Source organism: Lytechinus pictus, chromosome 17, assembly GCF_037042905.1.
Source record: "Lytechinus pictus isolate F3 Inbred chromosome 17, Lp3.0, whole genome shotgun sequence".
NCBI lineage: Eukaryota > Metazoa > Echinodermata > Echinoidea > Temnopleuroida > Toxopneustidae > Lytechinus > Lytechinus pictus.
Genome location: NC_087261.1, coordinates 20,404,896 through 20,463,010, shown reverse-complemented (window position 1 = coordinate 20,463,010; position 58,115 = coordinate 20,404,896). Strand labels below are relative to the sequence as shown.

The 58,115-nt window shown below is 35.5% G+C and overlaps 2 protein-coding genes across 8 annotated transcripts; one reads left to right on the top strand and one right to left on the bottom strand.

The window, feature by feature from the left end:
* Positions 1–4,133: 4,133 nt before the first annotated feature.
* LOC129279998 (coiled-coil domain-containing protein 25-like) lies at positions 4,134–27,706 on the bottom strand. 6 transcript variants are annotated; one of them, XR_010296201.1, is made up of 11 exons: positions 27,666–27,704; positions 27,027–27,084; positions 23,964–24,011; positions 22,616–22,655; positions 21,806–21,933; positions 21,002–21,105; positions 19,610–19,812; positions 17,565–17,595; positions 11,279–11,968; positions 5,140–6,618; positions 4,134–4,989 (listed from the first exon to the last, which is right to left on the bottom strand). XR_010296201.1 is itself a non-coding variant. In XM_064111857.1 (8 exons), the coding sequence occupies exons 2-8, from the start codon at positions 27,049–27,051 to the stop codon at positions 11,884–11,886; spliced, it is 633 nt and encodes a 210-aa protein (XP_063967927.1). In that variant the 5' UTR covers positions 27,052–27,084; positions 27,666–27,704; the 3' UTR covers positions 10,378–11,883. The 6 variants fall into 6 exon arrangements, 3 of the variants coding, with proteins under 3 accessions (XP_063967927.1, XP_063967926.1, XP_054772033.2); XR_010296199.1 differs by lacking the exon at positions 27,666–27,704 and having other exon boundaries at positions 27,027–27,189; XR_010296200.1 differs by lacking the exons at positions 4,134–4,989; positions 17,565–17,595 and having other exon boundaries at positions 5,738–6,618; positions 27,666–27,706.
* A 5,323-nt stretch (positions 27,707–33,029) lies between these two features.
* On the top strand, positions 33,030–57,845 carry LOC129279965 (sister chromatid cohesion protein DCC1-like). 2 transcript variants are annotated; one of them, XR_010296231.1, is made up of 12 exons: positions 33,030–33,204; positions 36,489–36,653; positions 37,617–37,779; positions 43,359–43,584; positions 43,952–44,090; positions 44,639–44,700; positions 48,886–48,968; positions 49,812–49,889; positions 51,943–52,028; positions 52,687–52,749; positions 55,085–57,481; positions 57,606–57,845. XR_010296231.1 is itself a non-coding variant. In XM_064112024.1 (11 exons), the coding sequence occupies exons 1-11, from the start codon at positions 33,185–33,187 to the stop codon at positions 55,194–55,196; spliced, it is 1,197 nt and encodes a 398-aa protein (XP_063968094.1). In that variant the 5' UTR covers positions 33,030–33,184; the 3' UTR covers positions 55,197–57,845. The 2 variants fall into 2 exon arrangements, 1 of the variants encoding a protein (XP_063968094.1); XM_064112024.1 differs by having other exon boundaries at positions 55,085–57,845.
* The last annotated feature ends 270 nt before the right edge of the window (positions 57,846–58,115 follow it).

The window sequence follows — 58,115 nt, the reverse complement described above, 5'->3', positions numbered from 1 at the left end:
AACAGCTGGTAATAGCTAATAAACAAAGGGTTTTACAGCTTTTGTGATGCATGAATCATGTCTGGAAGAAAATCAGACCCCATTTGGTACTTTTTTGAGAAACTGCCATCAAAATCTGCAACTGGATGCAGAGCAAAGTGCAAACTATGTGGTTTTGAGTTGATGGGGATTGTGAAGCGGATGAAAACACACATACAGAGAGTTATTTATCATACTTCGTTAGAAACTTGTTGTTTTCATCAGTTTTGCTTGTTTTACAATTTGAAAATAAAACAGTGGTGTTAAATCAGACTCCATGAGGGTGTATCATTCTTTAAAAGTATCTCTAAAGCATGTGGAACAGAAATGAAAATGATTACATTGAAAGTATCTGTTAAGAAGAAGAGAAAATAGAGAAAACTAATTTTTTTCATAAAAGTTGATTTAAATCAGTGATTTTTTTGAAAAAAATCAAGTGATTTAAATCGCGATTTAAATCATGATTTAAATCGACATGATTTAAATCAAACAACCCTGTCTGATGGTGTTTTGTAAAGCTGTTGTGCATTACTTGACAAAAATATGTTATATAGTGTGCCAAAGTTGGAGCATTTTTCTGACATTCAAGCAAAATAATTTATAATTAAATGGTCGTATCTCATTTTAATGGAGGCAAATTAGCTGTAACTTCTAGCATTAGATGTAAAATAACATCAGTATAATTATGTATATTTATCTTTAATAATTTCTAATTCAGATTTTGAAAGAAGGTTGAAAATGACAGACCCACTTTGATTGTTATACACATATACCAGTTGTCAAGAACTTGATAACGGCTGTATGATTTGCCCCCAGAAAGATTTTTTTAAAGTAAGAGAGATAGAGAGACAAGTGAAAAATTCGTATAATTTGTGGGTGTAACAGTTGTGATACAAATGAGGAATGATAATTATGCTTTTCACTGCAGTCTTTGCACCTGTCTCCCAGACCTTCATATCTTCTATACATGTATGTATACATTTCATTCTTCCTCTCATTTTTCTTCTCTTCCTCTAATTACTTTGTCTTCATGTCTATCCCACAATTCCTTTCACCTCTAGATGAGTCTGTCTTCCTTTCTTTCTTCAGTCCTTTCTTCAGTCTCGCCTGTCTATGCCTTTTCTTCATCTTCCACTTGCTCCATAATCTAATCCTTTCCCTGTCCATTGCCACCTCTTCCTAGCTACCTTTCTACCCCCCACCCCACTCTTCATGTTTATCCAAATTATCCATGCCTTCCTCTTTCCCTCCCATTTTCCACTCTATTTTCTTTTCCATCTATAGGGCTCCCCTCTTGCTACTTATCCTCATCTTCCCTTCATTCATCAGTCTCCCTCTTTGTGCCCCCCCGGCTTCATCTTGTTTCTCAATATCCCTCTTCCCTGTCCACCACCCACCATTCCTATTTCTACCCTTTCCTATAAATCCTTAGCCTCCCTCTGTCTTGTCCAACTTTATTTTTCCATCCGATACACCACTATCCACTATTTTTTTTTCCTCCATCAATGGGGCTCTTTCTTTCTTGCTACCTATCCTCATCTTCCCTTCATTCATCAGTCTCCCTCTTTGCGCCCCACCCCCCGCTTCATCTTGTTTCTCAATATCCCTCTTCCCTGTCCACCACCCACCATTCCTATTTCTACCCTTTCCTATAAATCCTTAGCCTCCCTCTGTCTTGTCCAACTTTATTTTTCCATCCGATACACCACTATCCACTATTTTTTTTTCCTCCATCAATGGGGCTCTTTCTTTCTTGCTACCTATCCTCATCTTCCCTTCATTCATCAGTCTCCCTCTTTGCGCCCCACCCCCCGCTTCATCTTGTTTCTCAATATCCCTCTTCCGTCCTTCCTTTCTTTCTTGCTACCTTCCTACCCCATCCTTCTTTCCCCCTATCTTCCTATTGCTCCCTAGCCTCAATCTCTTCTCTTCACCTTCCTCTTCATTTTCTATACATCACATCCATTCCTATTTTCTATTCTAACTTTCACTGTAGGGCTCTCTCTCTTTAATTTCTTTCTACCCCTCCATCTCCTCGGTAAATTTCCAATTCATCTATTGCCAACTTGTCCACTCATCACATGGTCTACCTTCATTTAGTCTAATGCCATTCCGTCCATTTTCAATCCAACAATTTGATCCAATCCCCGGGGGGGGGGGGGGGGCACTCAGTATATAATGCATAGTGGGTATGTGCCGCGGAGGGGACCCCCATTTTTACACTCAATTTTCCGTTCCAAGGCATAGCATTTTTGTCTTATTGAGAAAAAGAACAAAGAAAGCCGCTCCAAAGCATAGCATTTTCTTCTTAGCGAGAAAAAAGAAGAAAAAAAAATCCGCTCCGAAGCTTCGCATATTTTCCGTTACGCCGTTCCGGCCGTATTGATCTGCTACAATGAGCCGCAATTTTGGTGAAAAGCGGCCGCAGACCGCTGTCCGACCATCGCCTCTGCGCTAGCGCACCCGGCGCCCGTACCGCCGGGCTAGCTGCATGCATGTTCCATAGGGATGCATACGAACTCACACGCAGGCGACCCGTTCCAAGGACCCCCGTTTTCACAAACATTTGTAGTTCCGAAGCCCGTTCCGAGGGCCCTCCTTTTTGCAATAAGCCCGCTCCAAGGCCCCCGTTTTTTTGTCTCGCCCGCGGCACACACCTACTACTTTTTTGGTCGAGTACCCCCCCCACCCCCCCCCCCCCCCCCCCGGGATCCAATCATCACTTCGTCTATACAACATTTCGTCTATGACCATTTTGTCTCATAACCAGTTGGTCTGATGTCCATTTCATTTCCACTCATTTCACCCAATTACCACTTAATTCAGTCCAATTAGACCAAATAGAATATGTTGATATTTGACTTTATTTGACATATTTCCCATAATTATGAACACAATACAAAAACAATATAAAATCCAAAGAAATAACATCATTTGAAAAATAAGACATGGCAGCGTTCATCTAAATAAATAATACAGCAATTTGTAATCAAATATGGACTAAATGGCTATTGGAACAACTGGTTATTAGACAAAATGGTGAATGGACAAATTTGCAATTAGACCATGTGGACGAACTGATGCTGGTAGACCAAATGATAGGAGACAAGTTGGTAATTGGACGAATAGGCATTAGACCAATAAAAAAGAAACCATTTCCCCTCCCTTCCAACTTCGTATTGCCTCCCGGCCTCCTTCCTTTCCCTCGTCCTGGTATTGGTCCCGACTCCCCTTCCATTAAATACAGATTGCTCCCACCCCTTTCATATTTAAATCCATCTTTCCTCTATCATTCTCCCCTTCTCTTCAACATTTTCCTCTATTCTTATGTTTCTATTGGTCCTCCGCCTCCTTCCCTTTCCCATCCATCACTCCCTCATCTTTGATATTAAACTCCTCTTTCTCTCCCCCTTTCCCTACCCTTTTCACATCATTTGTCAACTTGCTTTGATTGCTCTGGCCTGAAAATGATACAATTTCCATAAAAAGCGTGTACCATTAAATCACATGAACTAATAAAAATATCAAAGTTGGATGAAAATAAGTTCACATTTGAAACTTTCCCACCCATCACTCCCTCACCTTTGATATTAAACTCCTCTCTTCTCCCCCTTTCCCTACCCTTTTCACATCATTTGACAACTTGTTTTGATTGCTCTGGCCTGAAAATGATACAATTTCCATAAAAAGCACCTACCATTAATCACATGAACTAATAAAATACCATCAAAGTTTGGATAAAAATAATTGATTTTATAATAAGTGTGTAGAATACATGTATATCAGCAATATGATCATCTTCTATGCAGCCGCGCATCTCGCCTGATTGGACACAATAGTTTTGAGGGGCCGGCCATTGTGCAAAAATAATATTGCCTCTGAAATGGTAGTGTTCAAACTGGGTAGATCCGCCACTGCTTATGTATACAGTACTCTACACATGACTTTAGGAAGTCAATCATGTTTTTATATTTGATGAAATATTTCAATAATTTTTACAAGATTCCAAAGAAAAATGGGACAGGAGCATAGTCAGTTCAGACATTGCCTATTCATGATGACATTGTAAACAACTGCTTCACAGAAATGATGTAGACCTACAAAGTGCTAAAATTTAATTACTTTTCACCCAACTTTGATGACACTTTTTATTATTTTGCCTAAATTTGATCAGTTTCAGACAAGAGTACCAATTTAATGGGGTAGTCCAGCCTATACCAACTTGGTTCTATTTAAAACACTTGACATAAGAAAAAAATATGATAAATGAAAACAATCAAAGATTACAGATGTTTGAATTTTTAATTTTGGAATGACACATACAGTGTACATGTACTGAAAGTTGCTCTTTTGAATGGTGTGTATACCATGAATGTGCATAAATTTGCCAAGCTCCAATTTGTTCAGAAATGCTGAAAAATACATTTTACCAGTGACTTGAAATATTGTCAGAAGCATTTCATACACACAGGCACCAGGGCCCCGTCTTACAAAGAATTGCGATTGATCAATCACAACTATGGACGGCCAGCAATGTCAACATCTATTATGTATGTTTGTTCAATATATTTTTTAACTATGATGTATATTCAAGCATTCATTATTTCCTTGAAAATTCACTGTGCTTCTCTTTGTTTACGACGGACATTGTGCGAATTTCCTGTAGAAAAAAATGACACTGATGGATTTCCATAGAATTACGACTGATTGGATCAATCGTAACTCTTTATAAGATGGGGCCAAGGTGTAATTTTCATTTCTGTAACCCCCCCCCCCCATCCTCGAAAAAAGGGGCACAATATAATTATTTGTTTAATCACAAATTTGGGTTCAAACATGAATTTCATTCACACAATGAAAAACAAGAGTTGGGTGAATCAAACAGAAGTCCCGAATAGATATTATTGATTGGTTATAAATCATCATGTGCATGTTTTCTTTTTAAGTTCTGAGCCCCCATTGACCTGGGGCCTGTTGCAGAAAGAGTTGCAATCAAACGCAACTCTAAAAATCATGCGTAACTTGATTTTCAACCAATCAACAGCGCGCATTTTGGACTTGCGATTGATTTTTTGACTTGCGTTTAAACGCAACTCTTTCTGCAACGGACCCCTGATCAACAACTATGGAAAGCCAGACGCATCAACATCTAAAATACATGTTTGTTCAAAATATTTTCTAGATATGATGTGCATACATTCATCATTCTCTTGAAAATTCAGTGTGGTCTCCTTTGCTTACAAAGGAGATTACAAGTGCAAATTTCCTTTAGAAAAAATAATGGTATTGATGGATTTCCATAGTTAAGATTGATTAGATCGTAACTCTTTGTAAGACGGGGCCCCGGTTTATTGTAACTTTTCTGCAACAGGCTCCAGAATTGGTAATGGAGGTATACAATTCATCACAAAACCAGGTGACAGGCCCAGTCTTACCAAAGAGTTACGATTGATCCAATCAATAGCAACTATGGAAAGCCAGCAAAGTCAACACCTAAAACGCATGTTTGTTTTGAAAATTTTTAGATATGAATTTATATTTATGCATTCATTGTTTTCTTGAAAATTCACTGTGCTTCTCTTTGTTTACCAAGGACATGGTGCAAATTTCCTGTAGAAAAAATGATGACACTGATGGATTTCCATAGTTACGATTGATTGGATCGATCGTAACTCTTTGTGAGACGGGATCCAGATAGAAGTAAAATATATATAATAGCTTTAATAGATAGTGTACACTGATTGCATACTAGTATTGAATGAAAATTCATACTGGTAAGCTTTGTCAAATTATATGCTGTAACCTGGGGACTGTTTCATAAGGTTGTAATCACTGACAGGTCGACTTTCTCTGATAGTTACCATAGTAACAGTCAGAGGCCAGTGCCTCTCAGCCAATCAAAACCAAGGATTTCATTGAAACTGTCAGCTCCGACAACCTTCATGAAACCCTCCCCTTAGTCTCTGATTCATTCCTCAAATTCATCATAATTTTAAGATAAAATCTATTTCATTGTAAAATAGAAGATAATGCTCACTTACTATAAAGCATGATGCATCACGGGTGCGAGAGCCATCACGAATAAAAAGAGCTATAAAACAAGCTGAAGAGTGTTGAAAACAGATGAAATTGAAAGAGCTCTAATACTTTTGTAAAAAGGACAGCTTAAATAAGCTGATATCAAGCTGCAAATCAAAACAAAAGTGAAATCAGCTACAAGCTGACCTCTCACACCCCTGAGTGATGAATGTAGTTTCACGAAGAAATCCAGGCAGCATTTATGCAGCTGTGATTCAGATGACACACATCTTGACTCCTGGAAATAGGGAGGGGGGGTCATTGTCCGTGTTGCCTTTTTGTCTTCCATGGTGCACTCGCAGTACCTAAAAATTACTGACCAACAATGACAAACAAAGTGTCACACATCTTCGCAATAAATGAAAGACTCACACCTAGCTCTCCACCTGTGCATGTAGTTTACCGACTGACCACTACGCGCATGCACATATGAGTCAATAATATAGCACACTTTTTGTTTTCGTTGAGAATACTATGAATCATCATTGAGTGGGAGACTTGCCCATGAACCACCCTTCTCTTCTCGGGGTTTAACCCTAATTCTCCCAGGGGGGGGGGGGGGGGACCAAATTTGTGACGCCCGGTTACGACATTACGCAACATTATGCAAGTGCATATCAGACCCAAAATTGCTCATAAACGTGATTTCATGTACAAATCCAATGCAAATTGTGTATTTGGCCAAAATTCATAAATGTATCATTATTTCTACTTTTAATGATTAAACTTAATTAATTTTGCCTTGTTTATGATCAGAATTAATAGACAAGACCAATATGGGGAGAATTTGAATTCAAGGAGCATTTTGGGGTAAAAGTTGGGAACCGGTCTATTTCACCTAATTTGAATGTGCTGAATCTGATAAGACCGGTTCCCAAGCCAATTTTTCATGTTTTGACCACCTAATTTGCATAAACAAAATGGCTGCCAAATTGACAATTTATAATCTTATTTCTACAATATTCGCTTTCACCGATATGGATACTGCAAAATCCTGCATACTTAACATGTACCATTTGGGAAAATTTGTTATTTCTGTTTGCGGCTAATTAATTATGCAAATTTATGCATATTTTGCAATATTATGCTATAATTTGAAAATTTACACCTAAATGTTTATCATTTTGAGTACAAATAGCATTTGTATCATTATAATAATTGTTTAGCCCTTAAATATAATATTCAAGTCAATTTTTATATGTATTTTATTGTTCTTTGATATTTCTTTTGTGCTCTTGTATTTTCTGCCATTTGCTTTGTATATGTTTGATATGAGATCTTTAAAAAAATAATATCAATGGCAGACAAATATTGAGCTTCAATGATTGAATCATTTGATAAACTTCTTTTGCCACAACTGTTAATTGTACTCAGGAACAAATACACACACATGCTCCCACACCCACACCTGTATATAGAAAGTAATATACTTGCAAGGTATAGTAGACATGCCCAATATAAAAACATTGATGCTGATCCTATAATCATGACACTTACCAAATTCAATGAACGCGTAAGAAAAGAAGAGTTTAGAAGTTGGAAAACCTGTAATCATGCTGAACTTAAATTTCTTGAAATAGATATATTAAAATGTTTCATAACAGATCAAATAATCAATTAAACGTATGATTTACGCAGTGTAGTTTATCAATCGGATATAAGTATCAGTACATTGTTATTATCCTTGCAGCAAAATTATATCTTTGTTTCAGCTCCATCAGAACTGCAATCATGGCAGTTAACCAAAAAACAATTTGTAATAAATGCAAAGGGTCTGTATTACTGGATCACTTACTAGTTTTTTTGGTCATTACCGATTTATTTATTTATGTGGCAACGATACATTTTCCCCAAGTCAACCATCAAAGTGAAAACTGAAAACCACAGCTTTTATTCAATCCTTACCTTGGAAGATTCTTTGACGAACGATACTGAATACAGAAGAGGAAATGATAAAAACATGGGGCTAAACACAGATTAGCTCCATGGTTAAAACATGGGCAAAACAAGGTTTCCAGCCCAGTTTCGCCCAATGCAGAACAAATTTTCACATTGTGACCTATGGTTAAAAAGTGCTAGAGATGCCTGTTGAAGGTAAACCAGCATGGAGACAGTTGCAGAAGTCCAGTCTAGAGGTTATCCGGTCATGGATGGTATTTTCTGCACCACCTCATGTAAGACAATGTCTGATCTCAGCAATTCTGTGGAGCAGGTAATATGCAGATTGGCAGACATGTGATGTGTGTTTCCTCATGCTCATTGTTCTATCAAAGACTACGCCAAGAGATCTAGCCTTGCATACTGCAGATATATAGCTTCCTCACCTATTAAGACTGGAGTTGTAGTCATAATAATTACGCATATATGGAGATGACAGAACAAGATACCGGTACTTCGCTTTTTATTGTTAAGCTCCAGGAAGTTGACCTTCATCCAACATCGAATCCTCAATGGCAGCACCAACAACAGCAGCTGCACGAACCTCTGTATATTTACCTTTTGGATCAAAAGTGAGGTATAGAAGTGTATACCAACACCATGTTGCCACATTACAGAGCCAAGAGGAGTGATGTACAGTTTGAAGAACAAGGGACAAGGACAGACTCCCAAGGAACTCCATATCAAAGGGTAGTCACAGGAGACTGCATGCCAGTGATGAATACAGCTTCATACAGCTCTGTTGGCAAGGTAAGAGAAACCTGCCATTGGAGTGCAGAATCATCAATTCCAAAACAGACTGTCAGTCTCCCAAGAAGAATGACATGTTCACTGGTATCAAAACCGGTTGACAAGTCAAACATAACTTAGGCAACTGCTTTCCTCATAGAAAGAGAAATCCTGGCTCTACAATTGAAGAAATTCTCGACCTAGACTTTGATGGTGATATCTCAGACTCGCATGCAGCCTATCAGAGCTGGGTAAGCTATCGGATGCTGTTGGGTTTAATACCGATCAAAATAAGTGGATTAATAATCACCCACAGGAACGCCAAACATTCCAGGAACCCACCATCCTCTGAAAGATATCTTCGTTATCAATTTGAAATAGTCTATCTTATGAAGATATGAAGATGTGTGAATATTAGAAGTTCGATAAATGGCCTAGAAGACATTACACAATTCACTGCGGTATTGAAAAGGTGCACTCCGAGCATTTTAACACCTGAAACAAGATCTGGTTAGACAGCAGATTCTCTCTCAAGACAAAAGTTTAGGTTTTCTCTATGGATCTGTGACATGAGAATCGGACATATCTCAAGAACACAAACACGATGACTTCGATACGAACTGCCTCCGCAGAATACTTGTACTAAATTGGTTTGATTTCAACAATTAGAGATGACTTTTATAATATGAGGCTGCCCTATCAATCAAGCCATCCAATGGAACACCAAATCGATGATAACTGACATTGATCATTCAACACCCCGAAGGTAAAGGTGTATATCAAGCTGGGGGAAGCTGGATGCCTCTAAGTTGGATGAAGCGGCAATCCTTCATAGAACAGGTGCAATACTGCATTGGAAAAGATATATTATGGAGATGCACATGTAATCCGTTCATGAAGTCCAATGATAAAAAATTGGCTTTTAAAACACGGAAAACGGTCTAATTGATAGGCAAAATGAGAAATTAGATGGATTATATGTGGGTTCAGTTCTGATAATTTTTTTTTCAATATTGGGACAATTTGACGAGCGTAATGGAGAAAAACACAGGACATCTCATTTTCAGCAGACGGTTTTCACTTCATTTTGCTGAAGAAAAACACACTAAATATATATACATGTATGTGTGATCAGATTCTGTTGGTCGGGAACATAACTACTCCAAAGGATATTAGATGCAACTGATTGACTATTAAGGAGTTGAGAATTACAGTACTGTTATGATTCAAATTTAATAATTCATAATCTAAAATTGTAAATATGAATGAATTGATTGATATCATAATTCAAGATACCATTTTATAATAAAAATATAAGCAATTAATAGTGACATTCGCTTGAATACAGATAGGTTCATGAAATTCGTTGGATCTCCATGCACCAGTGTGCTTTTAAATGGGAAGGCCCTCCGTGCAGGAGTTTACCTTTGTATGCAGATGTGGGTGTGGGTGAATCTGTTTATGACCATGGATATATGCGAATAAAAAAGTGATTACATAATTAAATAATTGAAGCTCATTATTTTCTGCCACTGATAATCAATAATTTGACAGATCCCATAACAAAACATGTACAAAACAAAAGGTACAAAATACAAAGAAATACATAAGAAATTCAAATACAATAAAATACATTATTATTCACTGTGATATTATATTCTAAGGGCCGTACAATTATTTATAATGATGTAAATGCTATTTGTACCAAAAATATTAACAATTGAGCTGAAATTATCAAATTATAGCATAATGATCCAAAATATGCATAAATTTGCATAATTAATTAGCCGCAAACAAAAATAACAAGTTTTCCCGAAAGGTACACGTATGTATGCAGGATTTTGCAGTATTCATATCTGTGAAAGCGAATATAATTAAAGAACATTGTCGAAATAATATTCTGAATTGTCAATTTGGCAGCCATTTTGTTTATGCAAATTAGGTGGTCAAAACATGAGAAATTAGCTTGGGAACCGATCTTATCAGATTCAACATATTTGAATTGAGTGAAACAGTCCGATTTCCAACTTTTACCCCAAAATGCTTCTTAAAGTTTATATAGGCCTGTTTTTCCAGAATGTGTCTAGTCTATAAGTCTGGAACGATTTCCATCGAAAAAACAATAAAAAACAAAAAGTAAAAAAACAAGGAAATACAAAAGAAATTAAAAAAACAATAAAATACATAAGAAATCGGTCTTGGTACCAGAATTCTTTTCATTCACAATTGTTAGGAATGCTATAAAAAATATTTTCACCAAAATATAGCATTCTAGGAGCTTTATTTAGTGAATCAGAGCAAAAAGTATAATTTCATGAATAAATTAGCATAATTAATTCATATAAAATAAAAATATATGAATTAAGTGAAATTTACCAATGCAACTGCGTAGATTACGTCATTCTCTACCATCATGCAAATTTTCGTTGTGATCGCGCAATCCATGGCTGAGATCTTAAGGGGGGCCATAATGCCCCCCCCCCCCCCCCCCCCGGAATGACAAGAATCAAAATACCCCGGGAGATTGAGGGTTAAGTGGTGCCTCATAAAACTGACAGCTGCATACTGAAGCCATTTCACCTTGGACATTGAAATTAAAATCCCTCATTTTCCACAGACCAAATGGCATAGAAAAAATAACACTACATAATAGAATTCACTTTCTATTAAATCTTGGCAGAAATTTTACATGATTTTTAAAGGAGAGCTTTGAGTCTTGACGCAGACAAAGACACGTTTCCAATGAATTGCAAGTCCATGTATTTTCTGTCTGAATTCTGGTCTTCCTTGGTAATACTGGATCCTTCCTGTTTTGTTGCTTTGAACACACCATAGAATCAATATTACAGATTGATGGTGGCTTTGAGGACACAAACATCTGCTAGACGGGTATAAATCTGGGAACATATTGTTGCATCACCAGTGGCTCACACTAAGACGGGCAGGCGTACTTCAGAGATCATCACTGTTCTCATTACCAAAATAACTTGGAATAAAACGTGCATTCTCTTGATTTTCAGGCAATCGGTATATGCGTGCGTCACAGTTGAATGTCATTTGTCACATTAATCCATTTCCCCCAAATTGGGTGTCTAGTATCTTCAAAAAGATTGCTAAATATCACATGAAATCATCCTCCAGATCCTCAAACGTGTTTCCAGCATTCGAGGTCATATTCTCTTCTTTCATGAGCGACGTATAATTCCTTTAGGGAAAATAAGAAAGAAACAATCAAATTGCATTGACTGTTAGATAGGGTGTATCACAAAGTGTTGCTTTGATAATGAATACAATGTTCAAATCATCAGAGGAAACTTGATTGAAGAAAAATACTGGTCTTTAGTGTGAGATTTCAAGACTATAATATTGAATTGAAAATAAAATCATTTGACACCTCCCCCACCCACCCTCTTTCCACTTGCTTGCAGACAGAAACAAAGGTAGGACAAAGCAAACAATTTTGGCCTGATTATTTTCAAAAATATTTCCAATATCAAGGATTAGGGCATAAGCAGAGAGCCCAGTCCAGTCAAGCTCCTTCTTTTATTGAATTCATTCTATGAAATAACATTAAAAAATGAGGGTTGAGATAGAAAGCTCAAATAGATCAAAGGCTAAATTTTCTGTTTAAACAAACAGTCGAATTTAGATATTTTAGCTACACATCACAATTTTTAATTTGCATGATTCTCCAATGGAGTCGTTTTGAAGAAAGACTAAAATAAATCAGACAAGTATCAAATTGCCACCTCATTTGAAACCCGGGGAGCTTTTCATGAATATTCTTGTCAGTGATTTTTCACTGGCAGATGTTTTGATCTATTGGCAATCATTGCATCTGATTGGCAGAGAGGAAATTAGTGAGTGAAAATCATAGACAAATTTCTTCATGAAAACCTCCCCTGAACTAGATAAAGGTCAAGTCCACCTCAGAAAAATGGTGATTTGAATCAATAGAGAAAAATCAGACAAGCACAATGCTGAAAATTTCATCAAAATCGGGTGTAAAATAAGAAAGTTATGACATTTCAAAGTTTCGCTTATTTTTACCAAAATAGTTATATGAACGAGCCAGTTACATCCAAATGAGAGAGTCGATGATGTCACTCACTCACTATTTCTTTTGTTTTTTATTGTTTGAATTTTACAATATTTCAATTTTTACGAATTTGATGATTAGGACCTCCTTGCCTGAAGCACAAAATGTTAAAATAATGGAATTCCACGTGTTCAGGGAGGAATGAAACTTCTTTTCACATGACAATGACGAGAAAATCAAAATATTTCATATTTCATATAATAAAATACAAAATAGTGAGTGAGTGATGTCACTAGTTCCCTCATTTGCATACCGACCGAGATGTGCATATAACTGTTTTGTGAAATGAAGCGAAACTTTAAAATGTCATAACTTTCTTATTTTACATCCGATTTTGATGAAATTTTCAGTGTTATGCTTGTTGAAATTTTCTCTTTTTATTCAAATCGAGTTTTTGTTGGGGTGGACTTGTCCTTTAACTCTTACTATGCCATGCCCAATACCCCTCTAGTGCCAGGGATATTCGAGGGAATCCTAAATTGACCGAAACGTAAGCAGAGACCGATTTTAAAACGGTCATATCTCTTTACCCGTACGTTGTATAATGAAACCTTCTACATATGAAATGATGCATGGTTCATGAACTTTATGATCATGTTATGACCTTTCATATTTGCAATCGGAAAAAATGAGAAAAGATGAAATATTTTACATCGTTTTTTTTCAATAAGTAAAACATAGAAAATTATGATTTCATGAACATTTCAAAGAGTAAATAACCTCAGTAATTATAGAGATACCAACAAATTAAGAGGATAAAATGAAAGTTCAATGTTTACCCTTTCAAATGACGTATCTATTGATGAAATTGAACAAACAGAAATATGAAAAATAATGCTCTTTTTAATGAAATACTATTTTGCTATTCAAGTTATTTCCTCTGAAATGTGAGAGGGTTTATACACACGAAATTGAAACCGACCTTTCCAAAAAAGGGCATTGTCGTCGATCAAGTGACCAATCACAGCACAGCTGCGATCCCCACGCAAACACACACAATAATATATTGGAGCCATGTATCTTCACAGTGCAGCCAACCGTACCCTTACATTCGTGTAGTCTTCAAAACAAGACCCTGTAATTTTTCAGAATGCGCGGTATTCCGAAACTACCGCTATTGGGGAAACAAAATTATTAGCGCAGTGTAAATTTCATGTCATTTCAATTCTTGTCAATATTGTCGTAATGCAAAACATGTTTTAGAAAAATCGTAACCTGGATACGAGTTGTGGTGTGCGATGCACTCAACTATATACTGTTTTGGATAATGTAGGCGATTTCTATCCAGTGTCGGCAACAAACATTTGCGACCCACTCAACTATCGTTCTAAAGCATGAATCAGTGAAAAGTTTGGCCATATTTTGTCAGGGTCGATTCGTCGTACATACTATACGGGCTTTCGACTGTAACAAAGTTATTGCCAGTCAGAAGGAGACAAAATATAGAAAACTAAAGATGATATATTGAAATATAGATAAAGAGGGATCGGACAGATTCAATACTAACAGGTTTGGGGTGTAAAATCCCACAAAATAATATGGGCGTTTTTGGCAAAGTATTAAAATATTATGAACGTTGATATTTGTGAACACTCATTTTTAAACTGTCAAAAAATGTTAATGTTGAGCCGTTTTGAAGTAAGAGACCCCCCCCCCCCCCCCGCGGCTTCCAGGGTAACCAAAATTAAGATAAACATAATGAATAATTACGCAATTAGAATTTTGTGATTACAGTCATTATAATACTGGTATTCTGACAATTTACAGACTGTAATCTGGGCCAACTATGCATCTCGTACATGCCAAGGAATTGACAATACATGCCGGATATTCTTTTTCGTGTGGATAATATAATGCAATATGAATATGAAAATATAATGGAAATTTTAGACAAAAAAAGGGCCCCATTGCATATTATGTCTTTGAATAATTGATTATTTTCAAACTTTAGGCTTCATTCATTCCGCAAGCGAGCAAAGTAGCCACCTGTCTGATAGCGACTGCATTTTTATTGTTTATTCCACCAAGTCATGAACAATAGATCCCCAGACTCTCTTTCATGAGGAATGTCTAATCCGCACTCCCTCCTGACCTATTATCGAGGAGAGCAATTTAGCACAGGATGTTCATAGAAATCGTGCCACGCGCGCGTCTTTTGATTTGACAATTGAATACTTTCAAAGGTTCCGATACGCACAATAGCTTTTCTCTCCGTTGAGATCAAGATTAAGATTCCTCTGTCTCTTTCCCCAACACTGTTTCGACTTTAAGACATTTAGCATCGACAATATGCGTCAAATTTCCTGTAATCTAAATGATGATGATGATGATGATAGTGATGATGGTAAAGATGGCATGGATAATGTCGAGAATAAAATCACGGGGAAACAGCACACCTCCACCACCACGACCACCAGCACAAACACTGGCATTGTTACTTCCACTTATCAAAAGCATAAAGAAAAACAAATAGTTTAAAATAATTTAATTAACTTGTAGCTGAAGCCTATTTTGCAAATTTAGAAATAAAGGATAAAGATAAGATTTAAGATTGAAGAAATGTATAGGCTATATAATCCTTGACAAATCAAAAATACAGGAAATTGAAAGATAAAAGAGGGAACATAAATAACAAAGCAATGGGGTGTGAAGGTAGAAATTACTAACAATTTGTAGAAATTTAGATCTTTATAAATTGTTGAACCTTACGATTGTTTATTCAAATAATATGTTTGTAATTGATCATCTATCAGAAAAGTAAGATATTGCTTTCGACAATATCAGAAATTATATTTTCTACACCTCTTTATTTGTGATATTTATAATTACCCCGTCATTAAAATATCAATCTAGTAAGGATTATTTTTACTTCCCCTTCCCTGAAATAATAAATTAAATGGACATTATTTGCTGTTCAAATGATATATAAGTGACACCACTAAATTTCTTTATACCGTGCATTGTCAATATTCATGCAGTAGGACTTATGCACAATCAACATACTCGATATGTTAGTACAATTTACATTTCCAATTATTAAATTTGCTTGATATATATTTTTTTTTTCCATTTAGTAGTAATCCAGTTTATGCTTCCAGATTTGCCATATGAGCTCAGCGTGTAGGGGAATATACCCATTATCTTTTTGCTGGCAAAAAGGGAGAAACAAAAGAAAGCGGAACATCGGAAGAAATTATGCATTGATTGATATAAATTATTTCTCGCTAATAAAACAAATGAGGAAGAATAAAAAAAGCATTACGGAAAATGCATGACATTCACAGAATTCACAGAATTGACATTCACAGAATTATGAAAAGTGAAAAGATCATGAAAAGTGCGTTTACTCGCTTGATTCGCTCACTCCCATTTTCTCTTGTTTTTCTTCCTTACACACATCATACTTTTTATTTCGCCCTTGCCACATTGACATCATATATTTTGTTGAATATCAAAATAATATTTAGGTTTCTTTCCGTAACTGATGCAAATTTGATGCTTATTTTTTCCACCAAAATTGGTACGTAATTTGGTGTTGTTATCAAATTTTCTTGATCCATTTTTTTTTTCATTTAGTAGTATATGATATCAGATTTGACATATGAGCTGAGCGTGTAGGGGAATTTACCCATCATCGTTTTGCTGGCAAAAAGGGAGAAACAAAAGAAAGCGGAACATCGGAAGAAATTATGCATTGATTGATATAAATTATTTCTCGCTAATAAAACAAATGAGGAAGAATAAAAAAAGCATTACGGAAAATGCATGACATTCACAGAATTATGTAAATAAAAGATCATGAAAATGCGTTTACTCGCTTGATTCGCTCACTCCCATTTTCTCTTTTTTTCTTCGTTACACACATCATACTTTTTATTTCGCCCTTGCCACATTGACATCATATATTTTGTTGATGATCAAAATAATATTTAGGTTTCTTCCGTAACCGATGCAAATTTGATGCTTATTTTTTCCACCAAACTTGGTACATTATTTGGTGTTGTTATCAAATTTGCTTGATTCATTTTTTTCATTTAGTAGTATAATGATATCACATTTGACATAAGAGCTCAGCGTGTAGGGGAATTTACCCATCATCTTTTTGCTGGCATAAAGGGAGTATAAAGTGAATATGGTTATAATGAGCCATTTATGAATTCCATAATTCCAACGTATATGTGCCGAAGGCGGGAGGTCCTATTCTCAAAAATTAAGTATGTCACAATTAAATCTATCAAAACGGTCATCATGACTTGGGGAAAAGCGAAGATTTTACAAAATAACACGACTTTTTCCTCGTAAATTTCTTAACTATTCTGTTGATTTGAGAAGCAATACCTTTGTTTCTAGAAAGAAAAAAATGTCTGCTCTTTCATATTTACATTTACTAAAAATCCTGAAAATACTTTAGTTTGGCGCAATTAGCAATTGATTCGGAAAACACCGCCACAGATCCAAATACCAGCAATGTACCAAAACGGCTCCGCCGCAGGGAGAGGTATCGGGATTCGCGGGCCCGCACGCAAAGGGTTAATTATCACTCTCTTTTTTCTTCGTCCTATTTTATTCGAGGAGAAAATTGAACAATTAATATTTTTGTGAGAAGTTTGAATATGATATTAATAAGCGTAACAATATCAATAATTCTTTTTTATAATGGTATGGGCTATAAAAACACAAACGAATATGAACCATTATTTACCTGATCTTAAGTTTATGAAGAGAGAGTTTGGCTGCAGCGGAAATGAAATTGATATGATTACAATCATTTTATGACATAATATATAATTATAATATTTATGACTGTTTTCACAAAATATTACTAAACTTTGAAATTCAATAACTTTGTTATTTGTTATCCGATTTTGATGAAAATTTCGGTATTTTGCTCAGTGAATTCTGCTTTGTATATAAAACTATAAATACTTTCAGCCGGGACCATCCCTTTTATACTAAAAAGAAGGTGAAAGAGAAGAATAATGATAATAATAATTATAATAACAATAACAATAACAATAATGATAATAATAATTATAATAATAATAATAATAATAATGGTTATTTATACACAAAAAGTATCACAGCGCTTACCATCAGAAATAAAATATAAATATAAATGTTACGTAACAAACATGTAGAATTATACACATTAAATTGCATCAATCATTGGTGTTCTCAACTAATACTAATAATGATAATATTAATAACAATAATAAATGAATAAATAAATAATGAGTGTGATGATTGCAGTGCGCAGACGAGAGTTGGAAATGACAGGCTTCTTTACTAATATATTTATAACGAGAACAATTTTGTGACAATGCTAAAAACAATGTATAAGACCTTTCCCCCGCCCCCCCCCCCCAAAAAAAAAAAAAATCCCCAAACCGTGCACATTTGCAGGCAGAAAAAAGCCTTGACACAAGAATACTACCATACAGGCCTGCAAAAGACCTGATCGATAGCTCATGAATATTCATGTAACAATAGCGAATGGGCGAGTAGTGTTGGGTGAGGAACATCGTACCGCTCGGTCATTGGTCAATTCCGAGCTGAATGTCTTCGCACATTCGCCTTTGCTCTGCCCATAGAAGTACGTGTATTGCTACACACAACCGTTATATCACACGTGTCAATAGGGGAAATCTTGATTCAGATCGCAGCAATATCCGAAATCAACTCTTGAAAATAATGATGCAAAAATACAATTTTACTCAAAAAATGTCTATGTAAACCACTATTTTTTATATGATAAAATGAATTGTGAATTCCTGGCCAGTATAACAACATAAAAAACAGAGAATATGGTGTTGATTTTCTGGCTGTAAAATTGGTTTAAAAAAATAAAGTTATCTGGGCACGCATACGTGCCAATGGCATTAGAGGGCTAAGGGCACGCATAGCTGCCAACGGGATTTAAAGAGTTAATGATGGATACTAATGACTAATGTTGATGAAAACATTTATCTCAATCCCCTCTATGGAGAGAGGGTATTCATTCCTAATCTTTTACAAGGAGAATGAAACCCTTGTGTGAAAACAGAAAAATCAAAGAAACAAATCAATGAAACTAATGAAAGTTTGAGCAAAATTGAATGAATAATATTAGAGATGTGAGGTGTCACACAAGCACAATTCCCAATAATTTTAGTGCATATTTTACAAAAATTGTCACTTTTATAAGGTCAGTTCTTAGTTTTTGTGTTCTTTTCATATAAAGGCATGCAAAAGATAATTAATAAAATATACCATGGACAAAAGTTTATCATTAGAATGATAAAAATTATGTTTTAGGGTATATTCTAATTGTATAAACGGGAGAGTTTTAATCTTGATCATTTGCCCATAGGAGAATTTCCATAGCATAAATGACCTTGACAATCAAATGCTCACAACTTCCTTATTGTTCATCCCATTGTTCTCAAACTTTAATTAATCTTATTCTTTGATCTTTCTGGTTTCATACAAGCTGACTTCTTCCAAGGATTTAATTCTTCTTTAACAAACTCTTCAGTCTTCAAAAACTCTTATACAGGTAACATGACATATGCTCCTGCGACAATTGCTCCAGGCTTTATTTTGTCTAAGATGTAGGGTTAGGGTGAGGGTTTCAAAAGAGTTTTATGTAAGGTTTAGGGTTCAAGAAGGGTTTAGTGTTAAATCCATGGTTTAAGTTAAGACATTTGATCAGTGTCTGGAATTTGTAGTGGAGCAATTGGTGCTGGAGCTGGAACCATTATTACAAACCTTAGTTCCTTTTCTGCCTTTTGCTTCTTTATTTCCTCCTCTTCTTGTTTCCTCTTATCAGCCATTTTCTTCTTGTTTTCATTCCTCTCCTCTCTATCCCTAGCTTCCCTCTCTAGCCTCAGATCAGGCTTTCTCTCTTCCTTTGTCTTATTGAGTCTGTTCACGATCTCGTTTAGCTTCTTTTCTACCGTTACCGTTATCACCTAAAGAAATGCAATATGTAACGTAATAGTACATCTAGGTTATCTAATTCAAATCAGAGCATGGAAAAAATTACAAAAAACTTAAATGCCCTACAGAGCTCTAGATAATTAATAAAGAGCCCCTTAATCCTGAATATTGAGCTGGTGAGCTAAAAAAAAACTAACGCCAGTAAAAAATATATAAACCTATATATTTTTCCCTGAATCAGCGACTGGTCAAATATTTGTACCATAACATGATTTGAGCTGCAAAGGCTCATACATGTATACATCATAATTTTTGTATTTTTCACAATCACAATTACCCATTCATCGGTAAGCTTTCACTTAAGCGCAGCTGCAAACTTCACAAGACCATAATCATAGCTGCAGATGCAGCACAATGAGGATGGGATATCATGTTTAGAAGAGAGCGCATTGCTCAAAGTCTCTATTCATATAGGGGGGATGTGTATCATAAGAATGTGCATAGCCTATGTAATCCATCTGACATTATCCTGAAGAGCAAGAATGCAACAGAAATAGAATCCATTCTAAAGCTTTGTCAAGCTACATCAGCAACACCATCTACAACAACGTCTGATGAAGCACACATTTTGGCTTTCTTACCCCACCAAAGATTACTTCCTAAAGTAAAAAAGAAATTTTGTCCTCTAGGGGGACCTTTTCATGGACTTGCCCTAAAGCAAATTGATTTTAGATATACTGGCCCGTATTCTGAAGTCAGGGGAGCGTTTCATGAAAGGACTTGTCGGACGTTTTATCCGACAAGTCCCATTTGATCCGACAGTTACTATAGTAACAGTGCCTCTCAGCCAATCAGAATCAAGGAAAGATGTCAGATCTGACAACTTGTCAGATGAAAATGTTTAAGAAACACCCCCCAGGTTTAACTTAGACCGTGGTCTAACTCTGCGCTAAAATTATGGGAAGCCAAAAGTGTCAAAATTTTTGTCAAGTTGTATGTTTCTTATGTTTACTGTGCTCTTTCCTGATTCATCGACGGTGAAGACAATCATCTATTTATACTTCCTAGACAATTATGAATGATTTGAGAGCCAAATGAGCTGAAATATGATATCTCTACCATTAGTGATTGATGTAACAATTGGCTTTCCATACTTCAACCACAACTTTAAACCCGAGTTTAAGTTAAACCCGACTTCAGAATATGGGCCAAAGTAATTACCTCTTTATGTTTCCAGAAGCCAATCTGACCAACGTCCATATCTCCAGTTTTCTTCAAGTTTGCCCATGGTGTGTATACAACTGCGATGTTGTTCATTTTACAACCTGTGGATAGTGAAGGTACTAAAGTGTATGTGACATTCATAATGGCAGGTGTCTGCAGTAACTTAATCCTAGTTAGATTGGGGGTGGGAGGGGGGGGGGGGTTCTCCTCCAAATTTTTTTTGCAATAAATCTCTAGCGTAAAAATATCACATCATGTCTTTTCATAACGTTCTTATTGGTATTTCGAAGTTCATTGCAACTTTTGGGACCCCCGGTACAAGGTTCTGAAAAAACACAACATTTTCTATAAAGTGCATGTCGAACCCAAAATTGCTCCAAAACAGGATTCAGGAACAATAATGCATTTTGTGTTTTTAGGCAAACTTTTAGCAAACAAGCTTGTAAATAGACTTCTAAAAAGGACCCTTAACAAGTAAATTGTGCTGAAATCTCTGAGTGCCTAAAACAAATATTTTTTAACATTTTCCAACACTGACTACTGTCTAAAAATAAAACATGAGAGGCAGATATATACACCATGAGTTCTCTTGTATCATGCTCAATAGTAAACCTTTTCTTTAATGATTTTTGCAATTTTGATACCAGCATTACTCATCATGCACACATAGCCTGATAATGAAAAACAACACTTCATACGTATGAAAATGAAAACAAGCATGGTGTCCATGTAATGACAGTGCACCCAAGTTTCAGGAAACAGCAGATTCAGAAAAGGGACCCCCTAATCATCAAACCTTACCCTGTATACTGTTGGCCTTCACCAGCTGTGCACAGTCTTGCACCACAGGAGCAGGTATGTCGTGTATCGTTTGCCCTGTCTTTAATCTCAGATACACATGAGCCGATGACAGCTTGTCGACGTGAAACCTGAAAATGTGAAAAATAAATAATAAATGTTGAATACAGTTGAAGCGAATGAACTTTTGAATTAACTTATTATAATCTCTATACAAAAGCGAATGAGTCCCCAATTCTTCATTGTTTGATTACTTTGATATATATTTTCTTAGGGGATCCACGCTCTACAAGCAATGCTTTTTAGTGGATCCCCTCATTTCCATACAGGATTTTGTTAAAACTATTAAACAAATGTTTTGGAATTTGAAGTTTATTTGTAATCATGTTTGATTTGTATTTGTTTATGTTTGATTTACAAGTATTTGTTTATAATGTTAATGATGGAAACAAAAATAAAACTTGAACTTGAACTTTTTAGATAGGTGAAAGACAATTTCTCTACGTTCTTCAATTATTTTTCTATGTCACGGAAAGCCCTGCCAAGGCGGATGTAGTATTTAAATACAGTACTTATTATTAACCATAAATTTTTTTATCTGAATTCACTTTAACACATCCAGATATTCTTTACAATAATTGGGGTTGTATTATATCCCTGTTGCCCTTTTGGTATGCCTCAAGATAATTGTTTTTGCTAATCATATTCAGAATGAAATTCCATAGAGTGCATACATTTCCTTACTTTGTACCAGTATATACCCAAAAATCAATAAAAGCCCTTATTATTATTTTCTGTCAGCGATACACTTACCAGATATCTTCTGGGAAACCATATTTTATAAGCTCTTCATCTGCAAGACAAAACAAAAAGATAATGAAAAATAGGCATGTACTTGTATTGAATGCTGTTTATAATGCAGTTGTACATGACATGTGAATCTCTGCCTAAGGGATTAAAATGTGGTTTTGGCCTTGTCCTTGGCCAAGATGTCTACATGTAGTAGTAGTTGAAGTAGTAGAAGTAGTAGTAATAGTAGTAGTAGTAGTAGTAGTTGTTGTAGAAGTAATTGTTGTTGTTTCATCATTACTTTATTCAAGTTTAAGATATTGACAATATATAATACACAAATATACCAGGTTTGAGGAAGTATAGTGGAAATATTTTTATCTGAGGTTGGTTCGGCAATTACTATTTTTCCAAAGGGGCACGAGCCCCGAGAGAAAATATCTACATTGCCGGACCAACCGAGGATAAGAATATTTCCACTTCACTTTCAAAAGAAACGCCCGGTATATTTGTTTTATATCCCTTCCATAATTATTCAAGTTTGAACGAAAAATATTGGTAATTTAGCCTAATTGGCCCACTTCCATAATCTGGACAAAATCTAGATCGGGTTATAGTCCTTCCTAGAGGTCTGGAGTCATTGGCTGGATGAGGTCAGGAAATATTTCATAAATAATAAAATAACTATTAAAGTCAATAGCTCCAACAATTTTTTAAGGAAAAATTGTTGAGTTTCTATCTTCGAGCCCGATCTTAGCATCGAGGACAATTTGTGCCCCTGTCCTCTTATAACTTAACAGTCATTGACCTCAGGTAGTCAGGTCTTGGCCTTGACCTTGAACAGCCTGACCTCAGGTGTCCAACATTGCCCACAACACAACTTATAATAAAGACACATGAGTTTCTTCGTCAATAATAAAATCAGACATTTTAACTTCATAGAAATAGTATTCAAATAAACTGAATAATCAAGTCATTCCATTTTCACAAAATACAATTTTCATCATAACTCATTAAGAATCATATGTCATAAAAGAAACAATTATGCTGTTGTAGCAATTTCTATTAAAGACAAGATAATTTTGTTTCTTCTCAAAGTACCATCCGAGTCAGACAAATGAACATACATGTAGGTGATAAACAAACAAACAAAAAATAAGTATAAGTTTTATAAATTCACAATTTGTAAATTTTATTGTTCTAATGCTGGTTTAACTTGTTTTTTTTATGTATTCTGAAGGACTAAGATATTTGCTACCCGCCTACCCCCTCTAAAAAGTTGAAACCGAAAGTCCTACTTTATCTACATGTACATTGCTATTCATTCAAACAAGTTTAATAATTTATCAATTGATAACTGCTCAATACTTACTCTCATACTTGTCAAATCCCATGTAGATTGTATATGGTGTTGAGACCACTGGAAAGAGAAGAGACATAACAGACTATTAAAAAAAGGGGAAACATTCACATAGATCTATGAAACATATAGGTAACTAAAGAAAAATTCACCTAGACCTAGGCAAATACCAAAGTCACACAAGAAGAACAGACTCCTGACAGCTCGACAGACAGACCTATGCCAATGTCATTTATCAGATTGGAGTCACTCAGTTTATTGCTGAAGTGACGTGACTATGACACAACAGGGGCCCGTAACACAAAATTTAGCAATGATCGTAGAACATTTTCCTACAATTGATTTCATTGACTACAATGTACAATCAATTGTGAAAATCAAGCGTACGATCAATTGCTAACCTTTGTGTTACAGACCCCTGTTCTTGTGACTCTTGTCCAATCAATACTGTAGACTACTGTGAAAACGGTGTCACAATACATTTTACTCTTTAATATTATAGTTAATGATGTAAATTAACTGGTAAATGCATGCTTTTGACGTCAAATAGATCTATTTGACAAAAAAACTAGGCATGGTAGAAAGCATTTCATAGAAATAGTAAGGGAGATTGGAGTTAGTTCACTTAGTTGGAACTTGGAACAATTTTGACAAAAATGGCTGTAAAGTCCAAATAGATTTTATTCAAGAAACAATCAATATATCAGCTAAAAGCATATATATATCTAAGGGCTACAAATGTACCCATAAAATTCTTTAACTCAATGATGGTTACTGAAAAAATCCACCTTGAACAAGACCATCTCAAGTGGTCTTGAGATGGTAAGTTGGAACACTGCATGGTCAATTAAGAATTATACTAAAACTACGACATGGCTTTAGCTTATTTGATTATTTTTTCAAGTTCAAAATATTAATAAAGGTATTTGGATTTGTTGAACATTTTGTTTTCTATTACACATATACATGTACAGCCACTCACGCAAGTAGACTGTGTAGTAATTCTGGATATTTGTGTGCGTTTGATTTTACAAGCAATTAAAGGGATGATCCGGGCTGAAAATATTTAAATCTTAATACATACAACATGTAGAGTACAATTCACTGAGCAAAATGCTCAAAATTTCATCAAAATCGGATAACAAATAATAAAATTATTGAAGTTTAAAATTGAGCAATATTTTGTGAAAACAGTCGTCATGAATATTCAATAGGTGGGCTGATGATGTCACATCTCCACTTTCCGTTTTCTTATGTTATTACATAAAATCATATTTTTTTCATTATTTCATACTTGTGTGAATAATATGTCTCCCTTATAATGAAATAAGTTGCAGCAATAAATATCTAATGCACTAAATCAGATGTCAATCTAATTTTTCTAGTTCTTGGAGGAAAAAATTTGAATAAACCTAATTTCATATAATAAAATACAAAAGAACAAGTGGAGATGTGACATCATCAGCCCACCTAATGAATATTCATGACAACTGTTTTCACAAAATATTGCTAAACTTTAAAATTCAATAACTTCAAAAACAATTATTTGTTATCCGATTTTGATGAAATTTTCAGCATTTTGCTCAGTGAATTCTACTCTATTTACTAAACTATAAATACTTTCAGCCCGGACCATCCCTTTAAGTGAATCAGCAATTTCATGTATGATGGTGGGCCCCAAGTCTGCGCACCTAACAATTTGAGTTAAGATTTAACATGAATTTCTTCTTATTTCACAAAATCTTTTGGTTAATAGTGTTCCTTGTATTATTAAGAGTAAGTGTACCAAATTTCTCATTAAAAAATGAAAGAAAATATAAGATTTTCTTGAAAAAACCTTTGGGCAGTCATTTTCAGATTGAAAAAAAAATGGTACCCCATGTCTGCGCACTCACTCACTTTGCACATGATTCCGGGATTTTGATGAAAAAGGGTGCATTTTGAGGCCGTCACATGAAATGCCCTAAATTCATTATTTTTCCACCATTTTGAGTCGGATTTTTATGAATACCTGTCTATGTATTGCATGTGTAAAGTTCGTGCTCGTTGCGTACCTTCTTTTACTAGAATCGCGCAGATACGCGGGTGCGCAGACTTGGGAGACCGCGCAGACATGGGGGAACTTGCCATACTTCTGCACCAAATTTACACATTGATCTCATAATTATTTATACAATGTAGTTTTTTTTTAACTGTAACTTTAGTAATAAAATGGATATGGAGGCCGACACTGTACATGAAGTGGCTTTCAAGACAGAGGTATGATGCCAAAATCTCATTACTCATTAGGTAGGGGATGATTGTAGGAACACACACCTTTAATTGTACTTAACTATTTAACTTGAATAACTATATATAGGCCTACCATACAATAACAATGCAAGGTCAGGGGCCCGTTCCATGAAGAACTTGCAACTGTTGTAACTTTGCCATGGCATTATGGCAACTACCATGGAAACCTGGCTTGATTCTGATTGGCTGCTGAGGCTGAGCCCCGTGGCGTTACCATGGCAGTTAATTGCCATAATGGCAAAGTTTAATGGCAGATGAAAATTGCATCAAATCGAATGAAAAACGGGATTATCAGGTATTCAGGAATCAGAATAGAGGGGGGGGGGGTGAATAATCATTTTAGACCCGGACATTTTTTCTGTTAAAATAAAAAGTTCACTTTCGGACATGCGAAACCTTGGCTTTGGCTTTGCATTGCCATTGACAGTGATTGTTATTGAATATTGTTAATCAGGGGATACTATCACTGGACACTGGAGATGATAATTTCCAGCTGTTTTGCGCCACCAGACATGAGGCCATTGCAAGTACAAGCGCGTGCAATTCTTGTGTACATGTGTACAATGGCTTTATATCACAATTCTGTGATTACAGACATCCAAATTGTACGGGAGCTAAATCCCAGGCAATTGCAATTCGATGGACAATTAGATTCAAGATTGGTCGTCACCATGAAGACGGCCAATTTATGAGGAAGTTACCAGTGCTAAAGAACAAAATATGACGCAGCACATTTCAAAACTTTGACGGTATTTGAAGAACACAAAAATACAGACATATTACCATTGCTAGTGAAGTAGAAAACCATATTTTGCTGATAAATGTTCACATAGATCAACACCTGTACCCGGGGGGGCCACTTACATTGACGAGTGGATACCATGCGCGACCAAAAAACCACGTAAAAAGGATGTCTTTTTCAAGATAGGGCACGTTACGTACGTAACGTGATAAGGGTGTCAAAAACACAAAAATAATGAAAAAAGGGTATCTATTTCGCTAGGAAAGCTACGTGTTTAGGGTCAAATTTGCGGGGATGATAAAACAAAATTAAAATGTTTTATAAAGGATGTTCTTTTTGCCCCAACACTACGTGTTTAGAGTCCGATTTGCGCGAGGTGTGGAAGCCGGGGCCGTACTAAACCAAATGGTGTGTAAACTGTAAAGGTAAAACCGGACGACCGACGGACCCGTGACATAACAATAAAATATCGCTGTACTTGTTTAGGGGTTCATTTCAGGGAATACTTGCCAAGAGTATCGTTTTGTTTCCAATACTTGTTAAGGGTAGGGTTTCAGACGCCAACTACTTGTTAAGGGGTGCATTTTCAGAATATGGAAAATACGTGTTTAGGGTGCTTTTCGAGACCCCTTGGTCGCGCATGGTATCCACTCGTCAATGGAAGTGGCCCCCCCGGGCACCTGTATTAATTTTCAGTTCACGTCGAGAGACCCGAGAGTATCACTGTCAGTATGGTCGCTTTCACAGGCTCTAATGTCTTAGATTTGATATGATTACACTTTTTATATGGTGGTTTACATAAATTTGAAAATAATACTGACTGTGAAAATCAGTCTTTATGTTTCATATAATTTTCTGAGAAAAAATATTGAAACTCAGCATGAATGCCAAAAATCAGTACCGGGATTCTACTTAAAAATTCAAACACGATTATCACTCATTTCTTGGACACACGCCTAAATTTTCTTTGCACTAATCTTAGCCAATATTATCGGTACCATATTATCGTTACCGCCGCTTCAATCCTGCCAATTTGATAACCTGGGACAAGACAATGATTACAACGAAATTGTAACCCCTTTAAAATTAAAACCTCGATTGCGATACAACGGATTGTTTTTACTGTAGTTATGGGGCCTGTTGCATGACGAGATGAGCGATACGTAGGAACGTCCTAGGACCATTCTTCCGAGATAGGAAGATTGGCGACAAATCAGCGCTTTCTGTTTCACGAAGGCAATTTTGTCTTCCAAGTCCGCGACATCGTTTGATATCGATAGTATCGGAAAAATATTTAGTCTTCATCGTCACCTGAACCTTTTATTTCTGAATGACGACTTTACATAAAATCCGATATTTCAATAAAAGGAGATCAAATAATGTTTTATTTATTACTGATAGTAGAATTGATGTATGGAGCTTACTTTATGAGGTTAAAAGAGAAAAAACTTTAAAGATTCACAAACATAACTAAATAAAATCGAAATTTTCATTATTTCCCTTATTTAGAACACGGTGTCTTTTTAGAGACACCTTTTATTGATATTTCAACGAAAGAGACCCTTGTCCGACATAAAAATTGATTTAACTAAGTAATTTCGACATTTATTAGTTCAATATTCTGTATTTTATAGAATACTTGTATATAATGATAATTTTGCAAATTATGCGTTAATATGTTATTTGTTGAGGTAAATATAGGGTTTGAATGGAGTAAACAAAATCAACAGTGTCTGATTGTATGAGACTAAAAAGGAAAATATGAGAGGCTGCGTGTGAAAAATCTAATTTATTTATTTTATTTGTCAGATATAACGCAAGAAATACAAATGTGAGTGTTTAGAGTATAAACATACCTCAGTTGCATGATGAGTAACAGAAGAAAATGAAAATATGAAAATTGCTGCAAACATGTCCAAGTGGATAAAGTAGTACTTTGCAATAATAATTAAAACATAGAAAAAGGTGTTAATCAATCCGCAATGGAAAAAATACTTTTACAGAAATAATGCTAAATATGACAACGATCATAAACGCTGGTCATATTTAAAGATGATAACAAAATTTATGGAAGTTTATATAAGAATATAAGGTTTAAGAAATAACATAAAAAAATATATATGTTCAACATTTCAAAGTTAAGGAGTATAGAGACTATGTGCTATGACATAAGGGCCGAAAGGGGCCTACCCAAGATTTAAAATGCGCCTCTTCGTATGGACTTTCCATAATCTTTTCTTTAATAAACTTATCTTCATTTGTAATGATTGTGATGGATTCGTAAACTTTATGCTTAATCTGTATCTTATATTCAATATTAGCTGCAGGTTTATTGTTTTGTTTCACTGTTTCAAATCCAACAATTAATTTTCATTGATTAAAATAAATCTCAGCAAAAAAAAATAATTATAATGAAAATAAAATAAAAATAAATAAATCATTTAGCATGTTTAACATCTTAGTTTTGTTTGTCTTGTTTTTGTTTTGCTGAATGTTATTGAACACGTTTTTTACCTTACATAATTTCTTTTAAAGAAATTTGTTGTTTATCTATAATGAGAAAGCATGGGGGTCGGCTAAAGAGATATAGTGCCGCCCATTTCAAGTATTTCAAGTTTATTTTTTTAATAGAAAAGGGGTGGGGATTAGACGGAGGGAGAATAGAAGAAAACATATTTAAAAAAATATTTGGCCCTATACATTACCCCCGGGAATAATACACATACCCCGGAGTCGGAGAAGTTAAAATGACATCCGTTTTTGGTCGTCCTGCCGTGCAAAAAAGACGACCTGAAATTGATGACAACTAGCCCCCATATAAAAAATAACTTGGCGCTATCCCAGATAAAATGCATCAGAGTGCAACCAAAAAAATGTTTAGAGGTGATATGTCAGTGTGGCTTGCCGTAAATGCATTTTCTCTCAATGCCGACGGTGGCGGGCGGTGTGCAAAGAAGATCATGCCTACGTAGGACATGTCTGGAGGTGTCTTTCCAAGGACCATTCTTCGTATCGCCCAAATCGGCTTGAAACAGTTGAGCGATATCTCGTTCTTACGTAGAATGGTTCTACGAAAGACCCTTTCATGCAACAGGCCCTTGGACTAGCTATGGTTTATTCAGAAACTTATGGGGGCGTGAAGCACGAGCTGATGTTTTGTGGATTTAGATAAATTAGAACTGCATGAAAACACAACAACTTAGTAAATTAAGCTCGAGATTTTCATTAATATGATAGGCTACGCCCGGAGGCTACGTATATCCGATCAAACAATGAGAGCTTGCCTTCTAGCTGAATTTCTGTTCTATTTCGATCACACATGAAAACGGACCATTTTGGGCTGTTTTTATGATTCTGTAGGAATCAGGCATGAAAATATTTAGCTATGCTAGCGCGAAGCGCGAGCCGACTCTATTTTATTCTGGTCTGGAATTCTTGAAGCGCATATAATGCAAACGCTAAGCACTGACTGTTGTTTTATTTTCATTATTATTATCATATTATTATTATTATTCCTTCCGTAATATGGTGGCAATCGATAACTCAATCATGAAAAAGATGACATGCCGTACGTAGTACCAAATAATATCATAAAAGCTCAAATCTCATTAACCGTTAATGCGAGCGCCAGAAGTGATAAAAACATATAATGTCATAATAAGGTTTCATTGTATATGACCACAATATATATTTCTAAAATTATATAGGCCCTACCACTTGTCCTTTAATTCTCACTGTTCCGTCCCTCTCTCTCTCTCTTTCTCTCCGCCTCTCCTGTTAGTCTTTTCCTCCCCCCTTCCACTTGATTATCATTTTCTCTCTTTCCGTTGCACCAATGTACCCGCTCCGCCCCCCCCCCCCTCCCCCTCCCCCATCGGCTGGCAATTAAAAGGGGAAAATAAGAGAGAGAGAAAAAAATACTAGGTAAAAGAAAATGGGAGGGAAAAAGAAAAAAAAGAGGAGAAAGGGGAGATATTTAGAAAAAGATAGGGGAAACTTGAGAGTAAAACAAACGGGAAAGGGGAGGGGTTTCAATTTAATCTTGATGGGGGCGCAAAATCGATGTTTGATGGGGCCGACCCGCCCGGGGCAAACCAAAACTCACAGGGGCGCCACATAGGTCTCCAACTTGACGGTGCCGAATTTACCCAATACCTTACATAAATTATGGTGTCAAATTGGTCTTGAAATTAGGGGGCTCTAACATTAAGTTAATCTTAAACTTCAGGGGAGGGGGTGGCGCAAATTAATTTGTGTTGGTCTCTGTGCGAAAAAATGACCCGAAAAGAATTTAGGGAGCGCCCCGTCCCATGGTTTTTTTTTTTTTGGGGGGGGGGCTAATGGGTCTGTTGCCATTTTGAAAGAAGAAAATTGCATCCTTCTTTTGTGTTAAAAATGGCAGCTATATACATGATATAGGAGGAAACAAAATAATGTAGATGTTTTTTTTTCAGTTGAATAAATATTACATGACTATATAGGCCTATGCCTGATGTAGAAAAGGGCAAAAAATTAATGCGCGTTATCATTAAGAACTTTTGAATATACATCATGACCCGTTGCATAAAACGTTTGCCATAAAAAAAACTCTGGCAAATAAACAAAAACTCTGGCATTATGCCATTGAAAATGACACATTATTTTTTTAAAGAGTTTTTTTATGGCAAAAGTTTTATGCAAAAGTTTTGTGCAAAAGTTTATGTTCATCGCACTGATAAAATGGAAGAACATTTTATTTGCCGTGGATTCATTTTCTGACTATATATTTTTTAATCATATTTAAATAAAATGCTGCTATATTTTTTATTGCGTTCATCTCTTGTTACAATCGAAAAAAAAAATGGTAATGAAAAACAAAATATCATATTTATAACACCAAAATACAACTAGGGCTTTGCGTGCACATTATTTTGTAAAATGAAATATTCTTCCTGTTCACGATTGAAAAATGGGCTACCTCAAAGGAAAAGCTTATACCCGCAAAGAATTTTAGGTCTATAATTGTTTTTAAAAAAAAATAGCACACAAAAATAATACAAAATACTGGTGAAGGTTTGAGGAAAATCCCTAAAAATTAGTATTACAAATTTTATGAATTGTGACCGTGTGAGCAGCTACGAATATAGGCCTATCGTGAATTTGAAAAATCAACGAAACTTGAACAAAAAAAAAAGAAAAATTGGTTATATTAAATTATTTCACACCCCGAGTTCCTGAAAGAAGAACATTTTCAGTCACCATATGAAGCATTAAATACGAAATTTATGCATATATTACCAAATGGGGTAGCTGCTCGTATGCTCCCTTGTATATTTCTCCTCATTTCATAATCCCTCTCTCATCTTTCCTATTATGTCTTTTTCATTCTTTATAGAAATTCATATATACGTACACTCACTCTCCTTAATTCTTTTGCTAATTTCTCTCTGTATTTCCTTCTTTCCTTTTCTTTCCATAGCATATGTAGATTTAGATGTGTAGTCTTATTTAAAGTATGTAAAATATCTATACACTTATCGTATCCTTATTGAGGACCTTGCCTTGACAATCCTAGCTTTTTTAAGCCGTCTCCTCTTTCTTTCAAAATGTGAAATTTTGTGTAACTTTTGTCTCCGGAATCCTACTCGATCTGTACTGTAAATGATACGATTTATTTAACAACCTCAATGTATGTTTAGCGTATGTAATTAGCGCTGATAATCTATTTTTTTTATCTTGCCATTTATTTTATCATATTTTTTTAACTACCATGTATGAATGTTTTTGTGATAGGAAGAAATAAATGAACTATGAATTGAACTATGAACTATGACGTTTCAAATTCGAATAACTTTCTTGATTTTCCTCAAATCTTCACTAATATTATTTGTTCTGCTATTTATACAATAAACTTCATCAGGATGATCAGGGTGAAATTCCCCTTTAAAGAGTCACGTTTTCAGGTCAATATTATCTAAACCAATATCAATATTATTTCATTTATACATATAGACTGATCATTGCTCCGCGAAAGATCGCTAGATTGTTTGTGTAAGGTTGGTGGTGGGCATGGACTGCTAACTTCAGCCTAGCTGGCCATGACTTCCGGTACAAAGCGCGCGCTGAGAGTTTGTTTTTGAAGTTGTTGTAGCAAGTCGGTGATAAACTTTTAGTCTAGGGTTGATTGTTATTGTCATGCTTATCCGACGCTGATATCATCATGGACATCGAAGATGAAAGGTGAGCAGAATCAAATTCAATTGAAAATGTCATGGTAGACCAGGGAGATTTCACAAAATACGGGACAATCGGAGGCGAAGCACGGACATGACGGACACGGTCGATCATGTCGATGACGATGCACGAGCGGATAAGCCGAATCAACCGAGCCAGGCCCAGCCCCAGGGGCCGATTGCACGAAAGGGTCTTTGCAGGACCGTCTACGGTCTTTCGTGTCGCCCATGGCCATGGATTATGTTTATGATGCGCCATGTGAAAACGCATTTTAAATAAATAACCTGCAAACATATTTTATTCATCCTTAGTTAAAAAAGTAAACGAAATCTTTGTGATGTGAATTGTGATGTGATATCAATTATCATGAAATTGTATAAAAATTGATTTAAAAATGCTAGCTAACAAATTTTATTTGTTTATCATACATAATAGGCCTAAATATCCTGCATGCAGCGTATCATAAAACAAAAAGATGGGTGACACGAAAGATGGTCCTTGGGCTTGGAAAGCCCTTTCGTGCAATCAGCCCCAGGACCAGGTCTTTTCTTAACAGGAAAAAAAAATCAACAAAGAAGTCTAGAATCTACACAATGTTAGACTTGTAAAAAAAGAATTATTAAAGAAAAGGAAGGGAGGGTGAACAAAAGACTGAAGGATCGAGAGAAAGAAAAGAGATGAATTGCATGGCCATGAGAGGACAGAAAGAAAAAAAATGAAGGGGAAAATGAATGAAGTTAAAGGGGAATCCAGCCTTGGCCATAAAATGTTGTGTTGGGAAGGAGAAAATTAAATCAAATAGAATGGTGAAAGTTTGAAAGAAATCGAACAAGCAATAAGAAAGTTATAGCTGCTTTAAAATTGAGATCACTAATACTATGTAGATTTTAAATTGGCAACTGGGTAAGTAAATTATGACAAGGGGCAAGGACAACTTTCCCATAGGCCATGTACTTTATTATCAGGGATTTGTGGTTTTCTCCTAAGTAGCCATTCCCCTGGGGCAGTAATCTAAATATAACCCAGGTAGTATATTGTTTTATGTCCTCATGAAAGAAAAATATAATTTGAAATAAAACTTTTGGGGAAAATGACATTTTAGCCATAATATGTATTGGAGTACATGGAAGAGTAGTCCTTGCCTTACATCACTATGACATCCCATATGCGGCCAATTTGAAGTATCCATGGGTATAGTGATTACCAATATTTACAACTTTTAAAAATTCATAACTTTCTTGTTGTTTGTCCAATATTGTTCAAACTTTCACCTATCAACTTGTCTGATTTTTCTTTTCCTTATAAAATTAAGTTTTTACTTGGGCTGGATTCCCCTTTAAGACTAAGTTACATGTAGATCTAAGTTAGTCAAAATGAAGGAAAAAAAATAAAAGAAAGTTCGAATAAAAGAAGGATGAAAGACAGAAAAAAGGTTTCTGCATTCTTTGAAATGAATAAAGAAAGGAAGGGAAGATAAATGTGTGAAAGAAAAATAAAGGAGAGAAAGCAATAAAGAAAGTAAGAAAAAAGGAGAAAGAAAGAAAGAATGAAGGAAAGAAAATGTTTCCTTCATTCTTCGAAAGAAACAAAGCAAGAAGAAAAACAGGAAGGGAAGAAGAAAGGAAGGGAAAGAAAGAATAAGAGAAAAGAATTAGAAGGAAAAAAGAAAATAATGCAAGGAGAGAAAGAACGAAAAGGAGAGGAGGGGAGAAGGAAGCAAAGAAAAGTTCAATTTCAGTAAAGAGAGCATGAAGGAAATTTAAAAAAAATTTAAAAAGAAGGAAGGAAAGAAAAATGAACAGAAAGCGAGAAAGGATCAGGGAAGAAAGCTATATAGGTAAGATTGGAAATAAAGATAGATGGAACAAAAAAGAGCAAGCAGGAAGGGTAGAAGGATGAAGAAAGAAGGATGAAAAGAAAGAAATATGAAAGAAAGCTAGAGGAAAAAAGTTCAAAATTCAAGCAAACAAAAAAATCCAAAATTGAATATAACAAAAATCTTAGTGATATTTGAGTTTTTTAAATATATTTCAAAAATTAAAAAAAACTAAAATGTTTTAGAAATGAGTAAAATTTCAAAGTGAAACATTGTCAAGCTAAAAAATTAGATGAAACATTGTGGCATCACACACAGGCATCTGTCATCCCTTTACAAGTTTGCACAGATCACAACAAGACTCAAAATGAAAGCTGAAACAACTAGATCTAGTTATGAAAACTAAACTTGCTCCTCCGATTACATCACCAAATCAGTAATCTGAGAATCCATAATATAATTATAAATATTTCCTGCCGATTTTGTGATTTTTTTTGGTGAAAAAACTGTTTATCATGTCTGCTCCGATCCTTGCCTTTAGCTAGTAGCCTGCCTCACACAGGCAGGAGGCCAGTGCAGGCCACGTGCCTGTAGCAGCTAGGGCATGCTGACTTACCGTGTTTGTGTGTAGATTGAAGAAAATATATACGTAGCTATTCGTTTGCAATGTATTTGGTAGCAAGAAAATCACTGCAGAACTTGCCAAAGTTACAGTTATCGATTTTATTGTTCTCTGCTTGGTCATCTGTTGGTTATTTGATGAAAATTCTTCACTTTTTTATGTATTAATTACTAGTACATGTATATTTCGTTCAATATTCTGAAATACGGGACAAATAGGCGTCCCGGGAAGGGTTTGTCAGGAAGCCGGGACAAAGGAGAAAAAAAGGGACGATCCCGGGAAATACGGGATGTCTGGTCACCCTGTGGTAGACTCTATTATTATATCTCTAGCTGGATTCAGAACGTCTCGACAAAAACGTTAATCATCCGGACTCTTGGACTCAGCCTAGGGAAACTCATTGAAATTAGTATTCATTAACGTACTCGTTAGCGGTTAGTTTGCCTAAGCTAAGCAGATCCAAGTCTAACTTTGATCAATCAAATTTATGATTTATTATTTCAAAATCTAAAAAACACATTGTTGGAGGATGAGACCGCCCCAAATAGCAAGAAATAAGTTGTATTTTTTTTTTTTTTTTTTTTTTTTTTTTTTTTTTTTTTTCCTAAGCGCCATGAGCACCTTAATGTGGACCTGTGCGCTATACAAATAACCACTATTATTATTATTATTATTATTTAGCACTCTTCATGTCAAAGACAAAGGCATCATGAATCATGACAATTACATGTAGGAATAAACTTGAATTTGCATTTGGATGGCGTGTGCCCTTTTTAATTTGATTAAGTTAGGGACTTCAGGCCAAACTTTTAGATCTAGATCTAATCCTTTGTCTTTGATTTCTTTTTTCAGGATGTTAGATGAGGTGCACTCCATTGCAACCCATGCCAAGTTAGAACTGAGCAACCTAGCAGGACATCCACAATGCATCTACTTTGGGGAGGAGTTGAACCCATCGTCTTTTCGGCTACTTGAGGTCGACAACACCATTTTGAATGATGTGATCGAAGGTCAAAGGTGAGTTGAGTCGTGCCCAGTACCAAAAGCTTTATTGATTGATTAGTGAGGCTGATATGAGGGATTGTCATTGTCGTATACCATTGTGCAATGTAGGCATCAGCCACACGGTCAATCCCAAAGCTTTATCTTTGTTATGGGCCCTGGGACGCATTTCATGAAAGATTTCAGCACTCATCAAGTTTTCATTAATCTGACAGACCATAGTGACAGACAGACACATTTGCTTCTTTACAAATGTAAGCCAGCCAAGGAAAGTTGTCCTTGTCAGATTTGATAACAAACAATGTTTATGATCCCCTAGACAGGAATGAATAAATCTGGGGATTTATTTAACAATTAACTGATATTTTACTATCATAGTGAGTGGAGCCAACGTAGTTCACCAGAACAACCAATGTGCAGAGACTGAAGCTTTCGGTCTAATGACCCCCACCATTCTAGTCTTGGTAATGTAACAGGTCAGAAAATATAAACAAAAGAGAGAGAGATATATATATTTTCTATGTGTATGTAAAACTGATCTGTTGAGGAGGTCCCTTAAAGCATTGAAGCATTATTTGTACTGTCCCTGAAAGCATTGTAGCGAAGTAATCCTTTTCACTCAGAAATACTTCTGAGGAGATCCCTTCAGGGAAGTTCTCCTTGACCTTGGGTCAGTGAGGGTGATCTTGGGATAGCTTTCTGGAAAAAACTTTTTTCTCCAACTGTGTCTAATCATTATTATATTCTTTGCTTTCCTTGGTTGAACACAAGTGTAGTGAGTTGCCAACAGCTAAGGTTGATTTGTATTAAAGTGAGATAAGAATATTCTAAATGGAATGATTGATGTACAGATTTATTAGTGTTTAGAAATTTGTATATTCCTGAGGGGATCACCCTTCTAATTTATGTTGTTTATCCCCATGAAAATACACACTTGTGCGTCCTTAAAAATATATATTATGTGTCTTTTTAAATTAGGCTTGTTATCCGAGGAGACAAGACTGATCACGCAGTCCTCTGCACTGACACCAAGACTTATGACCTCAAAGTTGCTGACACATCCAATACATTGCTCGTCCTCCAAGACTGTTTCACAAAAGACAACTTACCGAGTGGTGAAGACAGATTGCATACAAAAAGAGTAAGTAGTCTACTAAAGTTATAGGAAGCCAAAAATTATTTGTTATTTTTCTGGACTCTGGTGTTTTTCCCCATGCTTTTTAATGGTTTCAAAACTAATTTAGTTCTTGATTTCAGATAGCTGATTTAATGCCAAATATGCTGGGAAAATGAAATATTACTGTTTGTACAGATTTATAGTTTTGCCCACATTTTTAAACCTAACTTTAGAATATGGGCCACTGGGTCATGTAACTGTTGCTCTTTACATTATTCTTTTTTTTTAATAGAAGTATACTGAAATTTACCAGAAACCTTGGGTAGAAATAAAATAAAATTCCACGATAAGTTTAGTTCTAAATGATTTCCATTTACTAAATTGCTGTTAGCCAATCAGATGCAAGGATAGCTACAAGTATTGCCTTATTATCCACCCATATACTTAGACGTTTACAGTACATTCTCTCTCTCTCTTTCTCTCTTCTATGATAATTATGATTCTATTACGTAACATTCGTATAAGTCTTCAGAGGATAGCATTTCCCAGGTGTTAGGCAGTGAAATTCACACAATGCAATTCAAAGCAATCAAAATTCCGCACAGGGCCAGTTCTCTATAAAAGGCCCTAACCAATGAATAGGAACCATCTTTTTCAAGTGTGACGGCAGTGACTACACATCTTTATCTTCATGGTGAGTATTGAGGAGACATGAGCCTATGGTCTCCTTCAGCCCTGCTCTCCGTTGGGGAGCAGGCATGGAAAGCCGCCTGGAGTTGAGTAAAAGCGGCAGCTATCATGGCAGTCTGTGATATTTTTAGGCATGCGAGTCATGCTGAATTGGGCAGGAGGGCTCCTCCACCCATATTTTTGGTATGTGAGCCATACCTTTCTACATCAGGGCGCTGCCCTACACTGTTTCTTTATTAGGGCGCTGCCCTATCTTATCTACTAGAAATTCGCTGATTCAGCACACCTTCACATCCCTATCTTATCTACTAGAAATTCGCTGATTCAGCACACCTTCACATCATTTTCAATGATTACAATAATTACTCTGTAAACTCTTCGATTTATCGAATTAAGCCGTATGCTGATATGACATCGAACCATGTCATTTGATTTGGATTGCAAGCCTTACCCTTATTACAGCCTTATTTTAACTTGCGCAGGCCTCTCTTTATAACCTAGAGTACATTGTACACAAAAGGCATTTTGCACAACGCAGGGAATCATCTTCACTGCTTATAAAAACGATGATCGTTATGCTCTTGTGTTAAATTTTAAACAAGTTAAGTTGTACCAGGAGCTTCACAACAGCGATATTATCGCTAGATATCTCACAGCTCGCGTGGATAATGCTTAGACTTCCTACTGTGCCATTTTACATTTTGGCATAACCCGATTGGTTAGTGGCCAATTCACAGTCATTTGATATAGTTTGCTATTAATCTTGGAAAAGCCAAGTTTTGACACGAAATTCAACTATCATCAATTTGTTGCTTGTAATATTAAGCTTTACGTTCCTCAAAGGAAAAAAGCCTGATAAAAAATGCTTCATTAAAACATGTTAAATGATTATGGATCTGGAAGGAACTTCATGTTGAAATGAAAAATTCTAATTGCCAAGATGTAAATCTTGTTTGAGGTTTACCAGACAATAGATAATACACGCAAATTTGTTCCAATGAGTAGTTCATCCGTGCAAGGCGCTTAAATGAATAGCTCATTACTATTCTTACATTAAAAGAGGTAGCTAGTATATTTTCACTAGACTTTGTAAATAGGCTACATGCCCAAGCATGAACATTCTTTTGCTGATAGACCTTCCCATTTATTCACGTTGTCCTTGACAACCTACATTGAAGATTTGTCAGACCATGGACCTATATACATGTACATGTATTCTTGTTATCTATTCATTGAACAAAGAAGATTTTAATGAAAAAGATTGAACAAGGAAGATTTAAACAGATCGGATTTCTAACTTGACAAAGCACCTAATTATCCTTTCCAACGCAAGCCGTTGATACTTAGAGTATTCCAAATACCCGAAGTGTACAACAAGTTGGATTAAGTAAACTTTCAACCTTTCACAAGTTTAGAATGTATGCAGACATGCATTCCGACACTTTTGGTATTTGGAAAAACACAGGACAGAGATCCATTGTTAGTCTAATCAAAGTTGAAATTTCTTCCACCCTGTACTCATCTTGTACAAGTCTATCAACCGTGAACCATCATCCTTGTGTCATGCAAAATTTATACAATATGCTACCAAGAAGACTTAACTATATTTGAAGTAACTTTATATAATACATGGATTCTCAAGAGAACTTATTACTGAATGTTAACAATCAGTCATCTGATATAAAAAATATTGTATAAGCCTTTATGATCCCTAGAGCATGCTGCTTTGATTTGTACATTTTGTATCGCTGAAATTGAGTTTTTTCATTACTAACTCCTCGATCACGAGGGAAATACCAAAAAAAAAAAAAATGAATAACAATAAAACTGGGATTTCTGGAAGCGAGCTCCCGAGGTCTGTTTTACAGGGGAGAGTTTAAAATACCTGACTTGGCACATCTAGGACCTAACCTGGTTGGTTCTTTTATTGTTTACATTTTATTATTCAATCAGACGACAATGTTATGTCATGTATCAAAAATTGGAGATCGAAGTGTCATAATTTTGGACTCGTATCTCAAATTGATTTCTGACAATTATCAACATAAAGATTCATTACTTATTATTACTTATTATTTTGCCAGTCAACTATGCATATACTCCAACCGGATACTCCACAACTTATGATTAATCTCAATCACTGCTAATATCGTTAGCATGTTAATAGGTGTCGCGATCATGTTTTGTAAGGTATCTGACCTGCCAACTACCAACATAAATGTTTAGGAATTGATTTCTTGCACGGCACCTATGCCCTAGAACAAAAATTTTTTTAAACATGTTTGTTTTTCACAAACAAATGAATACTAATATCATTAACTATTCAAATTGATACGTAAGTTTGATTAGAAGAATAAACTCCAATGTATCTTTGCAAGCTGTGCTGTAAACTACATCCCCGACCTCGACCACCACTATGCTGATAATCAAGTATTATTGAATCATGGACCTACCCATGATTGAATTAAGGCAATTTACTGCCTACAAATCCTTGTTGAGCTCCTTGTCTCAGTTACAGTGTTTGACAGCAATAGAACTCTTTATCAATTGTAATGATAAAATGTATTAATCGAACAAAATTTGAAACATGAAATTTCATTTAATCTAAACCATGGTTATCAAGTTTATAAATCTTTCAGGAAGCTATTCTTTTCAAGTATGCTTACATCTAAATTCATTACAGCCTTTTTATGGACTTCCAATTCGGGATAATATCCTTTTACTTGGCACACCAAATTACAAGGAAGTTCGATTCAAATTCATTGTACCATTGTTGAATGTTAATCTTTTTTTTGGACAATCATAAATTATATCTTCTTATTTTGACGTCAATAATTCTGCTCTTCTCTGCTGACAGCAATTACGTCCAGCGTGCTCAAACGCTGAATGAACCATCCAAATTTCACTTTCAAAAGTTGTCATGAAAGTTATTTTGTACGATGAGAAAAGTATTTGAACATCACTACTTTGTTCCCTTCAAGTATGAATTCATTTTTGTTGATTGCTTTTTCTAAACTACTCTTCTCAGGTTAAAGGTGCACAAAGAGTACTTTCTAGTACTCACCAATTGGAACCCCGTAAAAACATCTAGTAACCTTGTCTCAGATTAAAAACTGAATTACAGTTTTTACACTTTATACCATCTGACCATGATGCCTCAGTAATTGTACCTCGTTTCATCATTAATTAATTACCTCCTTCATCACTTAAACTTTTGATTTGATCATAGAGAAATATTTTGACTTGATATCTGAAGCAAGATATTATTATTTTCATCCTACGATGAATCTTCCAACATTAGTTATTCTTATCTTAACGTCGATTATTATATATGGCTCTTCCAGTGAGACCATTTTCGCCTCTACTGCTGATGATAAAATGATATAAAATTATTTGAAAATATTTCACATTTATATCAATGGATTACTAGTATATAGAAGTATGATGTACTTGATTGGAGATAATTTGCAAGATGAATCGATGAGGAATATTTCAATGATTAATTTCCTCTGATTGTTCATTGAGATACAATTGATTAATAATTATATATATAATCATTGGCTGATTCAGTGTTCCTTCATTACATTTTCATAATGTCAATTCATTCTGTAGTGTTATAAATCTTTCTAATTTGGCAAGTGGCAACATCGTATGTCCATGTTGAGATAATATGATCTTTACGAGATCATTATGGGAGATAACTTTCAAATTGTTTGAAATTGACTTCTGATATGTGGCTTTGAACATGCTATCCTCTGAAGACTTATACGAATGTTACGTAATAGAATTCGTAAATTATACAAATAGTATGAAGTATAATTAGAATTCTATTAGTAATAATGAAGTATAAGTCGAGGAGGATCCCACCCTGCATCAAAGCAATTTTATTCCCTCCCGATTATACAGAAGTCAATTTTGAGATGCAGACCTTATTTTGTGGGAATACAGCGCCATCTATCTAGAAATAATCTATTCCGATGCACATTGTTATTATTATTATCCCCGACTTAAGCACGAGCTGCCTTTTAGCGCTCAGTGCAATCAAGGAGTTGATCCTGTCGGGTACCCATTCACCTCAACTGGGTTGAGTGCAGCACATGGTGGGTATATTTATTGCAGAAGGAAACCACATCATACCTGGAATTCGAACCCACGTCCGTCTGATTGAAAGACGAGAGTCGTAACCACTAGACCACGGCGCCCCATTAAAACACATACAACAGATTTATACGAACCAAATGATTATTTGGTGTGTATACTTGAAAAATTACTTAAGTGGATTTGAAAGCAATCCTGTTTTTAGTTGTTTACATACAAGATCTTTGTGTTTTGTATGACTTTAGCCGTCTTTGAAAAGATGGTTCCTATTCATTGGTTAGGGCCTTTTATAGAGAACTGGCCCTGTGCGGAATTTTGATTGCTTTGAATTGCATTGTGTGAATTTCACTGCCTAACACCTGGGAAATGCTATCCTCCTTGACTTATACTTCATTATTACTAATAGAATTCTAATTATACTTCATACTATTTGTATAATTTACGAATTATATTATGGTCTCGGAAGCCCAGCCTTAGAAAGGCCATTGGCCTATGCTGGCTCCCTCATATTCTCATTTATTCTCTTGTTAAATGTATTTCTATTTTTTGTATCTTTATTTGTATACAGTGTATTCTTTGATTCATATGTTGTATGTTTGTAATGAGAATTTGGAATAAATAAATGAAAAGAAATACATGAAATTGTCAGTGAAAATCACTGATTTTTTGTGAAATGCTCCCTATATGACATTATTCAAATATCTTTACGTTTAAGGCAGGTGATTTCACACTTCTGTGTTATTGATTGGTTTCAGACCAATAGAGTATTTGCTGCATTCACTGGAAATAAGCCTTTAATCTCCGCTCATCCCTAGGTTACAGGTGTTTTGCATTCCTACCTCGAATTGCGCCCTCTGAGGCCGAGACTGAAGAAGCTCCACACGCTCCTGCAGGAGAACCCATTCGCCGGATCCCTCTACGAGGATGCCCCGGAACACTCTGGAAAGCGATACACCATGGACATGCTGTTAGATGCAGTGCAAGCCAGTGAAGGGGAGATAAGAGATGAGCTCACGGCGATGAAAGCTTGTCTTATTGATGGTAAGATCATCAATGGCTTCAGCTGCAGATCAAGGCGGGGAGGCAAGGGACGTACACCCCCTCTAGATTATGAGAATCAACCATTGAAAATACATAGAGCTACATCTAAAGATACACCTGTATCATCTGCACCCCCTCTTTTTCTCAAATTTGCTCTTTCTGCTCTTTTGAAATTTACTCCAGTTGCAAGATTTGCCTTGATGGGAACTTGCGTAGTAACCAAACTGAAAACTTCAATTCTGATTTGAAAAAGTGATGGAAGCTTTTGTGCTTACGACTTCCACTTTACCAAAATTCTCATCTTGTGCCTCTCGTTTTATTTTTTGTTCCATATAGACTCACTTTCTATTACTATCTTATCTTGCAGGCCATTGGCGGGTCCTGGACTTTGACTACGAGTCACAGGTCTTGACTCACATCCTTTCCTTGGTCCAAGAAAACTCTTGGTCCTACGACGAAGTCCCCTTGGAAGAAACTCTGTCCACATTGGAAAATCTTGAACCAAGGTAAGGAAATTCCTAATGCTGCTACAGTCACAATGGCAAACCGGACTCCAGACCAACAAGAGGTATTGGCCCAAATTCACAAAGGTGGTTTTGAAAACCATCGGTTGAACCCGTGGTTTATACACATTTCCTGTATAAATTACGCTTATTTTACCACGTATATTAAAAAATGTCCAATGCTGATGTGTCCCTTTGTCACAGTGCACCAAATTAACGCCCGTTGCCATGGTTAACCATGCTATTTTATTCATGAGTCCACTTTTTGAACAGTGGACTCATTAATTAAAAACAGTGGACCCATGAATAAAATAGCGTACTCAACCACGACAACAGGCGTCAATTTGGCACACAAGTTCAAAGGTCAAAGGTTACCGATGTAACATCTTATTCTTGGCTTTAAAGTTATCTGCTGGGGACATTTTGCTTACCGGTACTACACTCTTAAAATTCAGAGTTATTACATAGTTTCTTTTATATGCTGGGGAAAATTTGACTACACCCTTGAACTTGGGGTTATAATAATTTTTGTTTCATATTTCTTTTCGCAGACCTATTTTAGAACATTGTTTGAAATGTTATGGAGATCCAACAAGAAGGAAAAATGATGATGGTAAGTTGACTTGATTGTCAAAGTTTACTAGTCATATGCCAGATAAAATGGCTATCTAATATACAAGTATTTTAACCCTTTGCGTGCGACGGGCTTCCACAGAAGCCCAGCGAGTCATTCACTTAGCTACGACGGGCTTCTACAGAAGCCGAGAAATGTTTGGTTTAATTCAATGAAGTTTTTCAGCTTTTTCGTAATTGTTATGTACTAAAACCTCTGCCACTATTTACTTTATAAACATATTTCGATAACAGATTGAAAAAAATATACAGCTACGTGGGGAAAAATCCCGAAAATAGGAAATCATTTCAACTTTACCCGATTTTTTCGTTGGAGTCGGACGGGAAGGATAAACTTTGTGACGAGCACGTACGCGCGCGCATAAGGCCTGATCACGTGATTTTTTTCCGATCACGTGATTTGATCCATATCGTTGTTCTGATAGATATACGCTAACATCTTTTCTGCAAGATCGTCACGTAATAAGCTACGCGTTTATTCACCATTTTCGTCTTATTTGTTTAATCAAGAAGATATTACTGTAGATAGAATGATATCTCCTTGGTTTCATCGATTGATTGCATTTTCAGAAAAGCAAAAAGCTTGTAATGTCTTAGTACTTTGAGCTGATCTCGGTGCACTTTTGAACTTTTTCCCTCCCCATCATCCCTCTTCTTCTCATTATTTTTTGTCTATACTATTATGAAAAAAAAAGAGAAAAGAAAGCAGTTTAGCACACCATTCATCTTCTGTTCTTTTCAAAAGGGGAACGTCCATGTAGTTCATGATATCGGCACTACCCGAACAAAAGAATGTCCGGGCGGCCACTCAAGCAAATTCCTTCCTAAAAGAGCAGGATACAGATGGTCAACGCCCCGAACAAAAGGAAGATTAGTGTTTATCGGCAGGATGACCCATTGAACGCTTTTCGTACTTAGCAATACAAAAAGCTTTTATGAATCTTTTTTTTTTCGACCAACATACCGTATCTACAAAAAAAAAAGGTCTCGTTTACCGACAACACAGGTGCTTATGACATCCGTCAGTGATTCATATTGCGTAAAGGCGCTTCCCGGCTGGGTGATGATGCATATAAGGATGAACGAATAATTATTTAGGGAAATTATCGAAAAAAATATGTTCAAATGTCAGGGATAACGAGAGAGAATGAGATACAGTGATAAAAGGGGGAACAGACAAGTGCGCTTTTGCTAAAAATTCCATGCATGAATATCTACTTTAAACGAATTACAACATGACTTTATTTTTTGGTTAGATTACTTCAAAAAATCCCACAACGTTTATTTGTTGCAACTCGGTCCTCAGACCCTTGCCAAACTGATGACTGTTTATCATTGTTCTTGTTTGACCCCCCCCCCTCCCCCCGATGGAAATGTTCTGACCTACACTCTCATATATTGCTTGTTTGTCTCCTCTGTCCGATAGATATAAGGGAATGAAAGCGATAGATAATACATTCAGTTACAGGTTAGAAACCAGGGAAAAGGGAAAACGAGGAAATCTTTAATTGGTACCGTTTTATAAATACATTATACATGCACATTTTATATAGAAAAATGCGCAATCATTTAAAAAAAAATTACCATCCGCCAGTTAAATAAAATGGTTTCAGTAGCTTTCAAGTGCTATTGAAAATTTGTAAACAAATTTTATATAATACGAGCCCCTGGAAAACTTTTGAACCCCCACCCCCCGCTTTCTCTCGTTCTCTCATCCAATATTGCTCTTATTTTTGTCCTCTATTTCAAAGGAAACAAAATAAAGGAATTAATAACACCGTTTATCCTCTGCTCTTTTAAAAATGAACAAAAGAAAGTCATGGCGGACGCTCAAACAAATTCCTTATAAAAAGAGCAGGGGACAAATAGCCAACGCCCTGAATAAAAGGAAGATTAGTGTATTTCGTCAGGATGACCTAGTGAATGCTTCTCGTATTTAGCGATACAAAAAGCTCTTAGGAATACTGCTTTTTATATTACGACAGTAACAATAAAAAAGTAAATGTTTACTTATTTAAAACATGCAGGCGCTTAAGACATGCCAAGAACATTTTCTTGAGCATGACAGTGCTTTCTTCACAAAAAATACAATTTTCCCCTGGGTGATGATACCCATAGGGATGGAAGAAGATGCAAGTGAGATTTTTAAAAAGAATAGAAAATGCAAATCGAGATACATGTATAGGAGAATGATAAATCGACAGAAAGAATGGAAGGGGAAAAAGAGGAAATAGAACAAAAAGGTATAATGTAAACCATTATGTGCGCTTTTGCTATTGCATAAATATTTACTTATAAAGAATTAGAATACTATAGTCCCCCGCCTCAATTTGAAATTCACGTCATTTAATAGAATGAATTTGTCATGTTAGGTTTTGGAAGCTCTTCATCTCATTCTCTCTTTCTCTTCCATGTGAAAATTTTTGCACTGAAAATTCGACAAAAGCATAATCAGTTCAAACGCTAAAACTAACAATGAACTAAAAGTTTATGCTACAATTTCAATAGATAATAAAATTTACTTTCTCTCATTGTGACGAACAGTAATCGGTAGCATCGTTATTTTGGAGGGAAAAGGGAGATAGAAAAATAAACGTAGAACGAGACGAGGAGAGCGTTGGGAGGTGTGATTTCAGATTTGAGTCACATTTACCCCCTTCGCTCTTTGAAATTGCAACAGGAAAACAAATCGAACACTGGTATGCAATCTTCAGGAACAAAATTATTTTTTATTACAAACTATAATTTATGAAAAGAAGAAACCAAGGACAATTTTTAGTGAAATATTGAGGCCACCGTCTTGAAGCCCAGAAGCCAAAAATCACAATATAGTTTCGGACTTTCGTTGCGCAGCATCATCATCGTACTTGCAAGTGAATATATTCACCCTTTTTTATTCATTCTGGAAAATAAAGGTATTTGGTATGCTGTGATTTCACCCAAAACGGATTATCGTCGTAATTATACACTTTGCAAATGATCTGAATACAAGGAGGTAAAGAGACCATTCATGAGTAGCGTGACAATAGGCAATGAAAAAAGCACTAGAGCAGACAACAAAGCGGTATCGATCGAACCCGACTTGTCCGCGCGTGCTGATTGCCCTTACGCAATTTTGTACACAGTGCCTATTGACTTGGGGAAAAAATGAAGATTTTACAAAATAACACGACTTTTTCCTCGTAAATTTCTCAACTATTCTGTTGATTTGAGAAGCGAGACCTTTAATTCTAGAAAGAAAAAAGGCTGATCTTTCATCCTTACATTTACTAAAAATCCTGAAAATACTTCAGTTTGGCGTAATTAGCAATAGATTATGAAAACACCGCCACAGATCAAAATAGCAGCTATGTACAAAAACGGCTCCGCCGCAGGGAGAGGTATCCGGTTTCGCGGGCCCGCACGCAAAGGGTTAAAGTGGTTATGGTCAAAATGGAAAAAGGAGAAAAATATTAGGACTCCTAACCTAAAGTTGACTGAATACTGGTCAACTTTTAAGCACAGATTCGCAAAAGAAATTGGTGTAAAGCTCTAAAGAGATTTTGAAACCACATTATAAGGAAAGTAAACAATTCTGTTCATTAAGATGTCTAAATTGGTGACCCAATGACACATGAGAACCATTGTGCTACCATTGAAATTTATAAAATATCAACTTGGACAATGTGAAACTATTGTGTTCTGCTGATTTTCATCAATTTTACTCCGACTTCATCTGTAAAATCAATTTGAATTAGAGGAAGTCCAGTCTGATCTTCATTTGTTTTATATATTTTTTAGTTTTATTTGTATGTTTTTTTGACAGGGGAGGTTAGGGTTAAAGGGGGGGGGGAAGGGTTGGGGCAGGAGCTTAAAGCATTATACCCGAGCTTCTTTCTTTTATTTTAAATTTTTAATTAAATTGTATATCCTTACAATTCACGAAACTGCGACATAACATTATCAATAACCAATTGATGTCATGGATAACACCTTATCAGATCAAATCATATAAGTTTGATTATTGTTAATAGATGAATTGTATTCAAACTATTTTACCTGACGTATTAAGTCAAATAAATTTGGGCACCAGTCGGTGGTAATTTCTTCCTCTTGTACATATTCTTGTTGTCTTTTGCCTGGAAATAAAATAAATAAATAAATAAATGATTCACTTCTCTGATAGGTACTGATGACATTGTCTACAGTTTAGATCCAGACAAAATCTGCAGATTGTTTGCAGAAATGCTGTTGAGACCTGCTGATAAAGTAAGTCACCTTATGACTTTTGAGATTACTCAACTTTTAGATTTTAACCAGTTTCCCTTATAAAATCCTCAAACGATCAAGAAATTTAAGAGGATACGTAACAGTATAAAAAAGGACACAAAACATTAGATAATTTTATTGAGTAATTTTATTGCAAAGATTACTTGGATATTTATGTTGCATTGACACTGAGGATTTATTTTTTCAATTCAATTCTTTATTCCATTTCCATTCAAAACATATTACAAAGTAATATAAAGTAATATAAATCAAGTACAATTTTACAGACGAGCATTCTTACTTCGTAAAACAAAAAAAAACAGTATAATATTGAGCATAAATGGAAATGAGGGGGTCCACTAAAAGCAAAGCTTGTTAAGTGTGGATCCCCCTTGGAAATGAAGAAAATATTGTCGACTTATTCATATATGCGTATATATATACAGGAAAGAAATAAGAGAAGGAACAAAAAGGTCGAAATCATATTGATGTAAACATAATTACTGAACAAATGCAAAGCTATTCACACAAAGAGGTTATTTCTTCATATTAAATCTGTAACATATTGAATAAACTTAATCAGATTCGGGGTGATTCTAATACTCAAGTGATGGTCTTCAGACTCGTTGATTCAGATTTCAGAGTGTTCATGGTAGTCATGGTAGATAAATTGCATCTGCCACAATTCTAAAGAAAGCAGAATTTAAAAATAGAAATTTTAATGTCTGGAAATGGTACAAAGTTCTGCAGACAGACATCATTACGATTCCATTAAGATATCAACTTCATATCAACTAACTCTTAAATATTGATTGCAGAATTGTTATTTTATCCTTCTTTCAGTTCAATCTGACAGAATTTCTTGAAGTTTGGCAGCAGAGTGTACCCGAGGGTATGATCACCACAGAACAACAGCTCAAGGTATGTGGCAATCCACTTTAAAGGAAAATGAAACCCTTGAAACCAGCTGAATCCATATCAAAGAGAAAAATCAAAGAAACATATTGTTGAAAGTTTGAGGAAGATTGAATGAATAATAAGAAAGTTATGAGCATTTGAATATTGAGATCACTAATGCCATGTAGATCCTCCCATTGGCAATGCGACCAAGATCTGTGATGTCACACACGTACAACTCCCTCATTGCTTTAGTACTTATTTCACTTATATTCTCACTTTTATAGAGTCTATCACAAGGTGAGGTGTTCTCTTTATGAGAGGACAAGTACAGAGGTTTCACAACATTATATCATTGATGAATCGTTTGTCATATGATTAGAATGAGCAAAAAGAGATGTTTTGGGGTATATTTTCAGTGTCCAAAAGGGGAGAGTTGTTCATCTGTGACATCATAGATCTTGGTCGCATTGCCAATGGGAGGATCTCCATAGCATTAGTGATCTCGACATTCAAATGCTCATAACTCTTCTATTGCTAGTCCTATTTTACTCAAAATTTTGTTGATCTTATTCTTTGATTTTTTCTGCCTCCACAAAAGCTAACTTGCTCCAAGAGTTTCATTCTCCTTTAAATAAATCATGGCACGTACAGTGGTGCTCAAAATATAGTGGACTCTACCGGAAAATGAACAGATTTATTAAAAGTGGTCAAACTCTGCCATGTCGGGTGATGAAATATCACATTCAATGAAGTTTGTTTCTCTGGGCTTGCCGAACATTCAACACTCATCATGACGAAGTGCATTTTTTGGTGGGGTTCACTAACTTTTGAGCGCAACTGTATATGTAGATACTTTACATTGAAGGGGGGATATATATGCAGATTTGCTGACTCAGCCGTCTTTGATTAACTAGAGTAAATAAACAAGTAGAATAAAGTAAATAAATTCAATTTAGATTTCATCAAAATCTGATCAATAAAGTCATTGAATTTTAAAGTCTAGCAATATTTTGTGAAAACAGTTACGTGCATGCTTGGACAGGCCATGTCCTCACTTTCCCTTTTCTTATCTTATTACAATGTACATGAAATCATAATTATTTTATACTTTCATACATGTGTGAAAGACATGTTCCCCTTGTAAAAGATATAACTTTCAACAATGATCATCTTATATTCAATCCATAGTCAATCCTATGTTTACATTCTATGAGGAAACAAAGTGAATAGATGCAATAAAAAATTGATGGGGGATGACACCATTGGGTATTTCACTGATATAATACGAACTTTGAAATGTTATAATTTCTGTTGCCACATCTGGGGCCCGTTTCATAAGGAACTTACAACTGTTGCCATAACGGCAACTACCATGGTAACTTTGATTATGATTGGCTGCTGAGCCCTGTTACCATGGTAGTTGCCATATTGGCAAAGTCCTTTATGAAACGGGCCCCTGACTTTGAAGAAATTGATTTATTTTGCTGAATTTGTTTTATCTGTTTGAAATTTTGAATCATGTTGCTATTTCCCTCCTGGAGTACCCCTTTATTGATGTACATTGAATTCGTTTCTGAATTCATCATCTCATAAAAATTTGGATTTTAGTGTAGTGATGTGCATGCTGCTAAGTTGTGTACGAGAATAGATGACTCGCTGGAGATTGTGTCTTTTGTGATTGTATTCGCATGATCATTAAATGCTGGTTGTCAGGTCGCCATAGGTACAGGAGTGAAAGTGAATAGATGTCAATGCTGATATTGTATGTTGTGCGGGATATGTGGTTCCATGACATGTGCTCAGGCAACATTTGCTCCGATGGAAAATCTGCTTGTTAAGCCTTGAATGAAACCTAACCTCAAAAACTAAATAAACCATAATCATTTTTTTTACATTAGTCTGAACCAAAAATCTCTATTACAATCCCAACTCAAACCCTATGCACTCTTAAAGATGTTAAGACCAGAGTAAATGACGAAGGAGCAAATGTTGTGTCAACGTATATGCTCCATCACCTTAAAGTAGATTGGTTGCAAACATTGCTGTTATAACCATTTCATTTCATTTCTCCCAGGGTCTTGCATTGATTGATAGATCCTGTTCCCCGCCTGTTACATGGCACTTCCCGCTATCAGAACTCCCAGAGACTGAACGAGAAAGGTTAGTCAACATTTCCTATTTTTTGTGATGAGGGTTCCGTAACATATATATGTTTATTCAATGTGCAATTCTTAAAATACAGACAGGTCTCGCACCCCTTGTATCTCCGCCTGGATCTGCCAGTGTTTGCAAACGTTAACCAAAGCTGTAGACATGCTTTAATTGAGAATGATGCAATTTTATACAACTCCTAAGAATGTTCTGTAATCTGATTGGTCCAAATCGGATCACATGATATTCAGCGAATTGCACTATTGCATCCAAAATGCACTATCCTGCACTCTGATGTTATACCAAAAGTACTATCCTGCACTCTGACGTCAGAGTGCAGGATTGTGCGAGGTCTGGAATTATCTAGAAATATATAGAATTTAGATCAAATATTGCATTCGGGGCAACTCAGTAACATGGGGGAGGAGGGGGGGTTGTATAAATCAAACAATGCACTCATTCTTGTGCATAGAGGACCTAAATAATGAATTCTGTGCTCGACTCGCCAAATGGATATACTGCACTCGGTCCTGCGGACCTCGGTGCGGTATATCCATTGACTCTTCTCGCACATCGTTTATTATTTGGCCCTGCATGCACGCGCTCACGTGCATTATTTGTATATTGGTAGATGTAAATGCTTTCATTTCTTTTCCTTTTGTTTCAGGTTTGATGTCTTGTTTAAAACGAAGGAGAAGTGGACGCTAGATGAGATTACTGCATACATTGAGTAAGTCACAGTCTGCACTAGATATACTAATACTTACAGTGATTGGTTAACATTGGTATGACTTTTAAAAAATCTGAGCTAGAAGGTCACACTTGTCACCTGTGTCTGTGATATGTTACAAAAATGAAGCCCAGAAAAAATTGCGTTCGAAAATAATTATTTAGTGCTTCAAAAATTGAAATATAAAGTGACCGTAAACACCATCTTAATTTCATCCCATACACATATGTGTACTATTTACAAAATCGGTGTTTGCCTTGTAGTTTTAGCTTTTCATTCTCAATAATGGTTGTTTTCAGGGTTTATTAGTTCGAATACATGCACTTGTACACATGTTTCATCTTGGTTTGATAATTTTTTTAATCGGCTGCTCACAAAGTTAAACAATACCTTTAAGGGTTCTTGAAACTAAGACTACATGCCTTCAAAACCAAGGTTCTGTTTCATAAAGATTTCTTCTGAAGGTTTCCATGGCAAAGAAAAATAGTGTAGTAGGTTTCACGGTACACCATGTGTTGGTCCTGAAAAGGACCACCCAATCTCAACTTTTCGACAAGTGTGTTCTTGTCGTACTCAGGAGAATGAGGTCTTTCCAGGACCAACACTTGCCCAAGAAAGATACGTGGTGTACCATGAAGCCTACTACACTAGAGATTTCTTATTATAACAAATGCACAGTGTCTATATAAAGTTTACTATCGGACAATCAAATCAAATGATTTCAGTAGCTTAATACTGTTACTGCAAATTTGTTATTATAACAAGTTTTCTCAAACGGGCAGTGAGACTCTAATTCGAAGTGATCATTAATTAAGACAATTCTATACCACGTCGGTTCAAGGAAATACAAAGATGTTATCCTTACATTGAGTAAATTAGCACTAATTGGTTCATACGTGATCTACAATGCAAAGACTGAACCACAGTGGACCGACATGACACTTCTCCACTAATTCTCATTCTGAATTTCCCAAATATAATTGTTGTACATCTAAAGATAATTATTTGCTAATTTTTCTGTCATTACTATGCTGTTCAGATTATTATGGCGTAAGGACTGATTCCTCTTCCCTTTTCCTTATACTTCACCCCCTCTCTACCTCTTTATCTATATTCCCTTCTCCCCTTTTCCTATTTCTTCTCTTCTTCCAAACCTTTTCCACACCATTTCATTTCCATCAGCCCTTGCTTCCTAATTCTTCCCACCGTAATTTCTTTTTATTCCAACCATTCTTGTTTCATTTATGTATGCCAGACTGTGATATATCATATAATTTGAGGAACAAAATCACACCTGTTATATACATGTATATAAAATATAAACTCAAGATTTAGGCCTACTTATGTGAATTTACACTTTATCTGTTCATATATTTATAATTGCATAATTTATATATTTTTGTAATACTATACGTTAGTACAATGAACTCATTTTAATATCAGAACAACTTAAGTTAAACCACGGGATAGCACATCCCCTCCTTTCCCCTTCTCATCACTCTATTAAGTATGAATTTTGTTATGAATTGAATTGATGTGTTTGATATGTAAATAATTATTATCTCTTGTTTTATGTTTGTTTATATATACCTTTACTGTACTCAATTTATGTTGCCCTGTATTACGTTCGGTTAGAACTGATAACCTGGGCATATTATTGTAATTGATTCCCTTTTTTTATGAATAAAAGGTGATTTATAAAAAAAAAATTGTGGGGGGTAATAGTGTAATGTGCCAAAAAAAAAGAAAGATAGGGATGAATACCAGTTTGTGATTATTTTTATTTCTAAAAAGAAGTACATGATGTATATCAATCAAATCATTTGTGAAATTGTGTAGTTAAATATATGGTCTATAGATCGGCTCATGCTCTTTAAGTAGAACATGCATGTCATAATCACTTATTCCCATTAATGGAGTTTTAGATATTTTTAAGCCTATCTTTAGTTTTAGTATAACCCCCAACAGTTTATATTGCTGTTCCAAATCAATATTTACAAGATTATTATGAACATGTGTGTCCTAAAGTGGGTATTATGTGAGGGATGTAAAATAAAAAAATTGTTTTACTGGAATAATTGGATAGATTTATTGATTTAAAAATAAAATACCTGCCTATTTTTCTAGCTTGTTAAAAACCCTTCAGCGTGGAATAGGCTGAAAATTTCAGGATATAATCCCTTTCTGTAGCTTTTTAATATTTTTCTAATATCTTTTTTTTTCTGGACAATACTGAAGTATTGAATCGAAAAACAAAGAGCTAGGAGATTTATCAAGATCAGTCTATCGTTATCCAGTATAACTCCAAATTATTTTTGTTCTCTCTCTCTGATAGAGATCTAGCATCAGAGAAGTTATCTGTTGGTGTACTACTCCAAAGAAACTGCCGGACATCAGTCAACGCTGCAGGAATCAGACTGTACAATTCCAAAAGGCCTATTAAGTGATTTAAGAGACTCTCAACCCTCCATGGCCCTTGGAAATTCAAAACTCTTGGGGCGTTTACCCACCATTAACTGGTGTTGGCCACCAACTAAAGCTGTCTATGTTTCACTTGCTGCCTCCTGTGGTGAAGGCATTAGACCAAAGACCCGGCCTGGCTATGCAGGCCTGTGGCTATGTTCGGAACTAGGCATGTCTTTGATTGGATAGAGTGATGGGCCGAGCTTCAAAGATACAGCTACTAGTATATTACAGGTATTTCCACTGCTTTTCATGTCATGGATCGGCAAATTATACTCCTCTCTCACAAGATGTGATTAAACAATCAAAGAAGACAAGAAAGTGTCTAACATTACCCACATTGACCCAAGTGACAGGACAGTGTGGAGAAGAGCCATCAAGTCAATGATCTGTTCAATCCCACAAAGTGGGAAGAACAGTTTTTAAATGTGATGATGGTGATAATTATGATGAGGATGATGATGATGATGTTAGTGATGATGATGATAGTGATAAAGATGATGATGATGATGATCATCATCATCATGGTGATGATGATGTTAGTGATGATCATGATGGCGATGATGGTAGTGATGATGATGATAGTGATAATAAAGGCGATGATGATGAATAAAAGAAAGCTCAAATCAAACTGCTTTTATAAGTGTAGTTTCAAAAGTACATTGTAACTTGGGTTGCCTGTGTGTAAAAGTAGAGACTTGATATATGACATGATGAGGTACGAGGCATAGTAAATATTTTCAGACGAGGGACAATTTTTTGTATACTAGCTACAAAATACTTGAACTATGGACTACTCAAACTGTCAAAAAATTAATGAATCAATTTGTTTCACCATGTCTGAGTACTGTAAGGCAACTTGTCAAAAGTTTTTGTTAAATCTTTTTAGCTGGAATCCTGCCTACCAAGTCTTCCTGTTAAATAGGAACATCCCTGTTTTGGGGGAAAGGAAAATTGCCATTTTACTTCATGTGTTCCTATTTCTGTGAGAAAATTGTATGTAGTATTGGACAGTGATTGACCGTTAGGGTTGGCAGGTTACTGCCTTTATAATAAAGGCAGTAACCGTCTTTTCATAGTGGCTTTCCCGCATTCCCCATTAATCAATCTATAATAAAATTTGAAGATTGGTAATGACTACCTCCTTGTGGGGATTCCTGCGCAACAGATTAGAGACAGGCTTTTTGACTGGGTACCTAATTAGTGTTGCTCGGCTTCCTCACATTCAATTCAATTTCATTTTATTGTCCACATAAAAATTTGTTTTGCTCATAATTATATGTATCACATGCATAGATACGATTATACAAAAGTGCATTAGAAAGCGACAAATACAAGGGAAATTCTTCAGGATAATGTTAATCTTTCTGGACGAGGCTTTATGACTCAACAACTATGGCAAGCCAAACTGGATTTTCAGTTATTTTTCATTGCAGACACTAATCCCAAGTTATGCAGATGGGCAATTATATAGGTTGGTGGACATGAGCTCAATGTGTCCTTGTACATATAGCCCATCTGAACCGTAACGTGAGTAACCACTTTATCTGCACCCCTAGTAAAAACCATGTGTTCTTTATTTTTTGAATTATATACAAATTTGTCTCCCTAATATACTTCTTTGAAATGGATATAATCAACTTTCATAAAAGCCTTGTATGAGGATACTTTTCACTTATGGCCACTTTTCATTTTATGCATGTCCAAATCATGTAACATGAGTAACCGACACATTGCAAAGATTTGCCAGGAGCATAATGAAATTTCCCAAGTTTTGTTTTTATACAAAGGATAGTCAGACTGCGTACTATGTTGTGATAAAGAGATGTTTAGTTCCTATCAATAATAATGGAGTTACAGCTCTAAGTATGAGTCAAGGTGTCTCCAAATGTAACGTGGGTAATCGTGGAATAGCCCAGATGCTGATGGTCACTCCTACCATGGGAGCCTTTTTTAAGAGATTTGGTAAATCCCCCAAAAGTGAATGTCACTATTTATTACTAGTTTATATGAATGTGTATTACATAACAGAGGAATGTAATAATGAGGATGTGAAATAAAGTGTGTTTTATTGGATAAATCTGAAAAAATAACATGAAAATTTATTTTGATTTGGTGTCCTGTCAAAATAACATTCTGTATATTTTGGTCTTCTTGTTATATAGAAATATATCACTGTAATTCAGTTGAATAAATAAATTATTAAGTAAGTAATTAATGTATTTTTCCACTTTTTTAACATGTCACAAAAATGTTTGGATACCATTTGGCACTTCATATTCAGGTTGTGTAGGGTGCTGTTGATCCAGTCACTGATGGATCTACAAAAGCGTTTCAGATTGTAACAAATACTTGTAATATCATGAATGACTGGAGTATGGGGTGCCAATCAGCCAAAAAGAGCCAAAAATGTTCCTAATGGTATCCCCAAAATTGGCATGGTTATTTGGTCCATCGTGTTCTTACAATAATAATGTACATGCTTGTCTCCTATTAATAATCTACAAACGTGTAAAATTCAACTTTAATGCATTAGTTATGGTGTGTTCACGCGTAAAACCTTGAATAAAGCTGCTCATTTATACTCTCATAGATTCTGATTAAATACATTAAATAAAAATTGATGTGATATACTTCCTTTTGGTTATATTTTTTTTTTGTAAATTGTGCTTCCCCTTAGAAAAAAAAATAGCCAGAATAAACTCATATACATAATTATCACTTGACACGGCCCTATATGTTTGTGGAGTTTGTGGCCCAGTGGATTATTCTGTGGACTTTGAAACAGTGGGTCGTGGGTTCAAATCCCAGCCAAGATATTTATCCACATTGTGCTGCACTCAACCCAGGTGAGATGAATGGGTACCTGGCAGGAATTGATTCCTTGGAAGGGCATAGAGATG

Bases quoted from the DNA above. Each gene is read 5' to 3' on its own strand.
- LOC129279998 (XM_054916058.2), bottom strand. From the start codon at position 27,126: ATGGTATCCACTCGTCAATGTAAGTGGCCCCCCCGGGTACAGGTGTTG. The intron at 21,934-22,615 runs GTAAGTGTATCG...TCACATTTTCAG, and splicing joins GGTTTCCCAGAAGATATCTG to GTTTCACGTCGACAAGCTGT. The intron at 19,813-21,001 runs GTAATTACTTTG...GCATTTCTTTAG, and splicing joins GCTTCTGGAAACATAAAGAG to GTGATAACGGTAACGGTAGA.
- LOC129279965 (XM_064112024.1), top strand. From the start codon at position 33,185: ATGGACATCGAAGATGAAAG. The intron at 36,654-37,616 runs GTGAGTTGAGTC...TTTTTAAATTAG, and splicing joins GATGTGATCGAAGGTCAAAG to GCTTGTTATCCGAGGAGACA. The intron at 37,780-43,358 runs GTAAGTAGTCTA...GCTCATCCCTAG, and splicing joins ACAGATTGCATACAAAAAGA to GTTACAGGTGTTTTGCATTC.